This window comes from Manis pentadactyla, chromosome 9 (genome assembly GCF_030020395.1).
Source record: "Manis pentadactyla isolate mManPen7 chromosome 9, mManPen7.hap1, whole genome shotgun sequence".
Taxonomy (NCBI): domain Eukaryota; kingdom Metazoa; phylum Chordata; class Mammalia; order Pholidota; family Manidae; genus Manis; species Manis pentadactyla.
This window is the reverse complement of record NC_080027.1, coordinates 20,144,665-20,216,753: the sequence shown is the minus strand read 5'-3', so window position 1 is coordinate 20,216,753 and position 72,089 is coordinate 20,144,665. Positions and strand designations below refer to the sequence as shown.

General features: G+C 36.9%; 8 protein-coding genes and 1 pseudogene across 9 annotated transcripts in view; 7 read left to right on the top strand and 2 right to left on the bottom strand.

Annotated features, from left to right (window-relative positions):
* The first annotated feature begins 2,974 nt into the window (after positions 1–2,974).
* On the top strand, positions 2,975–3,916 carry LOC118908055 (olfactory receptor 8K3-like). Its single transcript, XM_036877119.2, has one exon. It carries the CDS (start codon positions 2,975–2,977, stop codon positions 3,914–3,916), a length of 942 nt encoding a protein of 313 aa, XP_036733014.2.
* Positions 3,917–6,910: 2,994 nt separating this feature from the next.
* Positions 6,911–7,558, top strand: LOC118907997 (olfactory receptor 8K3-like; annotated as a pseudogene).
* An 8,258-nt stretch (positions 7,559–15,816) lies between these two features.
* On the top strand, positions 15,817–16,758 carry LOC118908057 (olfactory receptor 8K3-like). The gene has a single exon (XM_036877120.2). It carries the CDS (start codon positions 15,817–15,819, stop codon positions 16,756–16,758), a length of 942 nt encoding a protein of 313 aa, XP_036733015.2.
* A 7,569-nt stretch (positions 16,759–24,327) lies between these two features.
* LOC118908047 (olfactory receptor 8K3-like) lies at positions 24,328–25,269 on the top strand. Its single transcript, XM_036877110.2, has one exon. The coding sequence runs from the start codon at positions 24,328–24,330 to the stop codon at positions 25,267–25,269; it is 942 nt and encodes a 313-aa protein (XP_036733005.2).
* A 3,824-nt stretch (positions 25,270–29,093) lies between these two features.
* LOC118908059 (olfactory receptor 1052-like) lies at positions 29,094–32,446 on the bottom strand. The gene is made up of 2 exons (XM_036877122.2): positions 32,345–32,446; positions 29,094–30,525 (listed from the first exon to the last, which is right to left on the bottom strand). The coding sequence occupies exon 2, from the start codon at positions 30,499–30,501 to the stop codon at positions 29,563–29,565; it is 939 nt and encodes a 312-aa protein (XP_036733017.2). The 5' UTR covers positions 30,502–30,525; positions 32,345–32,446; the 3' UTR covers positions 29,094–29,562.
* Positions 32,447–34,803: 2,357 nt separating this feature from the next.
* Positions 34,804–35,741, bottom strand: LOC118908076 (olfactory receptor 1052-like). Its single transcript, XM_036877138.2, is given in 2 exon segments — positions 34,804–35,678; positions 35,681–35,741. Coding segments are annotated over 2 exon segments (936 nt in total).
* An 18,446-nt stretch (positions 35,742–54,187) lies between these two features.
* On the top strand, positions 54,188–55,132 carry LOC118908044 (olfactory receptor 8K5-like). The gene has a single exon (XM_036877107.2). The coding sequence runs from the start codon at positions 54,191–54,193 to the stop codon at positions 55,130–55,132; it is 942 nt and encodes a 313-aa protein (XP_036733002.2). The 5' UTR covers positions 54,188–54,190.
* Positions 55,133–64,865: 9,733 nt separating this feature from the next.
* LOC118908043 (olfactory receptor 8K5-like) lies at positions 64,866–65,810 on the top strand. Its single transcript, XM_036877106.2, has one exon. The coding sequence runs from the start codon at positions 64,869–64,871 to the stop codon at positions 65,808–65,810; it is 942 nt and encodes a 313-aa protein (XP_036733001.2). The 5' UTR covers positions 64,866–64,868.
* A 5,804-nt stretch (positions 65,811–71,614) lies between these two features.
* LOC118908053 (olfactory receptor 8K1) overlaps positions 71,615–72,089 on the top strand; it is an 8,829-nt gene continuing 8,354 nt past the window's right edge. For both annotated transcript variants that reach the window (XM_057507072.1, XM_036877117.2), the window contains exon 1: positions 71,615–72,089. This exon is cut by the window's right edge. In XM_057507072.1, the coding sequence (XP_057363055.1) occupies positions 71,615–72,089 (475 nt within the window).

Below are 72,089 nucleotides of genomic sequence, written 5' to 3'. Positions count from 1 at the left end.
GCCACGTTACGAAGCACGTGGGGAAACCAAGACAGAGGTTTCATCACAGGTAAGCAGAATACCTCATGTGGTGCTGTGTTATACCAGTGTCCAAACAGTTTTGGTGGCATTTGCAAGATAACACTTTTTATTCTATGCCAAAGCACAGCAAATATAAGGATTTATGATTCACCTCTGTGTTCATTCTATAGTTTATAATTCATGACAGAGTAGGCCTGTTCTCCTTTTTCTTGAGATTATTTGCCCAATATTTTCTGAAAATCTAATACTGTTTGAAATGTCAGTGCCATATTGCTTACGTGAATTCATGTCCCATGAATATGTCATCATATGAATGATGGAAGTCAAAACTGAGAGGCGACAGAGCCTGACTAAACAGTCAGGAGTACAAAACAAAAATCACAGCAGAATTATGAAATAGTAGTCACTCAGTTTCTAGTTTGATGTCCTTGCAAATCCTCAGTCATTTAGTGACAGTAGACTCATCGTATTCCTTTGCTCAAAAATATCTTAATAATTCATTATTTAAATCAATGTATAAATATAAATTATTTCTGAATATTGATGTGCAAAAAGAGGAACTTACCTACATTAAGAAGTGAAAGGCTATTTTTGAAGGTTATGAGAGGTTTAAGTTCTCAGTTTCATGGTGATGGAATAATGTACAACATGTTTCCAGTGGAATCTGACAGAAAGCACATCTAATTTGATGCTTTATATAGACATTTAAAGCTGGTGAGAAGAAGCTTCTATCCTTTATGTCAAGAAGTCAGCACTTACCAATGAAGTGTTATTTCGTTAGCTTTTCATCAAACCAGGATTGGTATTGCTTCTTATTCCATCCCTTTAAGTAGAATTTCCTAACAGCAGCCCAACATTTCAGAAATAAGAAGGCAAATACTTGGGTTCAGAGTAGATATCAGAAACTTACAATCTTATAAACAATGTTTTATATGAGATCAGTGTGGATTTACTATCAGCGTGCTTAAAATGTAATGTTATGATGGATTTTTCTATTTGCTTTCTTGCTATTTCTCATTCATAGACTCCTGACACTGCTATTTTCCCTGTGTTCAGGATCTTCCTTCCTTCCAAGGAAGCACTGATACTATATTTTTAAACCATTAAATCTTTTAGTTTAGCCCACCATCCTCATTCTGTTTTGACATACTTTTAAAAAATTAGATACTTATTACAGATATTTCTACACATTTTTATTTCATTATACTTATACCTGTCTGTGTTATATGCTAGGTAACAATACAGAGGAGTTCTTTTTAGTTTTAAGGTGAAGACAAATTTAAATTAACATCCCAGAATCTAAATATCACTACATCTATCCATCTATCTATCTATCTATCTATCCATCTATCTATCATCTATCCGTCTATCTACCATCTGTACATTTCATCTTGCAGTTGTGTAATTTAGTAACTTTAGAATTTTTTTTCTCCAAATAGAGGATCCAAAGGGAATTTTTATGAAATATCATTACAAAAAAAAACAATTCAGGTGGCCCCACTTCCTCCCAATTTGCTGAATCTCCTCAAACTATTCTAGACTCCTCCAATATATACTTGGCCTGCTCCAAACAACAGAGAATGTGTCACTTATAATGAAAATTCACCTGGGCAGGAGGAAATATTTTAGTTTTTGGCAAATTTTTATTAAATATTTTATGTGAGATAGAAATAAAATTATCTCAAAGAACAACACATTGGTGGTCCAATTTTAGTTGTGGAGTTGGGACATGGTGGGGCAGGGAATGGGGACAATTACTTGGATAACACACCACTTGATCTCTTCATTACTATAACCCTGACCAATAAACTAAGTCACTCAAAAATCATTTATAGGTACTTATGTAAAAATTTATTTCAAACAACATACTCTATCCACTTAAAAAACAACAACAACAACAAAAAATAGCCACTGTGTGAGGGATATTTGCAGGCACCACAAAAACACTGAAACGTTTAATTCTTATTTATCTTTCCCAGCAGCCCTGCAAAAAAAGGAAGGGTTGATTTTGCAGATATGGAAAAAGAGACTAAGATGATGCATTGTTTGCTCATAGTATTCCTTTGTCTATTCCAGAATTGTAGATATAACAGTGACTCCATCTACATATGTATATTTCCTGGGATATTTCCCTGTGAGTGACAAATAATCTCTACTATGATCTGTTAAAGTTTATCACCCAAATGAGTTGCTTCCTTTTGTATTACCTACAGTCATAAGGAACTATGTTTTACAATAAATGGGTTTAAATGTTTCCACAGATTATTGGACTTTCTGTTTTAAACTTTTTATTATGAAATTAATTGATAATACAAAACGTGATTGTAATTTGGTAAATTTAATTATGTATTTGTCATTATATAAAAGAGGGTTTAACATTATCTGTACCTAATATCAAAAGTTCTGTCACTTAAAAACTTGTTTCTTATATCTATCTAATATATGTGTCTATACCTATATCTGTATCATCTGTCTATCCTAATAAGTGTTTGCCACCTTGGCCCTATTGACATCTGAGGCTGGATACTTCCTTGTTGTGGGGGCTGCACTAATATAGTAGGACAATTAGCAGCATCACTGGGTGCTAACAATGATATTCCTAAAGTTCCCTCCCTCCAATAGTGACAACTGAAAAGCCCCAAAACATACCAGTGTTCCTTGGGGGACAAACCTTCCCACTAGAAAACCACTGATCTATCCTGTCCCCAACCCTATCGCTTTCACGTTCTCCCCCAACCCTCTCTATATATATACATGTATGAGTGTGTGTGTTTAACTGTTGTATAGATTTTATTGAAGGAGGTGGGCTTACTCTAATATATACTGAATTGGAAATTTAGAATTACCTTACTTATATTAGCTTTGTACACTAAAACCCCACCAGATGATTCTAAAAGAAAGCTTTTTACTATGCCAATGTCTCTGTCCAGAGTAGGTTTTCCAGCAGACCTGGATGGAAAACCACAATCTAACAGTGCTGAGTGAATTCATCCTCCTGGGGATCACAGACCGCCCTGAGCTGCAGGTCCCCTTATTTGGGCTCTTCCTTATCATCTACGCGATCTCAGTGCTGGGCAACTTGGGCCTGATCATCCTCACCAAGGTGGACCCCAGGCTCCAGACTCCCATGTACTTCTTCCTCAGACACCTGGCTCTCACTGACCTCGGTTATTCAACAGCTGTGGGACCCAAAATGTTAGTAAGTTTTGTTGCGGAACAAAATACAATCTCCTATTACTTTTGTGCCATACAGGGAGCTGTCTACACTGTGTTCATTGTTAGTGAACTTTTCATTCTTTCAGCAATGTCCTACGACCGCTATGTGGCCATCTGTAACCCTCTGCTGTACGCAGTCATCATGTCCAAAAGGGTATGTCAGGGACTGGTGGCAGTCCCCTATGTCTACAGCACATTTGTTTCTCTTCTAGTCACTGTAAAGATTTTTAATTCTTCCTTCTGTGGCTACAACATTGTCAATAATTTCTACTGTGACTGTCTCCCCTTGGTATCTTTGCTGTGCTCAAATGCACATGAGATTGAATTGATCATTGTGATTTTCTCAGTTTGTAATTTGACTTCGTCTCTTCTTATAGTTCTTGCGTCTTACATGCTCATCCTTGTAGCCATTCTCAGGATAAACTCTGCCGAGGGCAGGCACAAGGCTTTTTCCACCTGTGGGTCCCACCTGACAGTGGTCACAGTGTTCTATGGGGCTTTGATATTTATGTATGTGCAACCTGAGTCCAGTCATTCCTTTGACACCGATAAAGTGGCTTCCATATTTTATGCCCTAGTTATCCCCATGTTAAATCCCTTGATCTATAGCTTGAGAAACAAAGATGTAAAATATGCTCTAGATAGGATATGTAAAAAATTATGCAATACTGTTTCTTAAGGTCTTTACAGTATGTGGTTCCCACGATTAGATTATCTACATTAAATGCTGCTATGTGTTGTGTTCTCTCAGAGGGAAAAGCAGGAATAAATGAGTCCAAAATACATTTAGAGGTTGACTTTTAGGTATTTTTATGTCATACTTCTAAGTGCTCTAAATACTTAGTGAACAAGCCATAAATATTTTCATTCCTTGAGAGAAAAAAATGAATTATAAACATTATAATTAGGTAAAATTTAGTACAGTAGAATGGGTTAGGGGACAATAGACTATATCACCAGGCAAGAGTGTGGACTTGTGTGGAGTGTTGAAGAACAGCTCGCCCAGAATTTGAGTCAAAGATGTTGCTTGTGTTGTTCTCAACTATTAGAATAAATTTTCCATGTCTACATATTCATGTGTATATATGTGTGTTTTTCTGTAAGCACATTGTTCATCACCAGGTTCATGTTTCACTGAGGTGTGATAAAACACCCTTGATTTCAAGGTTGCTCAGTGTATTGCATTATTTGAAGTCATCAGTCAGTTGAATTCGCTCAAATGTCCCCATTTCATGTGGGGATCTTTGTGTTCTGCTCTTTTTTCATTAGTGTCATTATTTCCACATATAAACCCTCGAGAGTCTATTAACTCAACATAGTCGGCATTTCAACAACCCAGAAGATCAGTGCAGCACCTAATTTTGTCTACATCAGTCCATTTATCTCTAAGAGTTGAATACCAGTTGAGCTAAGTTTCTTGTGATCTGCTACAGAAGCTACCAGGCTTTTACTTAGATTTTTCCTATCAGTTTGATCTTGCTTCATACCTGCTTTCTTTTCTAATGTTTCATGTCTTCCTTATCTCTATGAGAAACAAGAATTCTTGCTTAAAAGTCATGTTCTAGTTGTGTTTTTATCCTTGCATATGAGGTCTCCTGTATGATAGATTGGTGGTTACCACTTTTTTGTATGGCTGACTTTCCACAGATTTGGTTCAGATGAGTGAGTACTGTTTTGATTAGGATACATGGTTTGACTACATCAATTCAATTTGATGGTGCTACTAAGAAGAAGCAGAAGGAGGTGATCTAATTATTTGGACTATGATATATTTCTGGTGAACACAGCGTGATATGTAGCAATTTACACACCTGTCATGTCTTCTACAAATAACATATTTCCTACACAATCCTCCCTAAATGTCCTTATTTTTAATTTATTTTTACCATTTTGTAATATTAAATGAACTTATTTACATCATGGAAATATTGGATTGTTTTCTGAGACCAGAATTATGGAATTATGGACTAAATTACGTGTGAGGCCAATCAAATATGAATAAAAATAATTCAGAAGATGCATATGTACATACAGATATATATAGTCCTGTGAGGATAAATATCACTAATGCTTTTGCAGTTTATTTTAATTATTAAGAAAAATGTATGTACCTGTGAGCTATGCATCTACAAATATTAAAGAAAATATGTATTTCCTACATTATGTTTTATGGACAGAAAATGTTAGATACTAATAATATATGGCTGTGAAAAAACAAAAAGTTTCTTGAAGAAAAATGAAATCATATCTTCTTGATATCAGATAATCAAATATTTCTTAAACAGAATATAAAAAATAATAACACTAAAGCATAAGTAAATTGCACTTTATCCAAACGAAATATTTCTATTCATCAAAATATACCATAGGAGATGAAAAAGGAGTTCCTGAGAGAACACATTTGAAACACATATTCCCTGCATACTACTCATATTGGTGTTGGAAAAAAGAAGTAAAATGGTAAGAAATCGCCTAACTCTTAAAATCAGTATGATCAAGAAAGTCATTTATTCCACAAGATTTTAATGTTTTTTATGTCCACTAAAAATAAGTGCTTATGTGTATTGTCTCTTGAGAATTAATTCAGTGTTCCTGAACAAGTTACATCTAATATGCTTTCTGTCTCTACAGATTTGCCTATTCTGGGTATTTTCATAGAATGGAATTGTGCACTATGTAAAATATGTGGTCTTTCATACCTGGCTTCTTTCACCCAGCATGGTTAAAGACTTTTATGCATGTTGTAGCATGTATCAATACATCATTCCTCCTATGGCTTATTTATATTTCACTGTGGGGATAGACCTCATTTGTTATCCATCAATTGATGGACACTTAGGTTGTTTACATTTTGACTATTATGAATAAATGCTGCTGTGAGCATTCATCTGCAGTTTTTATGTGAACACCTGTGGCTTTCAATGCTTCTGGGTATTTATTTAGGAGTGGAATTTGGGGTCATTTTGGTAATTCAATGGTTACCTTATGAGTAATCATCAAACTGTTTTCATAGCAAGTATAACATTTTACATTCCCAGGAAGAATTTACAAAGGTTCTAATCTCTCCAACTCTTTTTAGCACTTGCAATTTTGTTTTCTTTTGTAGCCATTATGGAGTGTGAAGTGATATCTCATCGTGGTTTTTGATTGCTATTTCCCTAAGATGTTGAACAACTTTTCATGAGATTATTGGTCATTTATATATCTTCTCTGAGATATGTCTTTTCAAGTATTTCACCTATTTAATTTTTAGCTTAGATTGTCTTTTGCTGTTGAATTGTAAGAGTCCATTCTGTATTCACCATACCAGACCCTTAACAGGTACATGATTTGTATATAGTTTTTTCCATTGTGTGGGTCATCTCTTCATTCTTTCATAAGGTTCTTCCTTTGTAAAAGTTTGCTTGTCTTTTAAAATTTTGATAAGGTCCACTTTGTCTATTGTTACTTTTGTTGTTTGTGCTTTTGCTGTCCTATCTGAGGATACTGGCAAGATCTTAGCTGCCCTAAAAGAGAGAGAGAGAATTGAGCTGCCAGGTGTTGGAGGAGCCGATTAAACAAAATAACATAAATGAAAGATTTCAGTCTTTACTCACATATTACAATGATAATCTCAGTCGTATGTCATGAAAGTTAATGATAGTTTTATGTTTATCCTCAGTACATGGCTTTGATGGACAAACACAATCTAACAATGTTGAGTGAATTCATTCTAATGGAATCACAGGCGTCCCTGAACTTCAGCCTCCATTCTTTGGTCTCTTCCTCACTGTTTACATGGTTGTAGTGGTGGGTAACCTGGGCCTGATCATCCTCATCAAGTTAGACCCTCGGCTGCAAAAACCCATGTGCTTTTCCTCAGTCACTTGGCTTTTACTGATCTAGTTACTCAAAAGCTGTAGAACCCAAAATGCTAGCAAATTTTGCTGTAGATAACTGAAAATCTCTTATAATTGGTTTGCTACCCACTCACTTTCTTCAGTATGTTTATCACTAGTGAAATTTTCATTCTGTCAGCAATGGCCTATGACCGCTAATGAGGCCATCTGTCACCCTCTGCTCTACACAGTCATCATGTCACAAAGATCGTGTCAGTTGCTGGTGGCAGTACCCTATCTATACAGTGTATATTTGTCCTTGCTGACTATCAAAAATTTTCATTTCATCATTTTGTGGCTATAATGTCATCAGGCACTTCTACTGTGAGAGTCTCCCACTGATAATCTCTGCTCTGCTCAGACCATGTGAAATTAAATTGATAATTCTGATCTTTTCATCTTTTCTTCTAATAGTCCTTGTGGCTTATATTCTCTTTTTTTAATTGAAGTGTCGTTGATGTAAAATCTTATATTGGTTTTATGTGTACAACGCAGTTAGCCATATTATTCAATCCTCACCCCCTCTAGTGCGGCTAGTATCTATCAACACAGAAATATATTACAGAACCGTTGACTATATTCTCCATGCTGTACTACTGTCCCCATAAACAACTTGTACTGTGATTGTCAATTATTTATCCCCCTCACCCTTCTACCCTTTCCTTGTATTTCAGTCCTTGTGGCCAGTCTCAGGAGAAACCGTGCAGTGGACAGGCACAAGGCTTTCTCTACCTGCGGATACCACCTGACCATGGTAGTCATATTTCACGGCACTTTCCTCTTTATATATGTCTAGCCCAAATCCAGTGATCCCTTTGATACTGCTAAAGCGGCCTCTTTATTTTACACATTGGTAATACCCATGATTACAGGATGAAGGCAAAGAGGTAAAAAATGTCCCACTTAGAACTTGGAGGAAGTGTGTAATTACATTATTTAAAATTCACTATAGAATACATTAGCAATCAATTATGTATCACACGATGTATGTTATAACTGGCATCGCTTTAGCTTTGTGCTGTTACCTCCATGGGATGGGGAAAAATCAGTGTATGTGTGATAAGGATAGAAATTAAGAAAATTGGTCATTACTTTCAATCCAAATACTCTCCCTAATAAACGGATGATTCCTGCTCATACGTCAGATATTAGCCAATATTTAGTCTCAAAATAAGTGCCATTCATGCATGTTCCCCCATATATGTAGCCAGGCTGAATATCTTTTCCACTAAACATTTATTTTTATAAATCCTGGACTCTGTTCATCCCATTGACAGTTTTACGTGTACTGCTTACCATAGTAAAAATTACACATGCAAAAAAAAAAAGATGCCTGATGGATAGTACATAAATTAATTCATTCAAGGAAATAAACATATATTGTTGAGTTTAACAACCCTAATCATCTCATTACGGGCTTTACAGGAAATAGGCAAAATGAGAAATGGTTTGAATTTTATGACAAGTTTGACTGAGTAATGTGTGAATAGGAAATAGAGCAAGAAGTCAAGGTGGAGGGTTAAACTTGGAGGGCCTCAGGGGCCCTTTATGAAGATGACATTTAATAAAGCACTTGGACATTGAGTTAGTGGACCAAGTGTACATGTAGGGGGGAGAATGTTCCAGGGAGGAAGACCCAGCAAGGCATCAGTTCCAAAAGGACATTATTACCATTGTGTCTCAATCAAATGTGGTTGGGGCATAAAATGTGATTAGGAAATAGGAGAGATAATGTAACTTGTAACATAGAATTTGACCTTGGATTATATAGGCCGTTGTAAAACTTGCCTCTTATTCTGAGGATAAAAAAAGGGGTTTCTTTAGCTGAGGAGTGATTTAATCTATCTTTGATTACAGGAGAGCTATGATTGCTGGGCTCATAATATTTTAGGATTCTAAGATACGGAAATGAGAAATGCTGAGGGGATTTAAGTACTCTACCCAAGGCCCCATGAATTAGGAGTTTTTCTACTGTCTCTGTAATACTTTGACAGAATTCATAATAAATAGAAAACATAAAAAACATAATTCATAATAAATAGAATTACCATTCCATTGAAACCTACCAAGAAGTGACATATGTTTGAAATATCAAACAAAGACAAATAAATGGTTATTATAAATGTATAATCATCATTTCAAAAAGCAAGTAGAGGCATGGAGAGTATTTTAAAAAAGAACTTCTAGAGATAAAAACATACCATGCTCAGGATGAAGGATACATGAGATTGAACTCACAACACATTAGACTTTACAGAGAAATGATTAGTGATTCTAAAGAGCAATATGAAGTATCAACATGAAACACAGAGGTTTAAAGAAGCAAAGATGTGAAAAAGGCACTAATAAACTGAGAGACAACTTTAAGCAACCAAGAATACATGTGTTTGAACTCCCCAAAGAAGAGGAGCATTGAAATTATTCCAAGCAAATGTTGGTGAAAATTTTCCAAATACGATAAAAATTAAAAACTCTCTGATTCAAGGAAATCAACCAACCTCAGATTACAAAATACATACATAACTACTTGGAGACACATCATAATCAAATCGCTAGAAGCCCATGATAAATAAAAACCTCAAGCAGTCAAAGAGAATTGATACTTGGCTACAGAGGAACACAGAACATATTGAGCATCAGAAACACTGCAGGTGAGAAGAAAAGGAGCAACATCATGAAAGCCCAGAAACAAAATAACTGCTAACTTAGAGTTCTGTACCCAAAAAAAGAGCTTTCAAAAAGGAATGGAAAATAAGATTTTTCACATATACAGATGCTGAAAGAATCAATTACCAGCAGACCTGCAATATTAGAAATGAAAAAGTAAGTGAGTTGTTACCACCAGGGGAATCTAAGTGGGACACAAGAACTCTCCAGGCTCCACTTTTTTTTTCGATCTTGTAATTCTATAGTTATTCCAAAATAAACAGTTAAAGAAATCAAAGTTAAGGCTCTCCAGACTAGAAAGGTGTAGAATGGAGATATTATATAGATACTACAGAACTTGGGGGGTGACAGATATGTCCACTACCTTGATTGTTTTGATGATTGTTTAGATGGATATACTTGTAAAAAACATCAAATTTTATACTTTACATATGTGAAGTTCATTACTTTCAATTATTTTCATATGAAGTTGTTTTACTTATTTAATATGCCGAGATTCAAACCATAAATAAAGGGGAAAGTCAACAATAGAAACACACATTTTACGACATGATCCAATTAACAAGAAAAAACATAATACACACATGAATAACTCAAGTACTCTGTCTGATAGTGGAAGAGGATATTGGCATAACCAATGGGAATCATTTTATACCATAAAATGCATTATGTTTTCTTTTACAAAGAGATCTTAACTATTCTGTGTGCCTATGTGTGGGTATATGTGGAGGTGTAGACGGATCTACATGTATATCAACACACACACACACACACACACACACACACACACACAGGAGCAGATATGTGATGTACATCATGGATAATTTTGTTTACAACATACATATAAAACAGCAAGTCAAGGCTTCTCATTGGACTCTGTGTTGTAACAGTGTTGGTCATGACTGAGATGGAGACAATAGCTACCAATAAAGAATAGATCCATGAAACTTGTTATATATTATTGACTTTAAGGAAGAAAGAAGCAAAAAAAAAGCCACAATACGGATACATCACAAACCGTTAAATGACTTCAAGTGCAACAACAGAAGTTATAGCAAAATTACACAATAAAACATATGTGTTTTGCTCAAGATAAGGTTCAAAGGATCTGAAAAGGCAGAATCGAAACTGCACACAATAATATATTAAAGAAAATGTTTATTGCAAAGCATTAAGAGAAATAATCTGATAAGTGGAAAATGAAAGCAAGAATAAAAACTATACCAGACCAAGCAGACAGCATCAGAGCTGCACTAGCTGGGGAGCCCCTGATGACAGCTGCCTGGAGCCTTGGTGGGACAGTGGTCCTGGGCAGGGCCTCCCCCCCATGGGTGAGGCCTCTGTGGGTGGTCCCAGGGCTCTCGCTTTATACTCTTGGACAAACAGCTTGTGTAACTATTGTTATGCAAGCCTCATTTATTATGATATCATGCGATCTTGAGAGATAATTGTTCCCACATTCCCCAAAAAGGCCAGGATCTGAGTACATTATGAAGAGTCAAACTCTCTTAACAGTCTGTTCAAGCTCTGTTTATTAGCAGATCTTGCCCTGATAAAAACCTAAGCAATCTTTCTTTTCCTACAATATGTACATAAAATATTACATTTTGCAGGATATATTGATCATGCAGAATATATAACAAGTGCAGGAGGATATGTGTGAAGGCAGACAGGATCCTGGAGTGAGCACTGGACATGATGAAAAACAAGAAATACTGGAATGTAATAAAAGCAAATATAAATGAGAGAAAAGTCCTAAACAGATGGCAATTCACTGTGAGTTGAGAATGAGATGTAGAAGTAATTAATTCCCTTTCCTGTGGTCAAAAAGAAAAGAAAGGCAATCAAATATATTCAGGAGACAAAAATGATATACATAACATACTATTTCTAGGGTATTTATTCATTTAAATGATGCAATGGCACAGTGTTTAAAAGTGACTCCATTGTGTCTTCCATTTAAGGAGACCATGTTAGAACTGGGGGAAAACTGACAACATTGTTGCATAGATAAATATATTAATCAACTTCCCTATGTGGTTGTGTTAGTAAGATTAGACACTCCAGAGAAACAGAACCAAAAGAGAAATTTATATGTGTATTGTAGTTACATGAATATTTATTTATATTTATATATGTATATATTTTATGTATGAATATTTTGTGTAAATTAAATGTTTCCATGTTTTATGTAAGTATATATTTTATGTATATGTATATGTATGTAAGTATATATTTTATGTATATATGTATATATGCATATGCATATGTATATAATGTATATATACTACATATATGTATATATATTTTTGTATATATGTGTATATATATATATAAAATGAGAGAGAGGGAGAGTTTAAGGAACAGACTCGTAATTGTTGGGACTGGCAAGACACCATCTGTGGGGAGGCTGGCATTGCAAGAGTGGATACTGCAGTCGGGGCACAGAGGTGGGATACTAAGGTTGAATTTCTGTATTGTCATCTGGAGCAGAATTCCGTTTGCTTAGGGGGACCTCAGTCCTTGTTCTTCATGGACTTCAACTGATTGACTGAGCTCCACTCACATTCTGGAGGGTAATTGGCTGTACCCAAAGTCTATTGACTTAAATGTGAACCACATCTAAAAAGTATCTTCTCAACATCTAGACTGATGTTTGACTAAACAACTGGGTGCCACAGCCTCATCAAGTGAACACATAAAATTAACAACAAAATGGGAGAAAAAACAGAAAGTTAATAGAGAATAAAACATAGGAATGTCATACACAAACACAACATCTAATCACGGGTGAATGCACTTTGTTCTAGGCCATCAATAAACACCCTCCCCTGCATTCTGTTATGCTTTCCAATGCTTCAGGGATAATCAAGAAATTGCTTGGCATGTCCTCAGGGAGAGTCTCAGAGGAGGAAAAGAACCTGTAAATTGTTCTCATTCTGCCATGTTATGAAGCGCATGGGGGAACGAAGACAGAGGTTTCATCACAGGTAAACAGAATATTCGTGTGGTCTTATCTTATACTAACATCCAAATATTTGGTAATATGTGCAAGGTACCACTTGCATTCTGTGGCAAAACATAGTAGTATGGCAATTTGTGATTTCACCTCTGTGTGAATTCCACTGAGGATAAGGCATGATAGAAGAGGCCAGCTCTCCCTTTTCTTCAGATTGTTTGTACAAATTATTTTCACAAATGCTAATAAGCAGTTTTGAAATGTCAGTGCCATATAGCTTAAGTAAATTTGTGTCCCATATAAATATTTGATAATATGAAGGTCAAAACTGAGGGACAATGAATCCTAACTGAAGAGTCAGGAAAGTAAAATAAAAATAATGGCAAAATCATGAAACTGTAGTTGCTCAGTTTCTAGTTTGATGTCCTACCAAATCCTCAGTCATTTAGTGATTTTAAACACTTCTCATTCCCTTCTCGAAAATACCCTAATACATAATTATTTAAACCGATGTATAAATGTAAATTGCTCCTGAATTATGATGAGCAAAAGAGAAACTCCACCTACATTGAGAAGTCAAAGGCAAATTTTGGACGTTAGGATCTGCTCAAGTTCTCAGTTTTTTGCTGATAGGACAATGTACAGCATGTTCAATTTCCAGTGAATTAACAGGAAGCAAATAAAGTTTTCTCAACAAGCATATCATTGAAAAATCATAATTGCATGAATAAACTGTAGGAAAGTAAAATGATGCTTTCCAGGGGCATTTAAAGCTGGTGAGAGGAAGCTTTTATCCTCCCTTATGTGAGGAAGTCAGCACTAACCAATGAAATGTTGTTTTTTTCTTTAGCCTTTCATCTAACCAAAATCTGTACTGCTTCTTATTCCATTCATTAAATAGTGTTTCTTAACAGTAGTTGAGTATTTCTGAAATAAGAAAGGATGTGCTTGGGTATATGATAGATGTAAGAAGTTCACAATCTTATAAGCAATGTTCTCTGTGAAGTAAGTGTGAATTTCCTGTAACATGCTTAAAATTTAATGTTATAATGTATTTTTCTATTTGTTTTCTTATAGCCCATTCATAGACCTGACATTGCTACTTTCCTTGTATTCAGCATCTTTTTCCTTACCTCCCTCCCTTTCTTCCTTCCTCTCTCCCTCCCTCCCTTTGCTTCCTTCCTTCCTTCCTTCATTCATTCATTCTAAGGAGGTATTAATACAATTTTTTAAACCATTAATTCTTTTACTTAAGCCTGACATCCTCATTCTATTTTGACATTTTTTGTAATAGCTGTTTGTTAGGTATCTTTCTATACATTTTTACTTCATTATACTGATATTTGCGTGTGTTGTATGCTAGATAACATAGTACAGAGAAGTTCTTGTGGTTATACTGTCCAGCTGACTTAAAACAACATCTTCGAATCTACATACCTCTGCCTATGTCTAGCCAACTAGCTATCGTCTGCATATTTCATCATGCTGTTGTGTAACACCAACCTGAAGACAATTTTTCCTTAAAGTAGAGCTGATTCCTTTATCCAAAGGGAATGAACTTGCATTATGCAAAACCAATTCAAGCGACCCCACTTCCTCCCAATTAGCTCAATTTCCTCAAACTGTCCTAGATTCCTCAAAGAATCTATACTTGATATGTTACAACTTAGTATATGTCAGTTATAATGAAAATGCATGTGGGGAGGAGGAAATATTTTAGTTTTAGATAAAAATTCTATTAAATATTTTAGTGAGGTAGAAATCAGTTATCCAAAAGAACAACACATTGATGGTCCAACTTTAGGTGTGCAATTGGAACCTGGCAGGGCAAGGGAACTGGGGACAGTTACCTGGATAACACACTACTTGATCTATTCATTATCATAACCTTAACCAAGATGTTAAGTCATACAAAAGCATTTATATGCATATATGTTAAGATAACCCAGTTCAAATAACATACTCTAACCATTTAAAAAAGTAAGAACAAACATGTAAGTGATATTTGAGGGATATTGCCAAATACCATAAAAACACTGAAATACTTAATTCTCATTTATCTCTCCCAGCAACACTGTGAAAAAAGGAATGGTTGATTTTGCAGACATGGAAACAGAGAGTAAAATAATCCATATCATGGGCTCAAAGTATTCCTTTGTCTATATCAGAATTGTAGGTATATCAATGACTCCCTCAACATGTATGTATTTCCTGGGATATTTCCCTGTGAATGTCAAAAAATCTCCTCTATGATCTATTAGTTTTCTAACTATACACCTCTGTGCTATATCAACCAAATGTGTCACTTGATCCTGAGCTCCCCTACAGGCATACGGGGTCTCACATGACTGTTTCACAATAAGTGGTTTCAAACGTTTCCACAGATTATTGGAATTTAGGTTTTTAGTTTTTGATATTGTAATTGTTACATAATAAAATGTAATCCTGTGATTATAATTTGATAAATGTAATTATGTAGTTTTCATTATAAACTGAGTTTAATTATCATCTATACCTAACACCTAAAGATTTACCATTTTTATTTCTTATATCCACTTACTATATCTATATCTATCTATATTATCTATATCTATGTCATCTATGTATCCTGATAAGTGTTTGCCACCTTGGCCCTATTGACATCTGAGGCTGAATACTTCCTTGTTGTGGGGGCAGCACAAATATAGTAGGACAATTAGTAGCATCATTGGGCCCTAACAATGATATTCCTTAAGTTCCTTCCCTCCAATAGTGACAACCAAAAAGCCCCACAACATATCAGTGTTCCTTGGGGGACAAATCTTCCCATTGGAAAACCACTGATCTACCCTGACCCCAATCCTATCACTTTTGCTTTTCCCTGTCCACCCCATATACATATGTGAGTGTGAGTGTGTTTATTGTTATAGAGGTTTTATCAAGGGAGGTGGGTTTACTCTAAAGTTTACTGAATTGGAAATTTAGATTTATCTTATTTATATTAACTTTCTTTGCTAAACCCCTCAGATGATTCTAAAAGAAAGCTTTTTACTATGCCAATGTCTCTGTCCAGAATAGGTTTTCCAGTTCACCTGGATGGAAAACCACAATCTAACAGTGCTGAGTGAATTCATACTCCTGGGGATCACAGATCGCCCTGAGCTGCAGGCCCCCTTATTTGGGCTCTTCCTCACCATCTACACGATCTCAGCGCTGGGCAACTTGGGCCTGATCATCCTCACCAAGGTGGACCCCAGGCTCCGGACTCCCATGTACTTCTTCCTCAGACACCTGGCTCTCACTGACCTTGGTTATTCAACAGCTGTGGGACCCAAAATGTTAGTAAGTTTTGTTGTAGAACAAAATACGATCTCCTCTTATTTTTGTGCCACACAGGGAGCTTTCTACACTATGTTCATTGTTAGTGAACTTTTCATTCTGTCAGCAATGTCCTACGACCGTTATGTGGCCATCTGTAACCCTCTGCTGTATACAGTCATCATGTCCCAAAGGGTATGTCAAGTGCTGGTTGCAGTCCCTTATGTCTATGGCACATTTATTTCTCTTCTGGTCATAATAAAGATTTTTAATTCTCCCTTCTGTGGCTATAATATTGTCAATAATTTCTACTGTGACTGTATCCCGTTGTCATTTTTGCTGTGCTCAAATGCACATGAAATTGAATTGATTATTTTTATTTTCTCAGTTTGCAATTTGATTTCATCTCTTCTTATAGTTCTTGTGTCTTACATGCTCATCCTTGTAGCCATTCTCAGGATGAACTCTGCCGAGGGCAGGCACAAGGCTTTTTCCACCTGTGGGTCCCACCTGACAGTGGTCACAGTGTTCTACGGGACTTTGATATTTATATATGTGCAACCTGAGTCCAGTCATTCCTTTGACACTGAAAAAGTGGCCTCCATATTTTACACCCTCATTATCCCCATGTTAAATCCCTTGATCTATAGTTTAAGGAACAAAGATGTTAAATATGCTCTATATAGGATGTGGAAAAAGTTATGCAATATCTTTTCTTAAGCTCATTGTACCATGTGGTGCCTTGAATTAGGTTATCAATGTTAAACACTGTTATGTGTTCCTTCTGGGGAAAAATATAAGAGTTCAACATATATTTAGAAGTTCTATGTACAGTCATACTTCTAAATGCTCTAAATACATTAGTAAAAAAATAGGTTTTTCTTATTTGAGGAAAAGAAATGAGTTATAAACATAATAATTATGCAAAAGTTTAGTACAGCAGAATAAGTTAGGGGATAATAGGCCATAACACCAGGCAAGGTTTGTGGGAGTGAAGTACAGCTGGTTTAGAATTTGAGTTAAAATGATGCTTGTGTTATTGTCAACTATTGGAATAAGCTTTCCAGTGTCTATGTATTTGTGCATATGCATGCATATTTTTCTGTAAATGCATTCTTTCTTGTTACCATTCATGTTTCTGTGGGGTGTGATAAAACACCCTTGATCGTATTTATCAAGGAGGCTCAGTGGACTGCATTACTTGAAGCCATCAGTCATCTGAATTTGCTCAAATGCCCGTATCATATGTGGGGGATCCTTGTGTCTTGCTGTTTTCTCATTAGTGCCATTACCTCAACATATGAACCCTCAGGAGCCTATTATCTCAACATAGTTGGCATTTCAACAGCTCAGAAATCAGTGCAGCACCTAATTTTGTCTACATCAGTCCATTTATCTCTAAGAGTGGTTTGCCAATTGAGCTAAGTTTCTTGTGGCCTGCTACAGAAACTACCAGGTTCTTACTTTGATTTTTCCTTCCAGTTTGAGGTTGATTCTTATCTTCTCTCTTTTTTTTTTTTTTTTGTTTAATGAATTATTACTCTTTCTTATCTAACTGAGAGACAAGCAGAATTCTTTATTAAAAGGCATGGTCCATTTTTGTTTGTATCCTTGAAGATGAGGTCTTCTCTGTTATAAATGAGAGAGTTCCCTCTCTTTCATATGACTGACTTTCTCCAAATGTGGTTCAAAAAAGTGAGTAGAATATTTTGATTAGGATATATGGTATGATTTCTTTAATATGATGGTCCTACCACAAGGAAGCACAAGGAGATGATCCCATAATTTGGACTATGCTTTATTTCTAGTGGACACACAGTGTAACACACAGCAGTTTATACACTTGTCATGTTTAGTACAAAGAACATGCTTCCTACATAACTGTAGTGCAGACAGTCCTCCAAAGCCTGATGCAGGTAAAGCCAATTTGATCAGCCATTTTAAAGGACAAACTGCTGGGCTGCATTCCATAGGAAGGAGGTGGTCTATTCCCACCTTAAAACTCCCCACTTAAAACTCAAGTTAACAAGAAGCAGCAGCTCCTTGCTTACCTGCTCCCCTGCACGTAGTCCCCTTCCCTGCTCCCTGATGGAAGCCAGCCTAAGGGTGGGGAGCTTGGGAATGATGGTGACTTCAGGAGAGCAGCTGCCTGAATGTTGTCCTCTGCTCTCTGAGTGACCCCTTCATAAAGCTCATTGACCTGCCAAACTAGACTTGCCTGAGTGGTTTTCTTTGATCTGTTGGTTCCCTCACAGTTTGGGGGAAAGTGTTTCTTGTATTTGTCCCTGGAAAATTCTCGTGAGAATAACCCTCCCTAAATTCCCTTCTTTTCAATATTCAATACACTTGTTTACATCATAGAGAGACTGGACTGCTTTCTGAGTCCACCATCATGGATTAAATTATTTGTGAATTGAATCAAATTTGAATAAAATGTTTCGTAAAAATTACATATATGTATATACATATACTTATGTATAGTCATATGACAGTAAATGTTACTAGTGCTTTTATAGTTTATTTTTAATTAAAAGAAAGTCTCCCCATATATTTTGGTTATTTTTCTACAATTACTACCCTTTGTTCAGCTTAGCATATAAGCACTTAGAGATAACCACTTCTTTGGGTCTTCATTTTTCTTGAAAGCCACGGACTCCCACATACATGTAAAAATTGCTAAATAAAATGTGTATGCATTTGACCTGTTAATGTGTCTTATGTCAGTTTAATTCTTAGTCGCAGTTAGAGTCCCTAAGAGAAAAAAGGATGCATTCTTCTTCTCCCCCTTCAGTTTTACTGAAGCTCTATTTGTAATGGGCAAAGCTCAGGAACAGAACAGCCCACGTGAGAAAGTTTATCCACCCAAGAATGGATGAACAGATTACAGGATATCCACGTAAGTGAATAAACAATACAGAAATAGACCTTTGCAAATAGTTCACCTAATTTCTCATAAAGATGCAATAGTAATTCAATAGAAGGAGGGTAGCCTCTTAAAGAAATGGTGCTGATATAATTGGGAGTCCAGAGGCAGAAACAAGCAATGTTGAGCAAAACCTTATACAAAAGTTAACTCGAAATGAATAACAACTTAAATGTGAAATACTAAACTGTAAAACATTTAGATAAAAACAGTGGAAAAATTATGTCTACCTCCAGGACCTAGGGCTACTAAAGAGCTTACAGACATGACCTCAAATATATGATCTATTAAAGTAAACATTGATAAAATGGATTTCATCAAATTTAAAACAACTGCCAATTGCAATCTTGGATTCTCACACCAAGAGAATAAAAACATGTTCATACAATCATCACTGAATAAAAGTTCACGAACGTTTCATTCATCAGAGTTGAAACTGGAAAGAACCCAAGTGCTTTTCAGGAACAGATTACAGCATCAATACTTGGAACAATACTCTGTAACAGTTGTATCATCAATACTCAGGAACAATAAAGGAAAAAATAATTTATACACAAATAAATGAATCTCAAGAGAATTATGTTGAGTAAAAAAAGCTAATCCCAAAAGAGTTTCAATGGCATGGTATAAGACACCCTTCAAATGGCAAAAATATAGGATAGAAAATAGGTTAGTGGGCCTTTGTCTACCCTGACTCTGGCCCACTCCTCCCTTGGAGTGCATTCAAACAAAACTTTCGCTTTGCCTCACTATGTGTCTCTGCCTTTCAATTCTTTGCTTCAGTGCGGAGGAGAACTGCAGAGAACAAGTCCCACCTGTACATATTTGATAGTGTGATTCGGATCGCTTCTCCCAGCTCTTCGCTTACAAATGATTCAAAATGTCTATCAGCCAGTTCAGATATCCTTACCCTCCGTCTGTATGGGACCTCTGGATTGACCAGAACCTTCATCTGAACATAGTGTCCCAGATCCCAGGCCCCACAGGGTACTTAACCAACCAGTCATAAGTCCCAAAGCCCAACTGACAGACAGCAAGCCCTGGGACCCAGTCTAGGTACACCACTGCTCCCTCCATCAGCAGGCTGCAGCCAGAGAGGTCTTCGCCCCAGTGACCAAAGAATTGGGTCCCAGCTGCTCGAGGGGCAAATATTTGAAAGAAAGATAGACATGAGCAGCTGGGGAAGGGGAAGCCAGATAAAGTTCTCCCCAGTTAGGGAGTCCCAGTTGAAGACAACAAAGGCTTTGCAGGGAGATAACTTCCTTGCCTATTGGGACCAGGCCAAACCAGTCCCACCCAGATCATACTCAGACATGACTGAACACAACCGAGAACCACCCAAACCACCTCTCATTACTATCTCATTAAAATAAAATAGCAGTTTTGATCCCTCCCTGCAGCACCCCCCAACAACCCCTGCCCTGGGCTTTTCTGTGTGTATTTTGGGAAAAGATGTGAACCAGGAGGAACTGGTGTATAACTAGAATTGTCAATCAAATGACCTCAACCTGTCATTCAAAGAGATGCCTCCCGACTAGGATATGATAAATACACCCTCCCCTAAAAGACTGGGGCCTCTGTCTACCTTGAAACTGGCCTACTTCTCCCTTGGAGTGTATTCAAATAAAATTTGCTTTGCTTCATTTAAAGAAAATAGTGATTACTAGGGGTTAGGAACACTGGCCGAGGAGGAGAAAGTGAGATGACAATGAGATGAGAAGTCACAATAAAGCTCATATTTGCATAATGTACTGTTTTACTTCCCTAAAAATTGTGAAGAGGCAGTGTTTCATCATTTCTGTACTGTGTCAGTCATTTGAGGACACCGCTGTGGAAATGCAGACTCTTATTGGCATTTCCTGTAGGTACAGCATTTTAATCAAGATCTGTATGTTATAAAAGGAAAGTTAACCAAGAGTAAAAAATGGAAGGGAGAAAAGTGAGAAGAAAGGGAAGGAGGAAGGGAGGAAAGAAGGAAGTTAAAAAAAGGATAATGGTTGAATACAAATTGTCCTTGACAGTTAAAGGACAGCCTACCTCTAAACATTTTGTTTTGCTCTCAAATACTTTAGGGATAGTCAACAAATTGCTTGGCATCTCCTCAGAGAGATTCTCAAATGGTGAACAAAATCCATAAATTGTTCTCACTGTGCCTTGTAAGAAACACATGAGGGAGTCAAGACAGAGACCTCATTACAGGTAAAAAGATAGAATATTTCCTGTGCTGTCTTACATTACCATAAACAACGTTACAGAGACATATGCAAACTCCCAGTTTTCATTCACAGGCAGAGCCCTAGCTAAACATGACCATATCTGATTCAGTTCTTTGTTTTCTACAGCTCCATATGCCTGGACAGGAACAGGAGCCCTCTCATTTTCTTTTCATATTAATTTTTTTAGTATTTTGACATGGTTGACAGATCACATGCTCAAAAGCATCCTTGAAACATCATCATGCTATTTGTTATAAGATATTCATTTTACGTAAAGAATTGCATCTCCATACAAGCCAAACTGAGAGCAAATGAAGCATAAGCAAAGAGACATGAATTTGTAAAAATTGGCAGAATTAAGAAGCTGCAAGTATTCAGTCTCATTCTGATGTCTTTCCAAATTCTTAAAGCTTAGTGACTGTAGGCTCATTCTTTTGACCCTCTCAATATAATTTAATGTTTGATGATTATTTAAATAAATGTATAAGCTTGATTCTTTCCAGATCTCTGGATGAGGCCAAAGGGGCTTTCCATCTCACACTGAAGTGTGAAAAGCATTATTTGGATATTAGCAGACTTTTAAGTACGTAGATTTATGGTAATAGTACAATATTAGCATGTTCTTCAATTTCAGATGGGATCGGACAGAAAGGAGATATAATTAATTGCAAAGAGTATAAGTTTTTAAAAAAATAACAATCAATATGCTACAAAAATGTTAAACTATGACAAGTAATTTGGTTCTTTCCATAGGATGCTAAAGCTTGTGAGAAGAAAAACACTTTTATCTTTCCTTTATAGGAAAATTGGAATTTACCAAGTATGATTTTTCTCATCCTTTCATATTTTCAGGTCAAAACAAAATGAACAAAAAGCAAGATTTATACTGCTTCTTGTTACTTTTACTAAAGATATTTATTTCTCTGAAATTGTGGTCAACCCGTACACATTTCCATATAAAAACAGTGTGCACATTGAGGCAGAATGGGCTATGAGGAGGAAACAAAATTATGAGTAATATTTTAAGTTAAATTCATATTTCATGTAACCACTTTTATATTTAATATTATAAATTGTATTTTTTATTTATTTCCTTATAGGTCACTGAGAGGCTACTGTCACTGTAAGTTTCATTGTAACTAGTATCATTTCTGCTACTTTTTTTTTTTAAGGGAACATTCTTACTTACAACATTTTAAAGCTAACAATTCTTTTACCTTAATCTTCCACCATTTCTTACTCTGGTATATTCTTAACCTGTGCATTAGGGATATTCAGATACATTTTTATTTGATCCTGCAAGTGAGTACCTGGGTTTTACATATATCATGGTTTTAATGAGTTCCTGTGGCCTTAAGGTATAGAAGAATTTAAAATAATATCCAAGAATCTATGTATATCTCACCTTTAGTGTATTTTATTTCACCTGCATAGTATTGTGAGACATAGTGACTCCAGACATTTTTGCAAAGCACAGTATCTCTTTATGCCAAGGGAGTTTTTATGAATCTTCATCAGATGAAAACAATTCAGGGATGGCTTTTTCTCCCAATTTGCCCAGATTTCCTCATACTTTCCTGCAGTCTCACATGATACAGTGTATTTGATATGTTACATACAAGTTAGTATGTATTAGAATGAAACTGCCCCTAAGGGAAGATAAAAATTTTTAGAAAATTTATAACAAAATAAACTTCTATTATATTTTGTTAAAACAGTTAAGAAAATTAGAACACAGTACAAAAGAAAAACAACTTCTTTTTTGTCCAATTTTTGTCACGGAGAAGGGAAATGGGGTGGAGCCTGAAGTAAGTCACATGCATTCTATCCTACTTGACCTTTTCTTCACCTGACCCATCATCTTGACTTTGACAAAGAAGATATGTAACAGTCCAGAATAATTTACTTAGATATATGTAAAGAAACCCTATTTGAGCTTAAGTTACTGTTACCATTAAAAGAAGCAAAAAACAAAAGAAAAAGGAAAAAAAACCCCACTATGTACCGAAAAGGTAGCATAGACATTGAATCATTTAATCTTCATTTATCCTCCCACCAGCCCTGTAAGGATGTATTGGTTTTGAATATGAGAATAAAGAGTTTTAGATAATTTATTTGCCCAAATTAATCCTTTGTAATACCATAAGTAGAGGTGTAACAGAGATTATTTCTACATATACATGTATTTCATATATTTCTCTCTATAAACACAAGTAATTCTCACTGCAGACTTTATAGTTTCCTTATTTATATAACTGTTCACTCTCCGTCAAGTGTGTCACCTGCAGGCACAAAGGATTTTAAGACTGTGTGTTGAAGTAGTAGATTCCAGCATTTTGGGAATTTGTGGTTTCAAATTTTTGTAATTATTATATAATTGTATAATATAATTCATCATATAACTGTCCTATTAAGCATAATTTATAAATATCACTATATGATTGCAATTATATAAATGTCCAATATAAAACTTTAAAAAATAGCACATTAGTTTACATAAGTAACACTCCAATTGTCAATATATCATTAGCTTTTTCATTTTTCCTTTATATATGTATATGTATCTTTATCTGTATCTATATATAGCTATGTTACCCTATTTATGCATCTATTTGTCCATCTGTTCATTTATCTAACCACCATTTATCTATCTATCTATCTATCTCTCTATCTATCTATCATTTTATCTATCTATACCATCCTGGTTTCTCAACCTGGCACTACTTATATTTTTGAAGGGATATTGAGAATGGTAGGAGTTTAAAAACATATCTGATCCTGAGTTATCACATAACAATAGCACCCTAACTCCCAATATCTTTCCAACCAAAATTTTTAGAAGCATAACTGACCTCTATCCATTACATGCCAATAGCACCCATCAACCAATATCTTCCCAACCAAAAATGACATTGACATATGTTCTTTGGTTAGTAAAATCAACTCCAGTTGAGAACCGTTAACTGTCTCTATCTCTTTTTATGTATATTATTATTTGTGGGTTTAATTTTTATATGCCCTACAATGGAAAGTTTGGGTGTATCTTATGCATTTGGCTTTGCATATGAAAACTTCTCCCAGAGCATAACACATGAAATTTATTGACTGTGCCAATGTCTCTGTCCAGAATATATCTCCTGATACACCTGCATGGAAACACAAAATCTAACAGTGCTGAGTGAATTCATCCTCCTGGGGATCACAGACCGCCCTGAGCTGCAGGCCCCCTTATTTGGGCTCTTCCTCACCATCTACATGATCTCGGTGCTGGGCAACTTGGGTCTGATCATCCTCACCAAGGTGGACCCCAGGCTCCAGACTCCCATGTACTTCTTCCTCAGACACCTGGCTTTCACTGACCTCGGTTATTCAACAGCTGTGGGACCCAAAATGTTGGTAAGTTTTGTTGTAGATCAAAATACAATCTCTTACTGTTTTTGTGCTATACAACTAGCTTTTTTTCTTGTATTCATTGTTAGTGAAATTTTCATTCTGTCAGCAATGTCCTATGACCGCTATGTGGCCATCTGTAAACCTCTGCTTTACCCAGTCATCATGTCACCAAGGGTATGTCAGGGGCTGGTGGCAGTCCCCTATCTCTACAGCACATTTGTTTCTCTTCTAGTCACTATAAAGATATTTAATTTGTCATTCTGTGGCTATAATATTGTTAGTCATTTCTACTGTGACAGTCTCCCCTTGTTATCTTTGCTCTGCTCAAATATACATGAAACTGAAATGATTATTCTGATTTTAGCTGGTTTTGATTTGATTTCATCTCTTCTGATAGTTCTTGCGTCTTACATGCTCATCCTTGTAGCCATTCTCAGGATGAACTCTGCCGAGGGCAGGCACAAGGCTTTTTCCACCTGTGGGTCCCACCTGACAGTGGTCACAGTGTTCTACGGGACTTTGCTGTTTATGTATGTGCAACCTGAGTCCAGTCATTCCTTTGACACTGATAAAGTGGCCTCCATATTTTACACCCTTGTTATCCCCATGTTAAATCCCTTGATCTATAGCTTGAGGAACAGAGACATAAAATATGCAGTGCAAAAAATGTGGAAAAAACTATGTAATCTTTTTCCTTAGAGTTCACTATGCTTCCCAAAAACCACATTATGAACTTTACATTTTTCTTTATGACCCTCTAAAAGAAATTGTAAGCACATATGAGTCCAATATATATTTACAGAAGGTCTGTATATGGTAAGGACTTCCAATTGTTGTGAATAGGCTAACAAACAAACTAGTAAAGACATTTGCCTTCGATAAGTCATGTAAATGTTATAGTAGAGTAAATGTGTTATGTAGATGTAACCCTCCTACCCCCAAATAAAAATCTCCAAAGATTTTGGTGCTGCTGTAACCTAAAGAATAAAGTTAATGTGTCTCTCTATGTGTGTGTGCATGTGTGTATAAGTGTGTTTGTGTTTGTGTGTGTGTGTGTGTGTGTGTGTGTGTATGTCCCATTTCCCTCATCAATGCCTTTTCTTCTGAACATGAGTCTGTGCGGTGAATATATTTTGTATTTCAGCAGTCCTTACATTCTGATGGGCATCTGATTTTGTCTCAATCAGTCCATTTTGTTGATATCAGGATATTCAAATTAAGATAAATGTTTGAGATCATTCAGAAACTCCCAAGTTTGTCACTTTTTTCCTCTAAGTGGTTGTTCTTAATAGCTGATTGCCTGGTTTAGAAGCTTATAGTATTTCCTTATCTTTTTGGAAAAAAAGTAATATCCATCTTTAAAAATTATGTTGCAGTTATTTTTGTAACCTTGGGAGAAAGAACTCTTCTGTGATGCCTCTGTGTTGCCTAACTAACTGTGTTGCCTCTCTTCCCTTGGGTTGATGGTTCCAAATGTTCATCCATATTGATTATGCACTGTATTTCATTGATTTTCATCGTTTACCTGCACTGGTTGATTGTCCTATTTGTGGGAAGCAAGCAGAGATAATCCTCTCATATGCACTATTTCTAAGACAAATGAGACCTGGTGTATGGCAAGGAGATGGTTATCTTGCCTTTTGTACATAGTTGCTTCATATCATTCCTCATATTTTCCCATGTGCTTACTTTTATTTTTCCCCATTTTGTTTGCCTTTATCCTTCTGAAAAGTTCTGATATTTTATTGACCCTATTAGCCTACAATATTTACTTTGTTACCATCATGCAAGAAAATTCTCTGTTTAGCCAATGTGCATTTAATAAAAATACTTTTTGGCACAAAATTTTAAAAGTGTATGATAGAAAGCAATCATAATGTCCCTCAGTAGAAAAAGTGGTTAATGGATCATGGTACATCCAGACCATGGAATATTATTCAGCACTGAAAAAAAATGAACTATTAAGCTACAAAAGGATATGGTAGAACCTTAAGTACAAGTTGCTAAGTGGAATGAGCCAATCTGTAAAGACTGCATACTGTATCTATCATTCCAATGATATAACATTCTGGAAAAGATCAAATAAAAAATATCAGTGCTTACAGAAGTTAAGGGAGAGGAGGAAATGAATAGGTGGAGCAGAAAGGATTTTTAGAGCAGCAGAAATACTTTGTGTTACACTACAATGTTGCATACAAGTCATTATTTATTTGTTTAAATCCATGTAATGTACAACACCAAATACACCCTAATGTAAGTGAACCCTCCTGTAAACTATGAACTTTTGATGAGAGTGATATAACTTCATTGACTGTAACAAAAGCAGCATTCTGGTGGAGGACGTGGATCATAGAATGGGAAGGCTATGAGATGTGCACAGGGAACATATGGGAAAGCTCTGTACCTTCCTCTCAATTTTTCTGTGAACCTAAAACTTGTCTGAAAAAATAAAGTCTTGAAATACAAAAAGAATTGTATGGTATGGTATCATGTGGGGATAAATACTATCAACTATTGATGCAGTTACAAGAAATCTTTACAATGGCCATAAAGACTACCAGGTCATAATATCTCATATTTCTAAGTACTGTATGGCAGTCATTCCTCATGTCTTGATGAATTTAGTCACCACAACATCTCTGTGAGGTAGGTTCTATTAACATTTCCATTTTTCACATTTTAAAACAGTGGCCCAGAGAATACATTGGCAGAGTGCCCCAGAGCATTAGGTGTTAGAAATAGGTAGTCAAGCCAGGTGTTCTAGCTCATGCTTAGGACTTTAAGCTCTAACAAATACCCTATATTGTCTCTTAATGTGATTTGTGTGTTTCATTGATGTCATCCAGAGATGACGAATGTAGAACTTCACTTTGGCAGATGTCAGACTAGAAGAGAAGAAACAGCAGAGAGACTAAAAACAAAAACAAAAACAAGAAACAAAAACCAGTGAAAAGCCTTGTCTGCTACAGAAAATGACTTTAAGGAGCATGTAATTAATCTATTAAAAATAAATAAATTGACTCAGAAATATAAATTAATCAGGCATTTTGGATGAGTGATTTTGCAACAATAGCTGTAACAAAGTGAATGCAGGACGAAGGCTGAGTAGAATCTGTAAATAAACCAGAGGATGGGCAAGAATTAGCATTAATTCTTGTTGGGAACCTGCTTGCAGGTTCCCATGTTAAGAAATTATTTCCGTTTTAAGAAATTCAGCCACCTTTGGTAAATGAAGGCTGAGGAGAAGCAGAATTCCAAAAACGCTGAATGTCTGTTGCTAATGATTTGTAGGTAGAATTCTGCCTCAGACGATGTGAGAAATGCATGTTCTTTCCCCAAAAAGGTCTGTGAGGGGAGTATTCATTCTCCATCACCTTCTGCTCCTCAGACTTTGAAGACATTTTATCCGGGCTTTTCCATTTGAATACTATAGGTGATTTGCAGAGAACTGTTTATATCTCTGTGCCTTGCTACACTGCATGATATAATAAAGGATTTGTAACTTCGCTTGTAAAGCGGAATAAAAATAGAACATATAACCATACTGATCTCCAGGGTGCCTGGTTCAACATTCAAATGTTAATAATGTAATTAATTGTATCAGCAGCATAAAGAGAAAAAAATGAATGAATTTCTCAATTGATGCAGAAAAAGCATTTGATGAAATTCACTTTCCATTTATAGCATCAAATAAAATTATCTCTCAATAGTCTGGAAACAGAAAGCGACTTCCTAAAAAAAGATAAAGTATATCTACAATAAAACATAGAGTGAACATCATACTTAATCATGAAAGGATAAATATTTGCCCATTAAAATTGGAAGAAGGCAAGGCTGTTTTTCTTACTACAACAATTATAGACCATAATGGAGATCCCAGCCTGTGCAATAAGATGAGGAATGTAAATAAAATGACACATAGAGCTGAAACAAATAAATAAAATTGTTTCTCTGTGTAGCTGACATGGTTGTTGGTGTAGAAACTGAATTTGGAAAAGTGACTGGAACTAATAATCGAATACAACCAAGTCACAGTGAGCAAGGCCAACATGCAGAACCCTTTGTATTTCTGTATATATGAAATAAAGAATTTGAAGTTTAAGCAAATATATAACTTACTACAGTAAAACCAAAAGCATGAAACATTTATAAGTTGAACAAAATATGTCCTAAATCAACATACCGAACACAGCAAAATACTGAGGAAAAGAATCAGTGACATGTATGTGGAGACAATATTTTGCTTATGGATTGGAAATACAGTCCTTGTTAGATCTAATACTTGAGTGAGCACAGTCTGCAAACTGATTCTAAAATGAATGGAAAGGCAAAGAAATTAGAACAGACCAAAGAATTAAAAATTAAAGATCAAAGTTATAGGACTCACATAATATGCTTATTTTATTTATTTTATTGTATGTGTGTAATATACTCAGCATAGGCAAATGGGAGCTAATTATTCCAAACATAAGAAAAAAATAGCAAAGTTAAATAGTCACAGAAATGAAAACATAACCCAAGACTTCTAAAAGAATGGTCAAATGGATGTTTTATTAAATTTCATATAAATTTTTGTTATCCTTAACATCATGAGTGTTGAGAGGCATATGTCAGTTATAGTTATATCTATATTCTTGGAAATTTAACAACAAATTATGTTTTCTTTGTGCACATCCTGTTTTTATGTGTTTAAATGCAAGCAAATATTAAATAATTCTTTTCTCCAAATAAGAGAAAAATATAAATGTATTATGGTATTTATACTGATTCAGAGACTCACAGCCTAGAATGTCAGACCTATGGGATAGGCTATTGTTTTTGTGATTTGGGTGTGGGAATTAAACAGCTTTCCCTTTCTGGCTGCCTTTTCATATAACAAATAAGCATACAGAATAAAAACATCTTTACAATCTTTAGAAGCTGTAACACCTATGGAATTCTAGGAAGTGAGAACTGACTAGCAGAAAGTTCAGGATTAGCAATGTCTTGAGATTAACAGGAGAGTTGTTTTGTTTCTATGGCCCTTTCCACAGCATCCTTCACCTCTCTGTTTCTCAGACTGTAAATCAGCGGGTTCAGCATGGGAATCACTAGCGTATAGAACACAGCGACCACCTTCTCCTGTTCTACAGAATACTGGGAGCTGGGCTGGATGTAACTAAAACTTAAGGTGCCGTAGAATATGGTCACTGCCATCAGGTGAGAGGCACAGGTGGAGAAGGCTTTCAGTCTCCCTGCTGCAGAGTGGATCCTCAGGATGGCGAGCACAATGAACACATAAGAAATGATCACAATCAAGAAGGTGGCCATGGCAATGACTCCAGAGAAGACTAAGAGCAACAGCTCATTGACAGAGGTATCAGAACATGACAGCTTTAGGAGTGAGGGAATATCACAGAAGAAGTGGCGGACAATATTCAGCCTACAAAAGGACAGTCTGCCTAAGCTTACTGTGTGTATCAGTGAGTTAATTGTTCCACCTATGAATGTCCCAAGGACCAGCCCTACACACTTCCTCTTAGACATGGCTGCCGTGTAAAGCAGAGGGTTCACAATGGCCATGTAACGGTCATATGCCATCACCGACAGCAAGAAGCCTTCTGTGGTAACAAACACCCCGAAACACAAATGTTGTACCATGCAAGCAGAGAAAGAAATGGTTCCCCTCACAACCAGGAGGTTGATTAGCATTTTGGGTGCGATTGCAGATGAGTAGCAGGCATCTACAAATGACAGGCAGCTGAGGAAAAAGTACATGGGTGTGTGGAGCTTGGGTGTGATTCGGATTATGAAGATCATGCCCAGATTCCCCACCAGGGTGACGGCATAGATCCCCAGGAACAGCACAAAAAGCGTCACTTTCAGTTCAGCGCGGTCTGTCAGCCCCGAAAGAATAAACTCAGTAACAAATGTAAAATTCTCTCCAGCCATTCATTTGCTTCTTTTCACAAAAATCTATTGTGAGAAAAAAAAAGGATTTACAATTTATTAGAGGAAAATAAAGTACAATCAAATGCATGCAGTCACTGATGTGAGTCTCATACCGCTTCTTTGAATCTGAGTTTCATTATTAATAAAATTAGCAAGTGGGCTAGATGGTCTCTAATTTTCTTCCCAGGGTTGTTGTTTTATATGATTATACTCCAAAAAACCAATCGTGGAATGTTTCGTTCTCATAGCTTCAGTCTGTCTCTAAAATAACTACCTCAATAACAAAGTTTACTAGCACTAAGGAAATGATAGCACTAATGGGAATTAAAATTAATAGCACGTATATTATGTATTTTTGGAAAGTTGTGATTCAATGAAATTCTCTTCTGATCTGTTTTGTTTTGTTTTGGGATCAGTTATACATATTTTGATGTTATATATAGAAGTGATCTACAGGTACCATAGTGTAGATAACAAATTGGCCATAATCATGAAATAAGGTGGCTCAGGTGCCAACAGTAATGGCATTTAAAAAATGCCAAGAATTGTGGCTTCTGAGATCATGGGATGCATTGGGGGGCAACAGCTAACTCTGAAAGTCGTGAAAGAAAAGCCTGCTTTTCGCATGATACCTATTACAAGTAGCCAGGATTGTTGCTTGGGGACAATTTTCCCTGTGATTGAACAGGAGCTCTAGACGGTCTATTTAAGACTGAGGACACAGAATACTGATTCTTGCATATTTGGACTAGATGGAGCCTCCTGCTTTTTCTGAAATGTTATATAATTTTAAAAAACAGGAAGCAGAATTTTAGAAAGCAGACATAACGATTTTAGAAGGCAGAAATTTGAAAGACATTTTCAAATGCTCTGTGATTCTTCTTCATGTTCTTCACCTTATAATAGCTAGTTTAGACATTTGAAGGCTTTCTATTTCTAAAACTACAATTTCCTTTGGATGGTTGGTTAACTAAACTTTATATTCAGCTGTTCATGTTTGTTTCAGAATTAACTGTCTCTCCCTTCTTTTCTTTAAATTGGGTTGTTGTCTGAGAAATTATGAGAAGTGATTATTTTGGCCTATGTATAATTGACACTACTTACTTGTTTTAATTAAAATGTTTTTATTGCCACAACAGAGAGATGGTAGGAATCTATTAATCTTCAGTCAAATCCTAATGTTAACAATAACAGGTTTTATTTCACCAGAAAAGTTATTTAGCTTTATTGATCCAGGATAGAATTATCTTTACTTCCCAAATAAATCTTTTTGTATTTATTCCTTGATTTGAGTTATCAAACGGACATCTCAATTTTTTGTTTATAAACTGGCCTTGTCAATGTGAGATACATAAAATAAACACATATTTTTTCATGATGTCTCACAAACTCTTGAAAGAATACCAACAGATTTGACAGTATGGGAGAGCATTTTCCACAAATAATAAGTCTGTATATTTCAGAACTGCAATTTTATAAATCTTATACCTGTTCTTTCTTCTGCTACTCTTAGAGTATTAACTGAAAAATTTCCCATTAAAAAAGGAGATTACTTATAGACATGAATTTTGTTGTAAACTACTATTTGGGAAATAGAATATTTTAAAGGAATTAGAAATTATATTAGCAATCCAGATATAAAACTATATAACTTTGGCAGCAAAATTGGATGACAGTGTTGAGAACTGAATTATATAAGATATGGGTGCAACTTAAATGAACTTTATGATTCAAAACACTGATAAGAACCTAACGTATTTGAAATTTTCAATTATTTACAGGATGAATGCTAAAAATGATGTAATTAAGAGAAATAGGAAAACATTAGAAGGAATGAACTTACCAATGATGTAAAAAAGCTTGGTATACCAATTTATTTAGAATGCTCAAGTCTGTTTCCATGGTTTTTACTCTCTTCTTAGAAATGAAACCAGTTGATATTTTCTGAGGTTCAGAATGATCAATATTTTAATAGTAGGTAACTGAATATCATTCTAGGTTAAAACAAAAACTAAGATAAAACCAAGTAAAACTGACACAGCGAAAAAAAAGAATGATGGTTTCACATCTTTAATTATTTCCTCAAACAAGGCAAAGCTGAAAGAAGGGAAAGGTATATATATATATATATATATATATACACACACATATGAATGTATGTACACATGCATTTTTTTGTTCTAATGAGGCCAGAATCCCTGTAGTTCAGAATCTAATTACACTAAGTCAATCACAACAACCCAAACATTACATTTGGTATTGTGTACAAGATTCTCAAAGGACTTTCTCTAGGGATACCAGAGGAACTGGCTTCTTGAAGATGTGTAATATAAAAAATGTTATCCACTGGAAAGCAAATAGAGCCAAGGGTGAAAAAAATAGCAGAAATATTAGTTGTGAATAATTAGAATAAATTGCATACATTTCATTAAGATATAATATGGACTGGACCTTTCAAAATCTACAGAAAATATGATTGTCCTTAATAGTTGTGAAGTCAAGGTTTGTTAAATGTAATTATTCACACATTATCTGTATATGTGTGTTTGTATAAACAATGTCCTATCATGTTACTGTTTGCTTAAACATAGCCAAGATCAAGTGTCATTTTCCCACTGAATTCTTATTTCTATGGAATACACCAAATATTCACTTCCCACTACAAATACACATTTAAAAACATGCATGGAAGTTCCAGGTGCTATTTTCAGCTTTTATGTGCATAACCTCTTCTTATCAAAATCTAGATGAGAAAAAATTCAGACCATTCTGTCACAACTGAATGGCAATTCAAGTTTCCTAAAACAAACTGGGACAAGTTGATTTTTTTGTACTGGTCATTTTTTTTCATTTTGATTCTTCTTATATGAATATGCATGGATATATATATGCATACATAAGAATGCTTGTCATAAGTCAGTGTTATACTTCAATTAAACACATTATGCTATGAACTGTTATCAGTACTATAATAATGAAGATGGTTATTCTCTACAAAACTACATATTTATGGAATTTGACTTATATCCCACATGAATGAATAACATTACTTTTAAATCAACCTAGTTTCATGACCCATGTGTTACCAAATGTATATGCAAAAACCACTTTATAATAGCTTTGTTACTGTCATTGCTCATAGGAAAGATAACAATTGCTTTTCTTTTCTAAACCTTGTCATTCTTTCTAGCATATAACTGTATTCATTGTCAGGTATCAATTAGCAAATGTAGAATTGTTTAACTAGTTTAAACTTCCTCATCAGTTTTGAAAACCTCAGGTTGTCTTATAGGAAATAGTTAATAAAGGCTCCCAAAATGCAGAACATTGAACATAGTGTTGTTTTTATTTTAAACTTTTATTATATTTTTTACAGCATGATTTCTAAAATCAAGGAGAAGTAATAAAGTTAATCAAGTAATCCATCATTATAGAATGAAACTTTAGGCAGGCATTAACATCCATCATGTGATTTGAAGATTGCTGGACTTTTCTTCAATCTTGAAAGAACATGAAGTCAATTCTTGAAAGGACAGATAGATGGGAAGGGGGCTGAATTTTACTTATTCCAAAATGGAGTCATTTTATACAAGTTATCTGTCTTTTTTGGTGGATTTTTTTTTTAAGGAAGAATATATTATTGCAAGCTGAGGATTATAATAGGGTCATTTTCTCATAACTCATCTTTCAGTTGCTAAAGTCACTGATGTCTAAGAGGAATAAAAGTAGGCAAATAACTAGTAGTTGGAAAATGTACTTTGTATTCATAGCCTTCTTTTTATTTAACATGGGGACTTATCAATACTTAAAATTTAATGCAAATTTTAAAAATAAAAGAAAATATGCATAAAATTAACTTTCTAAATAATTTTTAAGTATACTAGAAAGATCTGTAATTCATTATATCTACTATGTATATATAATCTTTATATCTTCAAAATATATATATATACATATATATATATATGTAATATACATGTGAAGTTTTCCACTAATCAGAAAAGATGCATACAATTCTATGGATTAAAAAAATTATTAAATTGATTGTATTAAAATTGATTGATATAAATATTAATAGTCTAGTATCTCAGGTGAACTGAGGTCTAAGTTACCTTTCTAAAATGCAGTTGTACATAAAGTCACTTTTAGTTTCTAGTCTTGCTTCCTCATGTGAAAAATTAATATGTAGAACAAAATTATATGTATTATACTTAGAAACTCTAAAATTCATTGAATTCATGTAAATGCTAGTAAGTGAAGAACTAACTGGTAGAATGTTGTAGAAGTGACAAGGTCTTGAAATTAGCAGGAGAGTTGTTTTGTTTCTATGGCCCTTTCCACAGCATCCTTCACCTCTCTGTTTCTCAGACTGTAAATCAGCGGGTTCAGCATGGGAATCACTAGCGTATAGAACACAGCGACCACCTTCTCCTGTTCTACAGAATACTGGGAGCTGGGCTGGATGTAACTAAAACTTAAGGTGCCGTAGAATATGGTCACTGCCGTCAGGTGAGAGGCACAGGTGGAGAAGGCTTTCAGTCTCCCTGCTGCAGAGCGGATCCTCAGGATGGCGAGCACAATGAACACATAAGAAATGATCACAATCAAGAAGGTGGCCATGGCAATGACTCCAGAGAAGACTAAGAGCAACAGCTCATTGACAGAGGTATCAGAACATGACAGCTTTAGGAGTGAGGGAATATCACAGAAGAAGTGGCGGACAATATTCAGCCTACAAAAGGACAGTCTGCCTAAGCTTACTGTGTGTATCAGTGAGTTAATTGTTCCACCTATGAATGCCCCAAGGACCAGCCCTACACACTTCCTCTTAGACATGGCTGCCGTGTAAAGCAGAGGGTTCACAATGGCCATGTAACGGTCATATGCCATCACCGACAGCAAGAAGCCTTCTGTGGTAACAAACACCCCGAAACACAAATGTTGTACCATGCAAGCAGAGAAAGAAATGGTTCCCCTCACAACCAGGAGGTTGATTAGCATTTTGGGTGCGATTGCAGATGAGTAGCAGGCATCTACAAATGACAGGCAGCTGAGGAAAAAGAACATGGGTGTGTGGAGCTTGGGTGTGATTCAGATCATGAAGATCATGCCCAGATTCCCCACCAGGGTGACGGCATAGATCCCCAGGAACAGCACAAAAAGCACTACTTTCAGTTAGCGAGGTCTGTCAGCCCCAAAAGAATAAATGCAGTAACAACTGTAAAATTCTCTTCAGCCATTGTTAGTTCTTTATCTTGAAATCTTAAGTGGAAAAGATAAACGGATTAGAATAGACTGAGGAGAATCTGGTATTCAGTAAAAGAAAGTAGAAACATTTATAGACTTGTGTCTTGAATCATTCACTATTTTGCTAAACCTGAATCTTCTCATTTCTCATAGAAGAAGCTTGAGCAGATTGTTTCTTAATTTTTTTTTTTTTTTTTAGTGCTAGCTGTTATTCTATCCCATAAGGAAGTATGCAAAAAAAAAGTGCTGTCAAAAATTTCAGTCTGTCTCCAAAGTGCCTGCATCTGTAGGGATATGATGCTACCAAGAGTGACACTGACAGCAAGTAAAAGGAATTTACAAAATAAAATTTAAGCCCTCTTCTGAACTCTTCATTTTTAGATATAAAAGGAGTAAAAGACAAGATTTCAAATCAGCTATGCAATTAACTATGCACTATTAACTATGCAGTTAATTCACAAAAGCAGGACGATAACCAGACAACAGGCAAAGATTATGAGGTGAGGGCCTGACTTCCAAAGAGGATACATGATACCCTTTAAAGTGCATGAGTCTCTCTGGCCTTTTCTGATGCCTACTTATGAGCCCCATCGAAAGAGACCCTCTGTGGAATCCTTGGAGCACCACCTTGCTCAAATGGAGCAGTAGAAGATTTCATAAATTATGCGAGGTCTCAAATAAATAAATTGTTTATTTATTTTTTGCCATTAAGGTGTTTTTATATACATTTCTATATGGATAATGAGTATAATATTCAATGTACTTAAGTAGTTGCTATATATCTGTATATGTAAATAATAGCATCACACACTCACACACATATATGGAATAAGATAAAATTAAAATGTGTATAACCAAAATAATCAATTGCTCTGGAGCATTTTTTTTCATATCCTTCATATACTGATAAATATATATGACCATTATGGTTTTCTAAATCTGATTTTCCTTAGATAGTTTGATCATTTATACTTTTTATTTGACTTGTATTTTGGTAAGATTCAACATCTCCAGAAAAGTATAGAACTCATCTTTCCCATAGTCTTAAGAGTTAAGAGAAGGAATTTACAAATCTTTTTTAAATGAAATAAAAACAAGGATAAAATCTGGATTATCTATGTTAATTCTATATATAGGCGATTAATATATTTCAGTTGCCACAAAAGGGAAGTGGGTGGCATTAGCCCAACCAGGGGTTACATATATTGTTGTCCCTTTTAATTGACTCTGAGAAATTCATCTCTCTGCTATCAGACTGTGTATAATTATATCTGTGACATGATTACTGAAAAGATGAAAAGATATTACAAGAAAAATGCTAAGTGTTGCTTTGGGTGTATAATACGTACTCTGATTATAGATAACATAGGAAGATGGGTTGGTAGTCAGTTAAGTAGTTAGATAAACAATACACCACTAGACAATTGCTATGTGAGGTTATTTTTTAAGGATAGATGTGGATGAATATAAAGAAATGAAAAAGTACTTTGGTCAACTAATTTATATTTCCCCAATTTAAATATCTGTTTCCTGTTATTTAAAATGACAAATGGAAATTCAAGAGAATGTTTTAATTTCCTTTGATAAATTATTAGCCTATTAATTTCACAATTTTTCATATGCTGCTTAGAAAGTACCAAAATGTGTGCCAAAATGGATAAGTCCTTCCAACCTTGTTAAATCTATATATTTCAAAACAGAATGTGACATCAGTCCATCACATCTGAGTTCTACAATGCAGCAATGAGTAATTTCATGTGAAAATTTAAATAGAAATTACAACTAAGTAAAAGAAAATTTCAGTTCTTTGAATTATTTCCAATTCAAGTGCTCAATAGCTATACGTGTCTAGCAGGTGTTACATCACATACAGGTTATAGAAGACTTCCATCACTGCAGAACGCTGAATTGCTTAGATTTCCCATCTAACATCTAACTCTCTGACTCATCTTTTCAGAACACCAATTGAACAGCATTTCTTAAGGAAAGATTATCTATTTTACATAATTTTCAGTGAAGGCATAATTAAAGAAATAGGATTTCCAAATGTAAGTTAGAAGTTCAATTACAGTTGGCCCTGGAGCAATGCAGGCCTCGGGGCACTGAGTCCCATGCAGTAGAAGATCAATATCTGACTTCTGTCTCCCCAAAATTTAACTGATAGTGTGCTGTTGACCAGAAGCCTTACTGATGACATTAGCTGATTAACACATATTTTGTATATGTATGATGTGTTATATCCTTACAATGAAATAAGCTAGAGAAAAGAAAATATTATTAACAAAAGTCATAAGGAAAATATATTTATAGTACTGTCCAGTATTTACTGAAAAAAGTCCCCATATAAGTGGACTCATGCATTTAACACCCATGTTGTTCAAGGGGCAACTGTATATTACTTATTCAGGCATGTTTATCCTCTGTAAAATTTAAGATGATATTGTAAATGTAACTCAATGATAGAATGTGGAGTTAGATTGAATTATCTCTAATATTCCTCACACTCAAATGATTCTATCTGATTTTAAACAAACTTTCTAAATGATGTATTAAATAAGAGGAAATGCAAAGGAAAGATTAAAAGAAAAATTCTTATCAAAGTAAAGTTAACTTACCAAATGAAAATATTCTAAAATTTCACCTCTAGAAACTTCCTGTCTTTTCCCATGGTTTTTTTTCTTTACTCAGAAACAATTTCATTAATGAGCATAGGATATGCAGAGTTATTATATGAATGGTATGTATCTGAAAAAGTTCAAGTAAAATAAGTGTAGTAAATCTTAACTATTAATACATAACAAGCAGTATAGCAAACAAATACAGTGATAATATTTAATTTCTTTCCTCTAAGAGGACAAATTTGGGTAGAAAAGACAGCTATATATACATTTTACATAAGCCTCTAACAAGCTCTATCACAGCTTAGTTAGAGAGTAATAAATGAAACATTGGAAAACACTGTTTCCCAAAGGACTTTATATTTTCCCATATCTCATCTACCTCCGTAAAGTGTACAATTTACTAAAATACTATAAAGAATTTAAGAAAATGTAAAGCGAAAGATGAGGGATTTTTGAATTTGTAATAGGAACAATAATTAAAATAATTTGTTCAATGAAACAGTGAATTGCCTACATGGTAAATGGTTAGATGTTACTAGGCTTCCTACACACTTCGTCTTTATGCAGATGTAGAAGATAAGGAAGCTGACAAGTGCTATTGCTTGTAAAGGCTTCTTTAAAAGCAACATACAGAGGAGGAGCCAACATGGCGGCGTGAGTAGGACAGTGGGAATCTCCTCCCAAAAACATATATACTTTTGAAAATACAACAAACACAACTAGCCCTAAAAGAGAGACCAGAAGACGCAGGACAGTGGCCAGACTGCAGCTACACCAGCGAGAACCCAGCGCCTGGTGAAAGGGGTAAGATACAAGCCCCGGCCCGGCGGGACCCGAGCGCCCCTCCCCCCAGCTCCCGGCGGGAGAAGAGCAGGCAGAGCGGGAGGGAGACAGAGCCCAGGACTGCCGAACACCCAGCCCCAGCCATCCGGGCCAGAGCGCAGACACAGTACGTGCCCAGGGGGCCCTGGATGCTAGGGAAACAGGGAGTAAGACCTCTGAGCGGGTGCTGAAGCTGATGCCCCTGTGACAAAGAAAAGCGGGGGCTTTTTGAAAGTCTTAAAGGGACAGGGACTTAACAGCTTGACGGAAACAACCCAGGTCACAGTACAGCAGCTGGAAATTACAGGGAAAACCGGGCGCACTAACCCCCTGGGCAACAGCTCTAAGACCCCTCTCGGAGGCAAACAGTCAAGCAGCCCCCCCATCCATTACCCCACCGGGCGCTGCGAAAGCAGAGAAGCAGCCTGAGACAAATTCCGCCCACAGAAAGGGAAATCTCTCCCTCCCGGCCGGGCAAGACACAAAGACCCACTCTACACGCAATTACCCAACACAAGCCACTAGGGGTCGCAGTTGTCCCAGTAAAGAAAGGCCAGTAGCAAGTGAAAATTTTGGCCCTCCCAGCTGACAGTCAATAGCACCTGTCAACATGAAAAGGCAAAAAAATATGATCCAGACAAGACTAACCCAGACAGCTTCAGCATCTGCTACATCTTCCCCTGAGAAGGAATCTGGGGAGATAGATTTAGCCAGTCTACCTGAAAAAGAATTCAAAACAAAAGTCATAACCATGCTGATGGACTTGCAGAGAAATATGCAAGAACTAAGGAAGGAGAATTCAGAAATAAAACAAGCTCTGGAAGGACTTCAAAACAGAATGGACGAGATGCAAGACACCATTAATGGACCAGAAAACAGAGAACAGGAACGCAGAGAAGCTGATGCAGAGAGAGATAAAAGGATCTCCAGGAATGAAAGAATTTTAAGAGAGCTGAGTGACCAATCGAAAATGAACAATATAAGAATCATAGGTATTCCAGAAGAAGTAGAGAGAGAAAAGGGGATAGAAAATGTCTTTGAAGAAATAATTGCTGAAAATTTCCCCAAACTAGGGGAAGAAATGGCCTCTCAGACCACAGAGGTACACAGAACTCCCATGACAAGGGATCCAAGCAGGGCAACACCAAGACACATAATAATTAAAATGGCAAAGATCAAAGACAAGGACAAAGTATTAAAGGCAGCCAGAGAGAAAAAAAAGGTTACCTACAAAGGAAAACCCATCCGACTATCATCAGACTTCTCAACAGAAACCCTACAGGCCAGAAGAGAATGGCATGATATACTTAATGCAATGAAACAGAAGGGCCTCGAACCAAGACTACTGTATCCAGCACGAATATCATTTAAATATGAAGGAGGGATTAAACAATTCCCAGACAAGCAAAAGTTGAGGGAATTTGCCTCCCACAAACCACCTCTACAGGGCATCCTACAGGGACTGCTCTAGATGGGAGCACTCCGAAAAAGACCACACAACAAAACACCCAACATATGAAGAAGGGAGGAGGAGGAATAAGAAGGGAGAGAAATAAAGAATCATCAGACTGTGTTTATAATAGCTCAACAAGTGAGTTAAGTTAGACAGTAAGATAGTAAAGAAGCTAACCCTAAACCTTTGGTAACCACAAACTTAAAGCCTGCAATGGCAATAAATTCATACCTTTCAATAATCACCCTAAATGTAAATGGACTGAATGCACCAATCAAAAGACACGGAGTAATAGAATGGATGAAAAAGCAAGATGCATCCTTATGCTGCTTACAAGAGACTCACCTCAAACCCAAAGACGCGCACAGACTTAAAGTCAAGGGATGGAAAAAGATATTTCTAGCAAACAACAGAGAGAAGAAAGCAGGTGTTGCAATTCTGGTATCAGACAAAAGAGACTTCAAAATAAAGAAAGTAACAAAAGACAAACAAGGACACTACATAATGATAAAGGGCTCAGTCCATCAAGAGGATATAACCATTATAAATATATATGCACCCAATACAGGAGCACCAACATACCTGAAACAAATATTAATAGAACTAAAGGAGGAAATAGAATGCAATGCATTCATTCTAGGAGACTTCAACACACCACTCACTCCAAAGGACAGATCCACCAGACAGAAAATAAGTAAGGACACAGAGGCACTGAACAACAAACTAGAACAGATGGACCTAATAGACATCTACAGAACTCTACATCCAAAAGTAACAGGATACACATTCTTCTCAAGTGCACATGGAACATTCTCCAGAATAGACCACATAGTAGGACACAAAAAGAGCCTCAGTAAATTCCAAAAGATTGAAATCCTACCAACCAACTTTTCAGACCACAAAGGCATAAAACTAGAAATAAACTGTACAAATAAAGAAAAGAGGCTCACAAACACATGGAGGCTTAACAACACGCTCCTAAATAATCAATGGATCAATGACCAAATCAAAATGGAGATCCAGCAATATATGGAAACAAATGACAACAACAACACTAAGCCCCAACTTCTGTGGGACACAGCAAAAGCAGTCTTAAGAGGAAAGTATATAGCAATCCAAGCATATTTAAAAAAGGAAGAGCAATCCCAAATGAACGGTCTAATGTCACATCTATCGAAACTGGAAAAAGAAGAACAAATGAGGCCTAAGGTCAGCAGAAGGAGGGACATAATAAAGATCAGAGAAGAAATAAATAAAATTGAGAAGAATAAAACAATAGCAAAAATCAATGAAACCAAGAGCTGGTTCTTCGAGAAAATAAACAAAATAGATAAGCCTCTAGCCACACTTATTAAGAGGAAAAGAGAGTCAACACAAATCAACAGTATCAGAAATGAGAAAGGAAAAATCACGACGGACCCCGCAGAAATACAAAGAATTATTAGAGACTACTATGAAAACCTATATGCTAACAAGCTGGGAAACCTAGGAGAAATGGACAACTTCCTAGAAAAATACAACCTTCCAAGACTGACCCAAAAAGAAACAGAAAATCTAAACAGATCAATTACCAGCAATGAAATTGAAGCGGTAATTAAAAAACTACCAAAGAACAAAACCCCCGGGTCAGATGGATTTACCTCGGAATTTTATCAGACATACAGGGAAGACATAGTACCCATTCTCCTTAAAGTTTTCCAAGAAATAGAGGAGGAGGGGATACTCCCAAACTCATTCTATGAAGCTAACATCACCCTAATACCAAAACCAGGCAAAGACACCACCAAAAAAGAAAACTACAGACCAATATCCCTGATGAACGTAGACGCAAAAATATTCAACTAAATTTTAGCAAACCGAATTCAAAAATACATCAAAACCATCGTACACCATGACCAAGTGGGATTCATACCAGGGATGCAAGGATGGCACAACATTCGAAAGTCCATCAATATCATCCACCGCCATCAACAAAAACAAAGACAAAAACCACATGATCATCTCCATAGATGCTGAAAAAGCATTTGACAAAGTTAAACATCCATTCATGATAAAAACTCTCAGCAAAATGGGAATAGAGGGCAAGTACCTCAACATAATAAAGGCCATCTATGAAAAACCCACAGCCAACATTATATTGAATAGCGAGAAGCTGAAAGCATTTCCGCTGAGATCGGGAACTAGACAGGGATGCCCACTCTCCCCACTGTTATTTAACATAGTACTGGAGGTCCTAGCCACGGCAATCAGAAAAAACAAAAAAATACAAGGAATCCAGACTGGCAAAGAAGAAGTCAAACTGTCACTATTTGCAGATGACATGATACTGTACATAAAAATCCCTAAAGACTCCACCCCAGAACTACTAGAACTGATATTGGAATACAGCAAAGTTGCAGAATACGAAATCAACACACAGAAATCTGTGGCTTTCCTATATACCAACAATGAACCAACAGAAAGAGAAATCAGGAAAACAACTCCATTCACAATTGCATCAAAAAAAATAAAATACCTAGGAATAAACCTAACCAAAGAAGTGAAAGACTTATATTCTGAAAACTACAAGTCACTCTTAAAAGAAATTAAAGGGGACACTAACAGATGGAAACGCATCCCATGCTCATGGCTAGGAAGAATTAATATCGTCAAAATGGCCATCCTGCCCAAAGCAGTATACAGATTTGATGCAATCCCTATGAAACTACCAGCAACATTCTTCAATGAACGGGAACAAATAATTCAAAAATTCATATGGAACCACCAAAGACCCCGAATAGCCAAAGCAATCCTGAGAAAGAAGAATAAAGTAGGGGGGATCTCACTCCCAACTTCAAGCTCTATTTTAAAGCCATAGTAATCAAGACAATTTGGTACTGGCACAAGAACAGAGCCACAGACCAATGGAACAGACTAGACAATCCAGACATTAACCCAGACATATATGGTCAATTAATATTTGATAAAGGAGCCATGGACATACAATGGCAAAATGACAGTCTCTTCAATAGGTGGTGCTGGCAAAACTGGACAGCTACATGTAGGAGAATGAAACTGGACCATTGTCTAACCCCATATACAAAAGTAAACTCAAAATGGATCAAACACCTGAATGTAAGTCACGAAACCATTAAACTCTTGGAAGAAAACATAGGCACAAACCTCTTAGACATAAACATGAGTGACCTCTTCTTGAACATATCTCCCCGGGCAAGGAAAACAACAGCAAAAATGAACAAGTGGGACTATATTAAGCTGAAAAGCTTCTGTACAGCAAAAGACACCATCAATAGAACAAAAAGGATCCCTACAGTATGGGAGAATATCTTTGAAAATGACACATCCGATAAAGGCTTGACGTCCAGAATATATAAAGAGCTCACATGCCTCAACAAACAAAAAACAAATAACCCAATTAAAAAATGGGCAAAGGAACTGAACAGACGGTTCTCCAAAAAAGAAATACAGATGGCCAACAGACACATGAAAAGATGCTCCACATCGCTAATTATCAGAGAAATGCAAATTAAAACTACAATGAGGTATCACCTCACACCAGTAAGGATGGCTGCCATCCAAAAGACAAACAACAACAAATGTTGGCGAGGCTGTGGAGAAAGGGGAACCCTCCTACACTGCTGGTGGGAATGTAAACTTGTTCAACCATTGTGGAAAGCAGTATGGAGGTACATCAAAATGCTCAAAACAGACTTACCATTTGACCCAGGAATTTCACTCCTAGGAATTTACCCTAAGAATGCAGCAATCAAGTATGAAAAAGACCAATGTACCCCTATGTTTATCGCAGCACTATTTACAATAGCCAAGAATTGGAAGCAACCTAAATGTCCATCGATAGATGAATGGATAAAGAAGATGTGGTACATATACACAATGGAATACTACTCAGCCATAAGAAAAGGGCAAATCCAACCATTTGCAGCAACATGGATGGAGCTGGAGGGTATTATGCTCAGTGAAACAAGCCAAGCAGAGAAAGAGAAATACCATATGATTTCACTCATCTGTGGAATATAAGAACAAAGGAAAAACTGAAGGAACAAAACAGCAACAGAATCACAGAACTCAAGAATGGACTAAGAGGTACCAAAGGGAAAGGGACTGGGGAGGATGGGTGGGTAGGGAGGGATAAGGGGGGGCAGAAAAAGAGGGGTATTAAGATTAGCATCCATAGCGGGGTAGGAGAAAGGGGAGGGCTGTACAACACAGAGAAGACAAGTAGCGATTCTACAACAGTTTGCTACACTGATGGACAGTGACTGTAAAGGAGTATATAGGGGGGACCTGGTATAGGGGAGAGCCTAGTAAACAAAGTATTCGTCATGTAAGTGTAGATTAATGATTAAAAAAAAAAAAAAAGCAGTTCCTATGTGGTGACCTCTAATGAGTTCTACACAATGATATAAAGGGCATATAAAAGTGTAGGCAAAGGGTCTGTTTGTGTTTATACAGAGGATCAAAGCCTAATTTGGCTACCCCGAAAATGAACTAAGATATGATATGAAAAAGAACTTCCAACATCAGCACTCTCGGGAAGACTCATGACAGAAGATGATCAGCAAAAAAAAAACAAACTCCAACAAAGATCCACGCACTGTCACAGGTGTAGATGCACTCATCCCACCAGTTCCTGGACTTGCCATGGGAATGATGAAGGAGATATCTAAGCTGGCCTGTGCATACAGTAAAACAAAAATTGGACTGGATCTATACTGTTGGAACTCAACCAAGAATTAGGAGAAGTGCAAATTGTAGCACTCCAAAATCTTACAACCACAGACTTTTTATCGTTAAAAGATCATATGGGATATGAACAGTCCCCAGGAATGGGTTGTTCTAGTTTATCTGAATTCTCTCAGACTGTTTAAGTTCAGTCGGACAATATCCACCATATCATAGATAAGTTTTCACAAATGCCTAAGGTGCCTAACTGGTTTTCTTGGTTTCACTGGAGATGGCTGGTAATTACAGGTATGCTTTGGTTAGGTAACTATATTCCTATTATGTTAATGTGTGTGCACAATTTAATTAGTAGTTTAAAACATATCCATGCTGAAGTTACTCTACAAGAAGATATGTCAAAGAAATAATCAATCTTCCCAGGTTTTCTTCTGCCTGCTACTTCTATAGCTTTTCTTCTTCCTACCTAATCACAACCTTTAAATAGAACTCGTGCCACATGTCGAATTTACCGAGTATCATAATTCTTCCAAGTGGTAAAGACACCTCAAGACAAATGCTGGGCATAGAAGCCACAGGGCATAAATCTACAAAGAAGTAAAAAGCTAACCTTTTCAAACAATAAGGCTTCTCTCTCACTTACCAACTTTACATTTCCCTGTATGGCCCCAGAAGATGACTGGTTAGCCAGAGACGGGTAAGATTCCTCAAGGGAGGAACAACCTAAGACAGGCACAGTCGCAGGGGGCCATCTGGTGAGAAAATGGGGAGCAGCAGAGGTGAGGCTTAGAACCTCCCCCCTCATGTTCTGAGAGAAATCTTCTGCATACGTGGATGTTTTATTGCCCTGGTCTAGCTTGGATTAACACATAGTCTACAGGCACACACCTGATCATCTACACTTGCTCTCTTACAACACTAAACTGTTTTCTACCTTTATCTCGTATCTACCTACCACTTCAGCATTTTATTAAAAACAATAATAATAGAGAAATGTGGTATCCACATATAAATCAAGTTTAAAAATCAAATGAATATTCATATTTGAACTGACTGTGTATAGTTCATAATGCATAAACAAAACCGAAAGCTTCTGTGATGACTGCCCTTGCACTGTTCACCATGTAACTTATTCACTTTGTAAGAATTTGTACTCCATGTTAGAATTTGTTCGTTATGCATCAGAAGATTGGAGACTGACGAAAATTAGGCTTGGGGTGGATTAATGATTGTGCATTGAGTATTGACCCCCCTATACAGAAATTTATTGTGGTTAACAACTAGTTGATCAATAAATATGAGAGATGCCCTCACAAAATATATATATATATAAACACACTTCCAATTGTAAAATAAGTAATCGGGATGTAATGTATAGCATAAGGAATATAGTCAAAATATTGTAACAACTTGGTATGGTGATACCTGGTAACTAGAATTATCATGTATATAAATGTTGAATCACTGTGTTGTACACCTGAAACTAATGTAATGCAATACTGTTGTCAACTACCCTTCAATAAAAAAAATTAAAAAATAAAAAAATAAAAGCAACATACATACAGAGTACACAACAAATTTCTGATTGTTAGGATGTTCATCTTGTTTCTCAGCTTAACCTGCACATTCAGTTTGGAGAAATCCTGTTAGAAATCTGGTTTACAGTCAACACTTATATCCATTGAACTAATATTTATGATGCGTGATATATTCTAGGCATTATGTCATGCACAGGATGTAAAGCAGTTATCAGAAATGACTGAAGACTCATTTTTAGAAATATTGGAGAAGACTCCCAAAGACACTTATATCTGAATATCTAAAAACTTAATCTCAATAAATGGATAATCTCCCTGGGGAAAAATGAGAAGGTTGCTGAAAATTAGATGATAATGGGCAATTGATAGTAAGCATTTCCTGAGGGTTTTTGTCAATTTCTGTAACAGGAAAGTTGGATTTTAATAACTCTACTCCTGCAAACAATTAGAAAATGAGATAACACCAGTAACAAATGTTTTCAGATATTTGATGATATAAGACTCTGATCTGTGAGGGACACATTTACTGGTTTCTGGCATGGGGTGGCAGTGGGGCGTACAGAGAGCACAATAGTCATTTTGAGATAAAGACACAAAATCAGATCAGGAAGGACTGAGGTGGTTACAATATGTGGAACTGAGTACCAGAGTAGAGATAACTAAGCAGACAAAGTGATTGAGATATTGGCATGACGTCTGAGACTTCAAGTGCTTAAGGTGAGATTGCATTAAGTCAGATCAAGAACAACTAACAGGGAAAAATAAACTACCAAAGATCTGTATGATGAAAACTGGCACTTCACACACGGTTGGTGTATGTTCAAATTCTGTCAAATCTTAATGAGGAAGCTCACTGAATGTCTAGGGCTTTCAATGGAAATAGCAGAAGAAAGAGGAACTTGTCCCAAAGGAAAATATTCACTGTACTCCACTGTAACAGAACGCAACATTAATTCTCAAAAAGATTAAGCAGATGCACAAGTAAATGAAAACAAATAAATTGCCTGCCAAAACAAAACTCAACACTGATTAAAGATTTACAAATTCCAGGCTTAACTGAAGAATGTTCTTTATGTCCAGCATCAAATGAAAATATTTATTTGCAGATTGAAAAAGCAGGACAATGTTATCCATAACTATGAAAAATAAATAAATGATCAAAACTAGACTCAGGAATATCAGAGATGGTAGAATTAGCAGACAAGAAGGACTTCAAAATAGTCATAAATATTTGCAAGAATTGAAAGGCAAACATGTATATTAAAAGAAAAAGAGAAATTATAATAGAGAATCAAATTGAGTTTTAGGGCTGAATGTGACATTGTACATGAACATGTTATCGGTCATTTGTTAAAAGAACATTACACATTGAAGGAAAAAAATTACTGAATTTGAACACAAGACAGTAGAAACTTTCCACACTTAATTATACCAAGAGAAAACAAAATACTGAAAAATTTATCAGTTTGAAAAACTTACGGAAAAACAATACACTAAAAAATAAAGAATGAGCACATATTTTTTTGATAAAAGTAATACAAGACACAGAAGGGAGTAAACTATTTAAAATGGTGGAAAAAATATGAAACTGTATCAGGCAAATATATAACTTAAAAACTGAAAGAAAGACAAGATTTCTTGATCTATTTCTGGTAATGACCAAGTTAACTTTGAAAAGGCATACCACCAAATGGTTAAAAATTAATGTCTTATAAAAAAAAAAAAATCAGGCAGATTCTGAAAGGCATTATATCCTAAGGAAACTAATGACTTTCGAATTTTACAAATTCTATTTTGAGGAGAGGTCCCCGTTTGCACCAAATAGAAGCTTTATATACATCCAACAGGTTTTCTGATCTGAAGAACAAAAAGACAGAGCTAAGGACAACCACAGTCACAGTAAAATTAGGATGAATTCCAGAAAGGAAGCATCCAGGGAAAGATAGATCCACATTCCATGTCCAAACACTCTCCAGTTCACTAGCCTTGAACCATGTGGCTGTGGAGAAGATTTCAGTATTCTAGACAAGGCTAAAAGTATGAAGTAGTATTTATAGTAGCCCCTGAGGCAAAGTGCGATATTTTACTCAAACTGTGGTAATTTCCCGTTAAAATTTTTTTAAAAGAAAAAATAAAATCAACATTCTTAGGAAGAACATCACAAAATTCAGACATGTTCAAAGCTCAATATCACAGTGTCCAAGATAGAATCCAAAATTCCTTGACACACACTTGTATAAGAGAATTAGAACAAGCCTTGAAATGGTAACAGACATTGGTTCTTAGCTCTCCTTCCCCCTTCTCAGTCTTCAGAGAGTTCTGTACCTTGGGTTGTGGCTTTATTAGTTTTATGGCCTTTCCTGCCCATTCCATCTCCTTGCCTCCAAGCATGTTTTGTGTATGTGGAGTCCTCAGATGGGAGAGAGTGTTTTGCTCTCTCTAGTGGTAGTACAACTCTGCTTTGTATCACTACAGAATCATGGATCAAAGAGCTAAACAGAAACATCAAAACAATACACTTCTAGAAGAAAAACATAAAAGAGTAGATTCATCTAGGACACACACAAAACTTTAAAAATTCAACAGAAAAGAAAACGACCCAAATTAAAGTGGGCAAAAGTTCAGATATTACACAAAATTTTATGAATGACCCACAGGTCAAAGGAAAATGTTCATTATCACTAGTCATCAGGTAAATGAGAGCTAAAATCAAAATGAGATCATTTTACACCGACTCCCATTTTAAATTTAAAAAGATATTCAAATTTCTACATTAAATACTGACAAAGATGTGGATAAAATGGGCCTCTCAGTACATAGCAATTGGTAATGTAAAATGCTACAGTAAGTTGGGGAATCTGGAAGTTTCTTATGGAGTTAAATAGACATTTATCCTATGACCCAGTGATTCCACTATTACATCTGTAATCAAGAGAAACTAATCAAAATCAATTTGTACACAAATATACTCATATAAGATGGTTTACACTAGACTTTTTATAGTAACACAGAATTCAAATATCCATCAGCAGGAGAATGGCTAAAGAATTGTAGTCAGTTCATGCAATGGAATATCATGCAGCGATAATAGCACAACATGGATGAACTTCAAAATCACTGGGCTAAGCGAAGGAAGCCAGATTTAGAATCTATGTTGTGTGACTGCACATCTGTGAAATTCAGAGACAGGAAAAAATAAGCCTAGGGACAGAAATTAATGCAGCACTTGCTGGAAGTGAGAAGATGTTGTTTGGGGGTTAAAGTATGAGGAAAATGTCCTTATGATGGGAATAGCCTAGGACACGGGGATATAAAGAAAGAAGGGAACTTACTTTGGGGGTGGATGTTGGAAATGTTGTCTTCTCTTGATTCAGGTATAGCAATAAGTGCAATACATTTTTCAAATCCTTTGCATTTGTAGAATTTAAATCCATGTTTGACTATAGGCAAATTTCCCTCAATTATTATACATATGAAAATCATAGAGGAAGAGGTCATGGGTAAAAGTTACAAGAGATAGAATGTACTAACTTATATAAGTGAGGTTGTACTGACCATTATCCAAGAGGAAACACTGTTACTGAGACACTCACTATAGTGACACATTGTATTACAGTCATTGCATGAGTTTGCCATATGAAAGGACAAAGCATATATATCATGACTTTAAAGATGAAGCTGTCATCTCAAATAGTCTAGTTACCAATCATGTGACTTTAGAAAAATAGATGGTTTCTGAGCATGGTATCTTCTGATCAGGAGAACTGTAATATCTGTTTTACATAGGTTACATAATATATTCTTAACCCGATGCCTACTGTATTTTCTATTTGAATGATAAATTCAAGGAAAAAATTCTACGTGATGATGATAACATCATTTCTAGGTTTTTCATTACTTTTGGTCCTGTACAGTTTTACTGGAATAAAGTTTATGTAAAAGTGTTTTCCATGGTTACTTTAACCATTGATTCTGTGAGAGTATCTTTACATAATGTAGGTCTCCATGGAACTGTATATATCAGTCATGTTGTTTTGCACCTTTGCTTGAATTGGCCCTTGTATTTTCTCACTAGAGAGTATGTAGGGTATCCTGGATAATTAGTAGGCACCATAAGGCAATTAAAAAAAAATCTCTCAGGTGATTTGGACATCCTCCTCTTCCTCAGGGAGTATCTCAAGAGGGAGAAAAAGCAGAAATTCTCTCCATTCAAAGCAAAAGAGCAAGTTAGGAGAAGAAAATCCAGTTCCTCATTAAAGGTGAGTGGATGGGAAGTGCTGATCTGATCATCATCTGGACGTTGGTCATTTCCTATGATTCTGAGCTTCTGACCATGGACACTGTTATGGTCACTGACAGTTGATTCCTTCTGAACACCACAAACATACATTATCTCCTTTGTTAACCGGAGTTCCCTGGAATAGTATGATATTTTTAGAGCATTAAATTATGTAAATTGATCTGTGAGAGGTGTAGTGGAATTTGGATATCACAACTGAGGAGGAAATTAGAGATAACTGGAAACATCATCACTGATCTCATCTATTAGAAGCTGCTAATTAAAGTTAGAATTTCCAGATGAACCACAGGACACCCCATTACATTTGAATTTCAGATAAACAGATAATTTTTAGTCCTATGTAATATTTGATGAATATTCTTTTATATAAATATATCCAATGCAATATTTGATAAAGAATATTTTAGGATATGCATTTCCCATGCAATGTTTTATAAACTAATTTTATATTTTAATGTAAGGACTCCTATACATGAAGTTGTAAATTTTTTAGTAGTTTGTTTTCCCTAAAGGGTTGATTACTATGTGGTTTGTTTCTCCAGAATGGGCTTTGCAAACTGATTAAGTAGATTATCAAATAAATAAAATGATTTTTAAGAGTTACAGAGAAATCTCTGAACCTCAAAAAATTCTTAACTGATATCGCCATGTCTAAAGATTGAAAAATCAGTCAGGCCTTTGCATACTTGTTTTATCTTGTCTGCTCTGATGGTTAGTCCTAAATGGAAGTATTTAAAATGTAAACATCAGGATGTTCAAAACTGATCAGATATAACCTTTTCCAAATAAGAATGGGCAGGGCACTAATATCTCTTCAAAATGTTGGTAGCAATTCTTTTTAATAAATACCCAGAAGTTGGATGCTGGATCATGTGGGAATTGCTAATCAAAAGGTATAAAGTTTCATTTATGCAAGATAAATAAGATCTAATGATCTGCTATACACCTTGTCTAGAGTTAACCATACTGTATACACTTAAAAATCTAATGGGGTAAATCTCATGTTTCGTATCCTTACCACAACAATAAAATTAAAATCAAAATAATGAAAAAGGAAGAATGGGCTGGGTAAAAGAAGCAAACATCTCCAGAGGGAGGTAATTACAGGCACTGAAATTGGAGACAGACTCAACAAACACTTCGACAATCCTTAGCAACACGTTGAAGACTTGAAGCGGAAACACCAGACCCGGAATTCTGAACTCCTTTGCTTGATCCAATACATCTCCCAGGCTACAGAACAAGCCCATGACAGCAGGCCCTGCAGGACTCGGTTCTTACTTGTGAAAGAGGAACGGAGGTGAGAGCAGAGTGGGCCTACATGGAGAAACAGCAGACAGATCATCTTGGGAAAAAGAATCAAAGTGGCTCTCCAATCTCCTTTCTTCTCCATCCCCATTCCTTGGATCAGACTGGCTAAAATTAATACCAAAAATGAGCAGATTCCTAGAATTATGCCAAGTGCCACAGAGCAGCTTCAGACTCTGGGCAACCTAGCGTTAGGCTCCCAGAAGTTCCACGTGGTAGGCAGCAGAGTCTACCTTGACCCCTTTGGACTGATTGTTTGCTGGGTAAGGGTGAGCATTCCATTATATTATCATAACTCTACCCTGTATTTATGTGACTGAATATTTTATATTCTACATACTCCCACAGTTAAAAATCATGCTTACAGAGTTCCAGATCTTCACTGAAGAGAATATGAATGTAAAGGGTAGTGAATCCAGGTGGGTTAAGCTAAAACACAGTCACGACCTCCAATCAGAGCAGGTCCACTTTCTTTTATTAACTTCCCATGTAGTTTTATGAAATAAAGAAAGCAGTACTTACCACTGAAATATTTCAAAATCACAATGTTATTCTCTGTGTATAGTTTCTTGTACCATTCAAGAAATAAATTGACTAATACAGAATAAGATAAATGATAAAATAAGTATGTAAGTACTTTATATATCCTATCACATCCATAGTACAGGAAGTAATTCAGGCATACAAATAAGCATATTTGATGAAATAACATATATAAAATCAAAATCTCTGAATATTGGTGTAAACCATATATTTTAGCAGGAATGGATTCAGACCTTGAGCATCTTGAAGCTTATACTAATTTGAGAGCTTTCTTTTTTTGAAAGAAATAGAATTTTACACGTAAGTTCAAGAATAAATGTGGATACTTGTTTAGAGTGGAAAAGATAGTTCTAAAAGTTCAGTTGCAAACTAAGTCAATAGCATCATACAATCTATAAACATATTTTTATTAATTAAATTTCAGACACATTTCAGCATATGGGTGGTAGGAGTGTTCTTAGAAGTCATTCCTAAACCAGAACTGTTACCCATTAGTTTTCAAATAAAGTATTATTAACTCAGTCTCCCCTTAACTGATATATCCTGATATTAATTGAAATGGAAAGGGAGAGTTGGAATGGAAAGCAGGCTTAATTGATCAAGGTTAAAATATTTGACATTTGCTACTTTCATAAAGATATACCACTTCGTGAGTTCATTGCTAAGTGCCCACCCAGGACCTTGAAAATGCGAAGGAAGGACCCTATGTCTTAAACAGCACTGGCTTCACATTATCTTTGCCACTCTTTACAAGAATGGCATTGGCAAAATTTCCCAAGAATTCTGAGATAAAAGGGGAAGCATACTAAAGAGAAATTGTGATACAACTGTCTAGAGAAAATCAATCTAATAATTCGATATTAATAACTGTATGGATTTTTTTAAATCTATGGATTCGTTCCAAATATTACTGACACTATTTGGAGTTTAACCTGTCGCAATAGTGCTTATGCTTCTTATGGATCCCTCTACTGGGAAGTAGAAGATTATATCACTTGTTTAAGCTGCAAAATCACACGTGAGAATTATGTTTCTATTCCTTATTATGTAGAAAAATGTCCATTCTATCTACAAACATTATAGCTTGTTTAGCTGGCACTGCAAGAATGCTAATAACAACACCTCTGCTTCCTCCTAGAAGAGCTCTCTGGACTAAATGGAACAAAAGAACCTCACATCGCTGACTGAGTTCATTTTGGTGGGGGTCACAAGGCAGCCTGAGCTGCAGGCCCCACTTTTTGGGGTCTTCCTCATCATCTACACAGTCACGGTGGTGGGCAACCTGGGCATGATCGTCTTGACCCAGGTGGACTCCCGCCTACACACACCTATGTATTTTTTCATCAAGCACCTGGCTTTCATTGATCTTGGTAATTCTACTGTCATTTGTCCCAAGATGCTGGTAAATTTCATTGTGGATCAGAATACCATCTCCTATCATGCATGTGCCACACAGTTGGCTTTCTTTCTGATGTTCATTATCAGTGAATTTTTCATCCTGTCAGCTATGGCCTATGACCGCTATTTGGCCATCTGTAACCCTCTGCTCTACAATATTATCATGTCCCAGAGACTCTGCCACGTGTTGGTAGGCATTCCGTACCTCTACGGTACCTTCCAGGCTCTACTGTTCACTATTAAGATTTTTACATTGACTTTCTGTGGCACTAATGTCATCAGTCATTTCTACTGTGATGATGTTCCCTTGCTACTTATGCTCTGCTCAAATGCACAAGAAATAGAATTGTTGATCATCTCATTTTCAGCACTTAATTTGATCTCTTCCCTCCTGGTAATTCTAGCATCCTACATACTGATTTTAATAGCCATATTTCAAATGCATTCTGCAGAAGGCAGGAAAAAGGCTTTCTCCACATGTGGTTCTCATGTGATGGTGGTGGTTGTGTTTTACGGTTCTCTACTATTTATGTACATGCAGCCCAAATCCACTCACTCCTTTGATACTGACAAAATGGCCTCTGTGTTTTACACGCTGGTGATCCCCATGCTTAACCCCTTGATCTACAGCTTAAGGAACAAAGAGGTAAAAAATGCTTTCCACAGGCTCTTTAAGAATCAGTGCAAGCTTTGTATCTAATATTCAATGTGGGATATTGTTCTAATAAACTGAAAAACTGAAAAAGGCAAATGTCACAGTAATATTTCTAATAGATATAGTTAAATTTTTTTTTTGGTCCACAGCAATATTAATTATAGCTTTCAAATGAAAATAGATTACTTCCCTTAAATTCAGCCAAATGAATCCTCATATTTTAGGTCTCAATTAAATGTTACACTGTTGCAGCAGGACTGCGACAGCGGTCCCCAACATCACACCCTGCCAACATTTCTTGCTTTTGATTGTTTCATTTTATTTATCCTATAGAATCTCACATTTACCCCAACAGAAATCCTGCTAAACTCTATGTCAGTAACAAACTATTTGTTTAATCAAGTTTTTGTTGTTGTTGTTGTTTTCTTAAAGGCAAGTATCTTCTTAATCATGTTTTTGTTGTTTTTTTCTGAATCAAGTGTAAACAAAGCAAGTCTCTTGCAGACAGCATATAGGTGGATTATGATTTTTAAAAACAATCCATTCTGCCAATATCTGCTTTGGGAGAATTCAATCCATTTACACTGAAACTTTAAAAAAAAAACAATTATACTCTCCAAAATGTGCGAAGCTACAATAATTATATGTAAGATAAATAAAAAGGAAGTTACATGAAAACACATCACAAAGTTTGGAAACAAATGATAAATAAAAATCCTTAAAAACAGATGAAAGATAGTTTATGAATAGATGAAGAAAAGATTTATCACTGGTCTACTGGTAGGAATAATATATCATAAATCATTGTCTTATGTCAACCTATAATTATATATCCAGTTAAAATATCCTCAGTTAACAAATGCTTTATTAGTGAATATTGTACAACATCTAAGAAGTCATTCTTTCATTTGGTCATGCATGATGTGCATACATGTATGTATGTGTGCATGTGACTGTGTTTGTGTCCAATAGAGGCAATGAGATTGTTTAACTGAGATGCTGACGAAAGACAATCTAAAGTTTCCAGTGTTCTGTGATATTGTATAATTTACTTATTCAGTTATACCCAGGCATTAAATAGTTGTAGCTTTTTCTAATGGGATATGGTCACAATTCTGTACTTCCTAGAGTTATTGTATGGATTATATGATTTAATATATGCAAAGTGCTCAGAAAAGTGCCTCACACATATGAGGTCTCTATCAGCGCTTGATATTGTTAGAGAGGAAGAAATTTCTGCTACCCTTCAAGGTTCTTCCGGCTGCTCTAAGTACCAAACTGATATGAGACAAATTAAGGGGAGAAAAAAAATCAGTTTAATTACATACGTACAGGTAAGCTTTATACACGGGTTCAAAGATATTCAGGGAGAATGGGGTATACATGTCATCCTGAACCAAGGAGAGGGAGTCAGGGGTCTGAGGACTCAAAGGAAATGGGAAGTAATTTATAGGAATATGAACAGTAAATACTTGATTAAAAAGAAAATTTTACTGGCCACATAAAAACAATGGCACATAGAGGGAACTTTTAATCAATGGCTCCGTGCCCTTCCCTCCTGCCTCTTACCCTGGTTCTCATCGTCCTGTAGCTGCTGCAGTGGAGCCTGTCCTCCAGGGGCAGGTCCTCCATCCACAGCCTCTTTGTGCAGGTGGGGACTGGGGGGTGGGGGTCAAAGCATCTTCTTCAGTCTATTGGGCCTTGACGGTTTTCAGCTCAAAATAATCTGTTCACAAAAGTGACACAACCTGGGGGCCACTCACTCTGGACCCCTATAATATTCATTTGTGTTCTTTCCACTTGGCCTTTTTAGATTAGTCTCCATTAAAAATTCATAAATAATCCCCAAAGCCAAGTCCTTTTTCCACAAAAGAGGGATGTATGATTGGAAGATCATTAAAAGAAGTAATTCAATAGACAGAAACACCAGCTGTGGCAAATGTGGACAAGATATTAATAACAAAACTATAAAACTTACAAATAACAGCATGAGATTTTGTAATGGGTAAACTAGCTGAGAAGTATTACAATGAGTGGTATTGAAATGCAAGTTTAGTGGTTAGAAGTTTCCTAGTCATGTTCTGATGCATCAATCCCCAACAGTTCAGAAAAGTCTTTTTATGTTTTGCAATTTTAAACAGAGACAATCATGTCAATAAGGTAAGGTTTATGGTTTAGGTTTAGATGTTAGTTTTACAAATTACTTAAACATTTTAAAAAGATGACCTAAAATATAGATAGGTCTCTTGACATACTTAAAAGGATTTTAGGTAACAAAGAGTAGGTCATAGTAGCTGTATTGAAACAAGCACTTCAAAATACCTTGCCCCCCTTCGAAGCATACTTTACCAAAGTATCAATGAATATATGTTTCTGTGGATCTCAGTCTGTCCATAATGAGGCTAAAACTCAGCTGGGCCCACAGTCCTTTTGAAGAACTTCCACATTTACCTGCCTGTGCCAATGTATGGCTGGGCCAGGCCTTGAGGTTCTTATTATGATTGTAAGATGAATCTCAGACACCACAGCAGGAAACTGAAAAACAAGGGCTCTTACTTAGGCCCTCCTGGATGCATGGTGTGGGGACCAAGAGCAGGCTGCTCCAGTATGTGCCACTCACTGTGAACCGCAGATGATTTCCGAGTTGAGAACAATCCAGGCTAAAGAGAACAATCAAGACCCAAAATACTCAGAAAAACTTTGACCTCCCACCCTCCTCCAACCACATAAAAAGAATATAGACAGAGGACATGCTCCGGGAAGAGAGCTAACACCTCACATGGCTATATTCTAATGGAAACTAGGTGTGGGAGACAGGGAGGGATGTGGCTAAGCCTGTTAAAATTCCTCTTTGTGCCCCCTCATTGTTATTGTGCAGACCAGCAAACAATTGTCGATCAAACTTGGGCTCTTTCCATATTCCTGAAAATTACTTCCCTTGTCGTTTTGATGGAGGGCAGAGATAGAGACAAGTATCGTGATGAATTTTTGAAAAAAAACAAGATATAAAGCATATAGCAATGATACTGGCTGAGATGCTCCTTTTCCCAGGGCCGTGTCTTGGAGGTGATAAAGAATGAAGCCAGTCGACAGGAGAATGGAGCAACCAGCATAGTTTAATAAAAGAGTGAAAGAAGAAAGGAAAGCTCCTGCTTACCAGGAGGGGGTCCAAGGGAGGACGCCGTGGAGCTGCAGTGTCCAGGGTTTATAAGCCCCAAAATGGAGAAACCATGCAAGTGGCTGAGAGTTGTTGCTGGGGACTCCTGCTGTGGCTGAGCTAGCACCAAGGGAAAGAAAAACCCACCTGGTTTCTCAGGCTGTTTTTCCCAGATGTCCAGGATGAGATTTCTTGTTTACTGAGAAGACTTGACCCTAGGTCCCTTCTACCTGTGCCTTACTGGGACCCTGAGTTCTATCTGCCTGTGTCTGGGGCCTTGAGTTCTATCTGCCTGTGTCTGACTGACAACTGCCTCAATATCCCCTCAGAAGAGGTAACGCTAACTGCCATAATGTAGAAGGACAAAGTCTACTCAAGCTGCTTCCTGCTGGCAATGGGGGCAGCTGGGAATGGCAGTCTGGGTTCACTCTCTGACTTGTCTATCTGGTGGCTCATGGTAAAAGTCATGAGACTGTCATAGGGGGTTCCATTTGCATCACCATCTGAAGCTTGTGGATTTTAAACCAGAGGAAACAAATTTAATTAGAACATTAAGTAAACATGGTCCTAATATGAGAGCTTGGCAAAGTATCAGTAGGGGTCCAATTAAGGGAGTAGCCAGGATGCCCAGTCTCTAAAGTGGGACTAAAATCTCCCATGATTCTGACAGCTGCTGATGAATCTGAGAGGCTCTATCGGCTAGTTTCTTTGCTGTCAGGTAAAGACGTCATAGTCATGGAGAGGTCTTAGCAGTGGCTTGGATGGACAACAGAACACGAAAGGAGGGTGCAGCTAGGTTGTGGGGTTGCTGATGTACATCCTTATCAAAATGAGGGGTGGGTGGAAATCTCTGTCCAAGCAGCATCTGAGGTCAGATTATTTGTTCTGGAGGGAAAAATCTTGCTAAGGAGATGAAGAATGCATGGCTGAATATAAGGCCTGGGAGCAGGAAGTCTCCAAGTGAAATGATGGGAGGAATTTAGAAATGTTTGGAAAGTCACAGCCAGGTATTTTAAGGAAATCAGGACTCAGGGTCCAGTCTGTTTCACAATGACTAGGATTAGAATCTAATATCAATAAGTCTATACTATTGAAACATACTTCTTTTCTCTCTAAAAATCACCCTCATTTTTATTAGTGGTAACCATATTAAGCTTCAAAACACTTGGCTTGATTATTTACATAAGTGCAGCAAGAACAGCAAATGATCAGGCTCTTTTAAATGTGCTTTGCTGGAACTTTTCATAAGGAATTTCTGATTGAACTTTTGATGGTTTCTTGAAGCCAGGAAATCCAAGCCAACATACCATCAGGTTTCACCTTTAGTACCTGAGGTGGAGGGCTGTGGCTTTCCATCCTAAGACTGAGACAATATGGATGGAGGATGGAGAGGGGAAGAGCAGCCAATGGGCTGAGCTCCAGGCACGGCAGTATGACTTGTGATCACCCAGGAGCCTTCCCCAACAGTTGTCTGCACTGACAGTTAGACTGTATCGGGGTTCACCCAGGGGCTACCAACCTGGTACCATGCCAAGTGGATGGTTGGTCACCGACCCCTTTGTGGGCAAGAGTTGTGGCAAGACCTATAGGTCTCTGGTCAAACTAACACTGTTACCATATATCATGTGACCGGCCATTTGCCTTTGGCATCCCCAGGGAATGATGAAGCCGACACATGGCCCAGGTGCACTGGCTAGAAGGAAAGCCTGCCTCTGATGCAGCCCAATGGTTATGTCAACATTTGTTGCTTGTGGGGCAAAAGTCAATGTGGGCTGTAGCTGTCAGTGGGTCTTGCTATTGACTTTTGAGGAAGTCAGTGGAGACCAGAAGGAGTGCCTGGTGTGCTTTAAGAGGGACTTACACTGTGTCACCCAGCAACAGGAGCCAACAATAAAGGGGCCAATACCCCCTTTGTCAGGTGGCAGATAAACTATATTGGGCCTCTGCCCATGTCCGAAGGGTATCGGTATGCCATGACCTGTGTAGACACAGCTAACCAGACTCTCAGTTACTTTTTCTGCATGTCATACAGACCAGCAAACCACTAAAAGGGTCCTAGACTGTCACTTTGCAGCCTATGACCAGTCACAGGTGATTGAGAGCTATCAAGTCACCCACTTTACTGGACATACATTACATGGGTGGGTGCAGCAATTAGAAATAAAGTAGAAGTTTCATGTACCATGTAACTTTCCTGGGGCAGGTGTGATAGAGAGGCACAATGGTTTGTTGAAATCTGGCCTGAAGGCGGACACCAATAGTCTACTGGGCTGGTCAGTTCACTTATGGACAATGCTACAGCATTCGTATGAGAACCCCAAAAAAGGAGTCTTGGTCCTCATGGACACACTAATACACATTGCTGCATCTCCTGTACAGCTCTATGTGCAAAGGAAGGAGGTGTTACTGAAGCCAGGATATGGCCCTCAGAGTAACATTGTGCTGCCAGCTCAAACTGCATTAAACCCTGAGGACTCTATTGAGTGGATGTGGCCCTGGACATTTTGACACATGGATAAGCAAAGGCTATCTTCTGGCTCCTTGGGGAGAAGGCCTGGAATCAGGCTGTGTGTGTTCTTGGAGTAACAGCATAGTGACCCTCAAAGATAGTGGTAGTGTGCCCAAAATGTCCAGGAGGTAAGAGCATCCTTTAGGAGAAGTTTTGTTTTATCTTTATGGCCAGGGATATACCTCCCATAGCCCCACATTGACCCATCTGTAACACCAAAGGGAGGAGGGGTGAATGTCTGGTATACTAGACCAGGAGGAGTCCCCATTCCTGCCACTGTCCCATCACAGGACCACTCTCTTGCATGCATCCAACCAGATGGACAAGATTGGCCTATGCTGGTGTCATTAAAACATGTAGCTTATCACCCTTAAGGATATTTTCTCCTATAGTCCCTGTGGCCTGGACTCTCCCCCTGGCTGCAGCTGCCGCATGATGACTGCTCTGAGCTCCCTATACATTCAGCTACTAGTGCCTGTGAGATGGGTGAGCTATGGACTCAATCTGCATAGGACTCTGAATTTAGATGAATCCTCCAGCTTGAGGATTATCACAGTTTCATTACTGTTGCTATTGTATGCTATGAGTCTGGTTATAGTCATCCAGTTTTCTCACACAGGAATGAATATATTGTCAGGCAAGATTTCTGGAGTGGTGGGCTCTGGGTAAAATTGAAATATTTCCAGAATCTCCCATCTGGCCGTGGCGCATTGCCATATCAATAGATAATTACAAGGGGGAGCAAGGGCATATCAAGAACAGATAGCTTGGGTCCCCTTTTTTCTTCAGCCAGGTTTTGAGAGAGACAGGTGAGCACAAGTGGTTGACTGCTTGTGGGTAATAAACGGGTTTCTCTCACTTTATTTCTCTCTTTCACTGATACCAGTTCAAAGGTATTGTGCCCTGGGCTGGGAAAATATTTCCCCCCCTGGGAGTTACACCTTCCCATCATGTTTAGTCTAGATATTTCAAAATTGAAAATGACACCCATCCATCACATCTGAGCTCTCCAATGCAGCAGTGAGTGAATATTTAAGTATAAATTAAAACTAAGTAAAATTAAATTTCAATCCTTAGGGACTATTTCCAATTCAACTGCTCAGTAGCCAAGTGTGACCAGTAGCCATTATATGCACACACAGGTTATAGAAGACTTTCTTCACTGTAGAAGTTGAATTGCTTAGAGCTGCCATCTAACTCTCTGAGTCATCTTTTTAGAACACCAACTGAATAACATTTCTCAAGGAAATATTATCTGTTATACACAGTTTTCAGTGCAGTCCTAATGAAAGAAGATTTCCCAATATAAGTTAGAAGCTCAATTACAGCTTGAGCAATGCAGGGCTCAGGGCACTGACTCCCACACAGCAGATGTGTGTCTGACTTTTAACGCCCCAATACTTAACTGATAGTGAAGTTTTATAAATAATAAATATAATAAATTCAAAGAAAGAATTCTGTGTGATGATGATAAGGTCATTTCTAGTTTTTTCATTACTTTTGAAACTGTACAGTTTCACTGGGATGAAGTTTTTGTGAAAGTGTTTTCCATGGTTACTTTAATCATTGATTCTGTGAGAGTATCTTTAGATCATATAGGTCTCCATGGAACTGTATATATCAGTCATGTTGTTTTGCTCCTTTGCTTGAATTGGCCCTTATATTTTCTCACTAGAGAATATGTAGGGTGTCTTGGATAATTAGTAGGCACCACAAGGCATTAAAAAATATATATCTCAGGTGATTTGGACACCCTCCTCCTCTTCAGGGAGCATCACAAAAGGAAGGAAAAGCATAAATTCTCTCCATTCATAGCAAAAGAGCAAGTTAGGAGAAGAAAGTCCAGTTCCTCATTAAAGGTGAGTGGATGGGAATTGCTGATCTGATCATCATCTGGACTTTGGTCATTTCCTATGATTCTGAGCTTCCGACCATGGACACTGTTATGGTCACTGACAGTTGATTCCTTCTGAACACCACAAACATACATTATCTCCTTTGTTAACTGGAGTTCTCTGGAGTAGTTGTATATTTTTAGAGCATTAGATTATGACTATTCTATAACTAGATTTTATATATCCGCCTGATCTGTGAGAGGTGTTGTGGAATTTGAGTACTGCAATTGAAGAGGAAATTAGAGATGACTGGAAACATCATCACTGATCTCATCTAATAGAAGCTATTAATTAAAGCTAGGATTTCCAGATGAACCACAGGACACCCCATTACATTTGAATTTCTGATAAACACATCGTTTTTAGTATATGTCCTATGTAATATTTGATTAATATTCTTTTAAATAAACATATCCAATGCAATATTTGATAAAGAATATTTTAACATATGTACTCCCCATGGAATATTTTATAAACTGCATATAATTTTAATATAAAGACTCCTATGCATGAGTGTTTAGATTTTTTAGTAGTTTGTTTTCCCTTTTGGGTTGTTCACTACTTCGTTGTTTTTCGACAATAGGCTTTACAAACTGATTGAGTAGACTAGCAAATAAATGAAATTATTTTTAAGAGTTATAGAGAAAGCTCTGAAACTCAAAACATTCCTAACTGAAATCACCATGCCTTAAAATTAAGAAGTCAGTCATCCCTTTGCATACTTTTTTTTATCTTGTCTTCTTTGATGGTTAGCCCTAAATGGAAGAATTTAAAATGTAAACATCAGGATGTTCAAAACTGCTCAGAGATATCCTTTTCCAAATAAGAATGGGCAGGGAATTAATATCTCTTTAAGACGTTGGTAGCAATTCTTTTTGATAAATACCCAGATGTTGGATGTTGGATCATGTGGGAATTGCTAATCAAAAAGTGTGAAGTCTCTCTTATGCAAGATGAAAAAGATTTCGTGATCTGCTATACAACATCTTGTCTAGAGTTAACCATACTGTGTTGTACACTTAAAAATCTAATGGGGGTAAATCTCATGTTTCATATTCTTAACACAATAAAATTAAAATTAAAATAATGAAAAACATTATGGCTCCATATTACCTCTGCCTCTCTTTGTAAAATATCGAAATTCCACAGGAATTCTCAGACAAAAATTAAGCATACTAAAGAGACAATGTGATACCACTGCGTAGAGAAAAATCATCTAATAATTCTTTATTAATACCGCTATGTTTTTTTTAATCTATGGATTTGTTCCAAATATTACTGACACTATTTGGAGTTTATATGCATACAGTGCATATGCTTCATATGGATCCCTCATCTTGGGAAGTAAAAGATTGTATCATTTATTTTAGTTTCCAAATCGGATGTGGGAATTATGCTTCTATTCCCTATTATGTAGGAAAATGTCCATTCTATCTGCAAATACAGTTTGTTTAGCTGACAGTGTTACTGGGCAGCTGTGTCTGGGGAGGTCTCTACCTGCACACCAGGTGAATCCTCAACCTGGATGGGGGAGGGTTCTTGACTCTGGACAAGAAAGAAATTTCACACAGGTCGGATGAATACAGGTAAGGAAGGCATTCATTAAAGCGAGAGTAGTGGGGAATGGCAGCTGCCCTCTCGGTGGCTGAGAGCGTGGAGACATCCAGGACGAGCCTCCAAAAGATGATGCCTGGGTTCTTGGTCGCGAAGTCGAAGAATGAACGTCGCTAACGCTCAAGGTAGGCAAGTAGGACAGAGAGACTTTTTATTTAGGGAGAAAGCAAAAGCACAGAGCTCCTGGAGCATGCTGGGAGGGGACAAGAGGTCCCCTGGCTGGGCTGAGCCTAGGGGTTTATATCTTAAGTTAAACTGAGTTGTCTGTTTCTTACTAGTTTTTGTCTGAAAGCTGTCTTTTGCTTTAACCAATCCCCCTGAAGACGGCCTGTATTCCTAATTTGGTATTTTTATCCTAACGAATCTGTGTGCCTCTAACTTTGCTTAATGTTTAACATGGAGTTTCCGTAGGAATTTCCTTGTACATTGTTGCATTGTCCTGACTGCAATTACCCTGTTTTGTTTCTCCCTGAAGCCCTGCAACTATCCTGTTTTGCTTCTTCACAGGCTCTCACCCTACTCTGACTAAACCCACACCTGTCTCAACACTGCATGAAAGCTAATAACAACACCTCTGCTTCCTACTAGAAGAGCTCTCTGGACTAAATGGAACAAAAGAATCTCACATCGCTGACTGAGTTCATTTTGGTGGGGGTCACAAGGCAGCCTGAGCTGCAGGCCCCACTTTTTGGGGTCTTCCTCATCATCTACACAGTCACGGTGGTGGGCAACCTGGGCATGATCGTCTTGACCCAGGTGGACTCCCGCCTACACACACCTATGTATTTTTTCATCAAGCACCTGGCTTTCATTGATCTTGGTAATTCTACTGTCATTTGTCCCAAGATGCTGGTAAATTTCATTGTGGATCAGAATACCATCTCTTATTATGCATGTGCCACACAGTTGGCTTTCTTTCTGATGTTCATTATCACTGAATATTTCATCCTGTCAGCTATGGCCTATGACCGCTATTTGGCCATCTGTAACCCTCTGCTCTACAATGTTATCATGTCCCAGAGACTCTGCCACGTGTTGGTAGGCATTCCATACCTCTACGGTACCTTCCAGGCTCTACTGTTCACTATTAAGATTTTTACGTTGACTTTCTGTGGCACTAATGTCATCAGTCATTTCTACTGCGATGATGTTCCCTTGCTACTTATGCTCTGCTCAAATACAGAAGACATAGAATTGTTGCTCATAGTATTTTCAGCATTTAATTTGATCTCTTCCCTCCTGGTAATCTTAGCATCCTACATACTGATTTTAATAGCCATATTTCGAATGCATTCAGCAGAAGGCAGGAAAAAAGCTTTCTCCACATGTGGTTCTCATGTGATGGTGGTGGTTGTGTTTTACGGTTCTCTACTATTTATGTACATGCAGCCCAAATCCACTCACTCATTTGATACTGATAAAATGGCCTCTGTGTTTTACACGTTGGTGATCCCCATGCTTAACCCCTTAATCTACAGCTTAAGGAACAAAGAGGTAAAAAATGCTTTCCACAGACTCTTTAAGAATCAGTGCAAACTTGGTATCTAATATTCAATATGTGGAATATTGTTTATTGTTGTAATAAACTGAACAAGGCAAATGTCACAGTAATATTTCTAATAGATATAATTACATTCTTTTTGGCTCCAGAGCAAAGACTAATTATAGCTCACAAATAGATTATTTCCCTTAAATTCAGCCGAATGAATCCTCATATTTTAGGTCTCAATTAAATGTTACACTCTCCCAACATTTTTTGCTTTTGATTCAACGTTTTTTTTTGTTTATCTATAGAACCTCAAGAGAAATCTTGCTAAATTCTATATCAGTAAACAAACTGTTTGTTTCAATCAAGTTTTTGTTGATGTTGTTTTTTCTTACATTATTTTTTCTGAATGAAGTGTAAACAAAGGAAGTCTCTTGCAGACAGCATATAGGTGGATTATGATTTTTAAAAATAATCCATTCTGCCAATCTCTGCCATGGGAGAATTAAATCCATTTACATTAAAAGTTATTATAAAAAAACAGTTATACTCCTCAAAATATGATAAGCTGCAATAATTTTAAGCCAGGTAAGCAGAATGGAAATTACATCAAAAGACATCATAATTAAAGTTCAGAAAACCAATGATAAAGAGAAATCCTTAAAAACAGATGAAAGATACTTTATGACTAAATTAAGAAAACATTTATCACTGATCTTTTGACAGAAACAGTATGTCATGGGACATTGTCTTATATTAACTTATAATTACGTATCCATAAAATATCCTTAGTTAATATATGTTTTCTTGTTCAGGATTGTATTGTTGCTGTGCAGTTGCATATGGGGAGGTCTCTCTGTGCACTAGGTGAAACACTTGGTAAAACCTCAACCTGAATGGGTAGGGCTCTTGACCCAGGATGAGAAAGAATTCCCTCACAGGTCAGACAAGGAATTCATTAAAGTGAGAGTAGCAGTGAATGGCAGTCATCTCCCAGGCAGCAGAGAGCAAGGAACAGCAGGGGGATGAAAAGGAAATGAATTGAACTGCTCTGCATAGGGCAGATCCCCAGCCAACTCCTAAAGTCAGGGTCACCTGGTGCCCACTGTCTTCTTGAATCTACATAGCATGGGAACTAAGCCCCTATCACCCCAAGATTTGGAGTAGCTGCAGAGCACTGAATGAGTGAGATTATGTTCTGACAACTTCCCAAAGGCAAAAGAAGGAGATTTTCACTCAGGCTACTAAAGAGCAGGGTCATGCAGCTGCAGTCTTGTCCAGGTCACCCAGGTGATGGGAACTTGCAAGCCCAAATCAGAGCTCTCAGTAGTTTCCTGCCTACTTGTCTGAAATAGAACAGACAGAGTGATGACTTCTGCTTACATTTGAAAAATAGAATGAAATAACAGACATAAACACTTTCTACTGGAAGAGCACAGAGACAAAAGGCAATAAGTTGAGCAGTGAACAGGCTTTATTCAAAAAGTACCCACTTGAGGAAAGGAGAGTGCAGGCAACCTCAGAGAGGAGGCCCTGTAAGGGGTTAGTATTCTGTCTTTTAAGGCTTTCAAGAATCGGGCAAAGAGAAGGTGAGTTTGTTGCATGTAGGTTGACATGTGGTTTCATGATGTCTCTCTTTTGTGAGAGACATTATGTCACCATCCACAGTCAGTCCTCTAAATAATTCTGCAGGATAAACTTAACAGAAGGAATTTATTGATCTTCTTGTCAAAGATAGTGGTTTCCCACAAGCACTGGGAACACATCACTTAGGACCACTTGCCCTGCCTTGCATAGGTTGTTGGCTGATTAGTAAAGATTATATTAGGAATCTTACCTCCTAACTCCCTGGTTTTTAAAATGGAATCTTAGCCTTAAGATGGGGTGTCTCCTTTTCTTACTATACTGTTTATATCTTGGCATTTTTCATCATAGGCAGGAAAAGTTAATCATGATGCCTGTCCAATGTCCCTGCCCTACTACAATATAATCTCTCTCTAGGAAGTCACTCTTTCATTTGCATTATGTATATATGTATGTGTCTGTGTGCATATGTGTTTGTGTGTGTGTAATATATGCAATGATATTGTGTAACTGGAATCCTGACAAAAGCAGATCTATAATTCCCAGTGTTCAAGATATTGTATAATTTATTTATTCAGTTACAGTCAGACATTAAATACTTTTGACTTTCCCTAAAGGGACATTCCAAGAATAATTAACAGATATCCAAGCCACTCTCCCTCAGGCAATGATTTGCAAATTTTTTTTTTCCTGGAATCAGATTGAAACTTCAACAAAATGAGTCTCAAGGGAGTAGAAAAATATTTAAATACACTGTGCAACAATCAGTGCAGATTAAGACAGTAGGAAGTCAAAACAGAGTCTCCATAAAGGTGAGTAGAAAAAGGTCTAGGACAGAGCTGTTACGTAGTTGCTGATGCTCTGTGCTGTGCATTTAGGCCACCTTACTTGTCAAATGAACTCAATGCTTCAGTTATCATTTTAACAAGGATCTTTGTCTATCCTTTTTTTTACTTTTTATCCCTTATGTCCCACTTTCTATTTCCTATCTACTCAGGATAATCTTATTGGAGAGACAGCATGACATTGTGTTTATAAGAATATATTTTAAAAACCGAATACCTTTATTTGAATCTTAGCACTATCTCAGTGACCTTGGTTATTCCACCCATGCCTGGGTTTCCTCAACTCTCAAGTGGATACAGTCACACTCTGTGCTTCCTAGAGTTATTGTGTGGATCATATGAGTTAATATATGCAAAATGCTCAGAAAAATGCCTGCACATAATAAGTTCTCTATCATTGCTTGATATTGCTAGGGAGGAAGAAATTTCTTCTACCCTTCAAGGTTCTTCTATCTCGTCTAAGAATCAAATTGACCTGAGACTGATTAAAAGGAGAAAAAAATCAAAGTTTAATTATAGGTGTATGGGAAAGCCCTACACATGAATTCAAAAACATTTAGGGAGAATGTGGTATACATGTCATCCTGGACTAAGGAAGGAGGGTATAGCAGTCTGAGAATTCAAAGGAAATGGGAAGTAATTTATAGGAATATGAAAGAATAAATGCTTGATTAAAAAATATATTACTGGCCACATACAAACAATGGGATATGGAGGGAAATTTTAATCAATGGCTTTGTCACCTTCCCTCCTGCCTCTTACCCTGGCTCACATCGTCCTGTAGCTGCTGCGGTGGAGCCTGTCCTCCAGGGGCAGGTCCTCCATCCGCACCCTCTTTGTGCAGGTGCGGGGTGGGGGGTGGGGGTCAAAGTATCTTCTTCAGTCTATTAGGCCTTGATAGTTTTCAGCTCAAAATAATCTGTTTGCCAAAGTGACACATCTTTGGGGCCTCACTCTGAACCCCTATAATATTCCTTTGTGTTTTTTTCACTTGGCCTTTTTAGATTACTCCTCATTACAAATTCATAAATAATCACAAGCCAAGTCCTTTTTCCACAATAGAGGGATGTATGATTAGATGATCATTAGAAGAAGTGATTCCATAGACAGAAACATGAGGTGTGGCAAATGTGGACAAGTTATTGATAACAAAACTATAAAATTTACAAGTAACAGCATTAGAGTTTGTAATGGGTAAACTAGCTGAGATGTATTACAATGAGAGGTATTGAAATGCAAGTTTAGTGGTTAGAAGTTTCCTAGTCATGTTCTGATGCATCATTCCACCAACAGTTTAGAAGGTCTTTTTATGTCTTGTTATTTTGAACAGAGACAATCATGTCAATAAGTTAAGGTTATGGTTTAGGTGCAGATGTTAGTTTCATAAATTACTTAAAAATTTTAAAAAGCTTGCAGCAACTTAAGTGTCCTACAGTAGACAAATGGATAAAGAAGATGTGGTACATATACACAATGGAATATTATTCAGCCAATATTAAGGAAAAAAATTCTACCATTTCCAACAACATGGATGGAGCTAGAGGGTATTATGCTCAGTGAAATAAGCCAGGTGGAGAAAGACAAGTACCAAATGATTTCATTAATTTGTGGAATATAACAACAAAGTAAAATTGAAGGAACAAAACAGCAGCAGACTCATAGACTCCGAGAAGGGACTAGTGGTTAGTAAAGGGGAGGGGGCTAAGAAGGTGGGAAGGGTGAGTGGGGGGGAGGGAGAAGGGGATTAAGGGGCATTATGATTAGCACACATGATGTTGGGAGGCCACTGAAGAAGGCAGTTTAGCACAGAGAAGACAAGTAGTGACTGTATAGCATCTTATTGCACTGATGGACAGTGACTGCAATGGGGTATGTGGGGGGACTTGATAATATGGATGAATATTGAAACCACAATGTTGCTCGTGTGAAACCTTCATAATGTTGCATGTCAGTGATACCCAAATTTTAAAAACCTTTTAAAATCTAACATATAATATATATAGGTCTCTTAACATATTTAAAATGATTTTGAGTCACAAGAAATAGGTCATAGTAACTGTGTTGAAACAAGCACTTCAAAATACCTTGTCCCTTCGAAGCATACTTTACCAAAGTTTCAATGAATGCATGTTTTATGTGGGTCTCAGTCTATCAATAGTGAAGCCAGAACTCGACTGGGCCCACAGTCCTTTTGGTGAACTTCCACATTTACCTGACTGGAGCCAGTGTTACGGCTGGACCAGCCCGTGTGGTTCTTACTCACTTCAGCAACAACCATCAGTGAACTTTGAAAAATAAGGTCTATTACTTACGTCCTAGAGGTTAGGACCAAGGACAGGCTACCCCAATATATACCATTTTGACATGTGGATGATTTCAGAGTTGAGAGCAATCAAGGCCCAAAAGACTCACGAAAAAGTCTGACCTCCCACTCCTTACCAACTACATAAAAAGAATATAGACAGAGGAAACACTCCAGGAAAAGAGCTAGCACCTTACATGGCTTTATTCTAATGTAAACTAGGTGTGGTAGACAGGGAGGGATGTGGCTAAGCCTGTTAAAATACCTCTTTGTGCCCCCTCATTGTTATTGTGTGGACCAGCAAACAATTGTCGATCAAACATTTACTCTCTCCATATTTCTGTAAATTACTTCCATTTTCCTTTGAGACCACAGACTCCTATCCTTATCTCTTTGGGTTAGGATGACATACAGACTTCATTGTCCCTGACTGTCTTTGGAAGTCATGTATATGACCTCCCTCTACATATGTTATTAAACTTTGATTTTTTTCTCCTGTTAATCTGTCTCATGTCACTTTGACTTTTGGACCAGCTTGAAGAACCTTGAGAGATAGAGGAAATTTCTTCTTCACCAACGTCACACCCCAAGCCACACAGCAAGGTTGTGGGGAGTAGGGGGAGGAAAGAGAGAGAAAGAGACACAGAGAGTACGTGTGGACCTGGGATTTGGCTTTTACTGGGGCTGAGAATGAGGTACTCAAGTTTCACAGTTTCTCTCTTTATTTGGTGAATTGAAAACAATTAAAATTTGGGAAAGGAAACACAGGGTCATTCCAGTGTCAGGCATCTAGATCACAAAGGACTCTCTCTCAAGGTTGGGGCAGCCTTGGCCTAATTGTGCAGCTGCCAATACATTTATTCCAGATGGATGTCTTTGAAATGGATGCCTCTGCAATCTAAAGCTTAATGGAAGGAACTTGCATTACAATAAAAGAAGCTAATTGTTAGGCACTTACACTACAGTGTGAGTGTAGGTGTTTGTAGTTTTGTCTTGATGTGAAGAAGTGTCTCTGTTTATATTTTGTGATAAAGAAAATGTTTCTATATCTACTCATCATGTTTTAAATTCTCTTAGAAGATAACAATCTCAAACAAAATCAGTACTGGTTTTATACCTTACACAGGTTACCAAGATGAACCATCTGGAGAAACAGAATCATACTGCAGTGAACAAAATAACTGAATTTATCCTCATGGGGATCACCAACAACCCTGGGCTACAAGCACCCCTTTTTGTAGTCTTCCTCATCCTATACTTGATCACAGTCACAGGAAATGTGGGCATGGTAATCTTGACCCATTTGGACTCCAAGCTACACACTCCCATGTACTTTTTCCTTAGACATTTGTCAATTACTGACCTTGGTTACTCCACTGTCATTGGCCCAAAAATGATGCTAAACTTTGTGGTGTACAACAATACAATTTCCTACAACTGGTGTGCCACCCAGCTGGCATTCTTTGAGATTTTCATCATCACTGAACTGTTTATTCTATCAGCAATGGCCTATGATCGCTGCGTAGCCATCTGCAGACCCCTCCTCTACATGGTCATCATGACAGTGAGAGCGTGTTGGGTGCTGGTACTTATTCCGTATCTCTACAGCA

Excerpts from the sequence above, each read along its gene's own strand:
- LOC118908059 (XM_036877122.2), bottom strand. The coding sequence starts at position 30,501 with ATGGCTGGAGAGAATTTTACATTTGTTACTGAGTTTATTCTTTCGGGG.
- LOC118908047 (XM_036877110.2), top strand. The coding sequence starts at position 24,328 with ATGGAAACACAAAATCTAACAGTGCTGAGTGAATTCATCCTCCTGGGG.
- LOC118908043 (XM_036877106.2), top strand. The coding sequence starts at position 64,869 with ATGGAACAAAAGAATCTCACATCGCTGACTGAGTTCATTTTGGTGGGG.
- LOC118908044 (XM_036877107.2), top strand. The coding sequence starts at position 54,191 with ATGGAACAAAAGAACCTCACATCGCTGACTGAGTTCATTTTGGTGGGG.
- LOC118908055 (XM_036877119.2), top strand. The coding sequence starts at position 2,975 with ATGGAAAACCACAATCTAACAGTGCTGAGTGAATTCATCCTCCTGGGG.
- LOC118908057 (XM_036877120.2), top strand. The coding sequence starts at position 15,817 with ATGGAAAACCACAATCTAACAGTGCTGAGTGAATTCATACTCCTGGGG.